General features: G+C 40.9%; 5 protein-coding genes across 6 annotated transcripts in view; 1 reads left to right on the top strand and 4 right to left on the bottom strand.

Moving 5' to 3' along the window:
- Positions 1-3,040, bottom strand: part of LOC116727415 (serine/threonine-protein kinase 33-like) — a 4,343-nt gene extending 1,303 nt beyond the window's left edge. Inside the window, exons 1-7 of the mRNA XM_032574829.1 lie at positions 2,989-3,040; positions 2,144-2,347; positions 1,742-2,026; positions 1,356-1,643; positions 753-875; positions 512-606; positions 1-8 (exon numbers count right to left, since the gene is read on the bottom strand). The exon at positions 1-8 is cut by the window's left edge and continues 40 nt beyond it. Coding sequence (XP_032430720.1) covers positions 1-8; positions 512-606; positions 753-875; positions 1,356-1,643; positions 1,742-2,026; positions 2,144-2,347; positions 2,989-3,040 — 1,055 coding nt within the window. The remainder of the gene's footprint in view (positions 9-511; positions 607-752; positions 876-1,355; positions 1,644-1,741; positions 2,027-2,143; positions 2,348-2,988) is intronic.
- Positions 3,041-22,438: 19,398 nt separating this feature from the next.
- Positions 22,439-25,060, bottom strand: LOC116726785 (uncharacterized). The gene is made up of 6 exons (XM_032573670.1): positions 24,797-25,060; positions 24,575-24,669; positions 24,120-24,246; positions 23,604-23,721; positions 22,860-22,936; positions 22,439-22,683 (listed from the first exon to the last, which is right to left on the bottom strand). The coding sequence occupies exons 1-6, from the start codon at positions 24,875-24,877 to the stop codon at positions 22,573-22,575; spliced, it is 609 nt and encodes a 202-aa protein (XP_032429561.1). The 5' UTR covers positions 24,878-25,060; the 3' UTR covers positions 22,439-22,572.
- Positions 25,061-40,842: 15,782 nt separating this feature from the next.
- LOC116727414 (serine/threonine-protein kinase pim-2-like) lies at positions 40,843-45,182 on the top strand. The gene is made up of 10 exons (XM_032574828.1): positions 40,843-40,894; positions 41,535-41,738; positions 42,239-42,526; positions 43,007-43,129; positions 43,276-43,370; positions 43,874-43,921; positions 44,012-44,230; positions 44,551-44,728; positions 44,828-44,998; positions 45,091-45,182. Exons 1-10 carry the CDS (start codon positions 40,843-40,845, stop codon positions 45,180-45,182), a joined length of 1,470 nt encoding a protein of 489 aa, XP_032430719.1.
- Positions 45,183-51,669: 6,487 nt separating this feature from the next.
- LOC116726759 (uncharacterized) lies at positions 51,670-55,388 on the bottom strand. Of its 2 annotated transcripts, XM_032573636.1 has the most exons (3): positions 52,420-55,388; positions 52,158-52,213; positions 51,670-51,767 (listed from the first exon to the last, which is right to left on the bottom strand). In XM_032573636.1, the coding sequence occupies exon 1, from the start codon at positions 54,958-54,960 to the stop codon at positions 52,822-52,824; it is 2,139 nt and encodes a 712-aa protein (XP_032429527.1). In that variant the 5' UTR covers positions 54,961-55,388; the 3' UTR covers positions 51,670-51,767; positions 52,158-52,213; positions 52,420-52,821. The 2 variants fall into 2 exon arrangements, with proteins under 2 accessions (XP_032429527.1, XP_032429526.1); XM_032573635.1 differs by lacking the exon at positions 51,670-51,767 and having other exon boundaries at positions 52,153-52,213.
- A 1,146-nt stretch (positions 55,389-56,534) lies between these two features.
- On the bottom strand, positions 56,535-59,903 carry LOC116727412 (uncharacterized). The gene is made up of 4 exons (XM_032574825.1): positions 59,768-59,903; positions 59,506-59,561; positions 57,685-59,115; positions 56,535-56,592 (listed from the first exon to the last, which is right to left on the bottom strand). Exons 3-4 carry the CDS (start codon positions 58,845-58,847, stop codon positions 56,535-56,537), a joined length of 1,221 nt encoding a protein of 406 aa, XP_032430716.1. The 5' UTR covers positions 58,848-59,115; positions 59,506-59,561; positions 59,768-59,903.
- Between the last annotated feature and the right edge of the window lie 11,037 nt (positions 59,904-70,940).

Below are 70,940 nucleotides of genomic sequence, written 5' to 3'. Positions count from 1 at the left end.
ATAGCCACCTATACAATAGAAACAAAGCATTGCTCAACAATGGGAATGTTCAGATTTCTGAAGTTGCTTGACGTTGAGTTATCAGTATTTTGAGTATTATGATTGATGTGCGGAATGCATTTGTTGTGAATGCACCATTAGAATTGAAAGAAAATGTAGCTATCTAGTTTGGTCTTTCCCAAATCTAATTTAAAACTACAAGAACTGAAAATGTTCACAATTGTGCAATTCTAGTATGTATTAGTAAATACATGTACCTTAATTCTTAAAGTCTCATTGGTTAATGAAATTATTTATCTAATATAGTCTTATTTTACAGATCTGAACTTTTTCAGTTTGAGATGTTATTAGCTAAAATCAGCTAAAACAGAGTCTGACTAGCTGTTAGACTTGCACCTCTATGAGGATATTAACTCTTTTTTACAAACTTTGACTCCTACTGGCCACTGTTAGAAGAACTATTACTGATAACTTCACAGAGTCTCATTTTAAGTATTCCAAATACACCTACAGGTAATTTATCCACCTCTCGATGTCCAGCAAACACAGATCCATAGCCTCCTTTTCCCAGTAGATGCAGCTCAGTATATTTTTCCTGGAATTCAGCTAAACACATGAACGCATCTTTAAATTTCATAAAGCATCAGAATAAACTATGTTCACTAATGTTACCTTAGATCTAATTATCACCACACCTTAAGTCTCTCTAACAAATGTTTATATTACAATTCTATTGTGACTTAAACTCTGACCTCTTTGGGAATCCATTTCTTTTGTCTTTTTCGTCTTCTTCCTGGTATTCTTCCTCCTATTCCTCAGCTGTGGTTCCTCAATGTCCTTGTCCTCCTTCTTCAGATTCCTCTTCCGTAAATCGCCTATTCCTGAGCTGCAAAGTACCAGGCTGGAGCTGTTGGACTCTAATAATGAGAAAAACCCATAGAAACAGCATGAGCATTTTAACAATATTTTCCATAAGAGAAAAACATCCCGACAGAAACATAAGACTTATAGTGACTTGTAAAAACACTTGTCCTCCTTGCTTTTTCACATTTTGTCTCATTACAACCACAAAACTTAGATTATATTACAGGAATTTCATAAGAAGGACCAATATAAGGTAAAGCATCACTTTGAAGTGCTGAGCATATATTTATAAATGTAGATCTGAAAAGTTGTAGCATGGAACTGTATTCAGCCGCCCTCTCTTTAAAGAACCACTTTTTGCTGCAACTTCAGGTGATAATCTTTTGAAGTTTGTCTCACTCAGTTTTGAATAATCAGATATATTCAATCCTTGCAATAGATTATCAATCTGGTAAGAGAAAATTAACAGAAGTTTCACCAAAGTAGCCAACCTGTGCTGACGTCCACTGAGGATGGGGGCTCTTTGGTTGCGTCCTGCTGCAGGAGTCCCTTATTCTCATTCTCTGCCGGTGTTGGAGATCCCTCTCCTTCTTCTGTTATTTTTCTCCTCAGTCTCCTCACAATCCTCGTTCCGTCCTGGTGGCTTTTGGATGGTCCAAACATCTTAGTAACCCTGGTCCATTTTCGGCGGGTCTCTTTTTTAGCCCTTCTCCTTCTCTTCGGTGTGCTGTCTCCAATGGACTCAGCACACCGTGGCATCGTGCTGCTGCTGTTGATCTCTAAAGTAAGAGATGTTGGGAATAAATAGTGATTATTTTTTACATGTTTGCTCTGTCAACAAAAGCCAATGAACATTAGTTTCATCAAAGCAGCCAACCTATGAGGATGTCCACTGAGGAGGAAGACTCTCTGGTTGGAAGCTGATCCTGGAGTTCTTCCTTCCTGCACTTGGCTGGTGTTGAACCTTCTTCTTTTCCTTCTGTCATCTTCCTCTTCAGCATCCTCCTGGTTTCGATCAGGTCCTGGCAGCTTCTTGAGGTTCCAGGGATCTCAGAGGCCCTGATCCTTTTTCCGTGGATCTCATCACCAGAATTTCTCCTGTTATTTGGTCTGCAATCCTCAGCAGACTCACCACTTGGTAGCTTCACGCTGCTGCTTCTCTCTAAAGTAAGAGAAATCCGAGGAGAATTTGTGATTTCGTTTTACAGTTTGGTCTGACATTTTGGTCTGTCAACATACAGAAGAGAAAATGAACATTAGTTTCATCAAAGCAGCCAACCTATGATGATGTCCACTGAGGAGGAAGACTCTCTGGTTGGAAGCTGATCCTGGAGTTCTTCCTTCCTGCACTTGGCCGGTGTGGAACCTTCCTCTTTTCCTTCAATCATCTTCCTCTTCAGCAGCCTCCTGGATTCGATCAGGTCCTGGCAGCTTCTTGAGGTTCCAGGGATCTCAGAGGCCCTGATCCTTTTTCCATGGCTCTCTAAAGAAAGAGAAATATTGTGGAAAATTAAGGATTGTTTAGAGTACATGTTTAGTATTTCTGAATCACCTCACATACTGATATCTGATCAGGGACTTTATTACATAAACTGTTGAACATTTAACTCATTTTCATCCAGATTCATGCTTCTCCGAGAAGCCAACAGAGATTAACACATTTCAATGTTCCTAACCAATGGAAGTTAATAAAACAGAATTTCTGAGCAATAAAAATTCAAACTCTCTTAACTAAATATTAAGAGGTTTACAAGACTCTTATTGTTAAGTGTGTAAAATGACTTGTTAGATCCTCTACACTCTAAAACATTTGAGCCACATTTAGTTTTGTCTACTATCTTCTACTCTTTAAATTGCAGCATTAAATTAAAACTCAATTCAAGATTAGTGAACTTAAAAAAGAAGTTTGAATAACTTGTCTCTTGTTAAATCAACTGCATGAACTTTAATTTCTTAATTAAAACCAATAAAATTTTCTTGTTGACTTCAGATGCATTTTCAAGGCACCAGCCGGACTTTCATTTTCAAGTTAAACCACCGTCAAATATTTTACAGTATAATTTTCCAAAAAACTGAAACATAAACCTTGTCTTGATAAGTAAGAGTGAAACTCAAACTCATTACCTTTAGTTCTTCTGGAGGCTGGCCTTTTGTGTTCCTGGTCAGATTTATCCATTTTGGTGTAAATTTATTCACAAGAGAAAGCTGGTTTAACTCACAAAGTTACGTCTTACTCTATCAGATTTCTGACGAACTGAGCTCAAACAGAATGTTGGGTTCTGACACCAACCAGTGTGACATCAGGAAGAACATTCCAAACTTTTGGTCACAAATGTTAGCATGGAATGATGATGCCTAGTTACCCTCTGACTTAAACCTAAACAAACCCACAGAACAGAAAAATCCCCCCAAACAAACAAAAATGATATATTTGCTGTTGGTTTACCAGGAAAGAGTTAGAGGAATGAATCCCAACTATTATAGCCACACAAAGCTCTTCATTAGTTTTTATTTGCTTCAAAATCTTAAGAGCTTCAGCTGCTATTTATAGCGTTTTATTGATCAAAAACGATTCAAAGCAGCAACTTAAAGCATTTCCAAATAAAATTTCATTTGACAGGCAGACTTGCACCACCGGTGTCCGAACCTTTTGCCATGTGTGCCAAATATGTTCATAATAAAAGAATGCAAATAGGCCAAAGAAATATACTTTTATATTTTATGATTTTTTTTTTCATTTTATCTGAACAAAAAAAACAAAACAACACAGAATATTTTAATGAAACAAGCATTGTAAAGTATTTTCCAGACTATAGAGTGCACCTTACTGCAAGCCGCATCTACAAAGTTTTGTTTTTTTTAAAATCTGGAAACGTACATATAAAAGCCGCACAGGGCTATAAGCCGCTGATATCTCCGTCATTCTCAGTTTTTCACAAGGACCCAGCAGAGGGCTGCACAGGGGCGGATCTAGAAAAATATCTATGGGGTGGCAGCATATGCCACCATATTCACACACACACACACACACATATAGTATATATATATATATATATATCTATATATATATATATATAATAAATAGTAAATAGTAGCTTTAGCCAAAATAAGTGGCCATTTAAAGAACAAATCAAACAACTAGATTAATAGATTAACAGTAAATACATAAATATTTCCTACGTTACATGACTTTCTGTGTGTTTTATTCAAAAATGTTGATATATGTTAAGTTGCACAAAATTTGAGACCAAACTTCAGCTTTAAAAGAGAACAAACACAGCTTTAATTAACATTTGCAAAAGGAGAAAACATACAAAGCTCACATCTCAGTGAGAATCGGATGAGTTCTGACTTGGGGCTGAACGTCCCCTCATTTACATAGGATACATCACACATTACTTAGTCACACCCCCTGGCTCAAGTGTCAGGTAAAAATCTATACGTTACTTATCTGTAAGTTTCAGTCGAGCAGAGTTGCATACACATTCACAGCTCAACTTTAGGCGTTTCTCCAAAAAACCTCTCTGCTGATGGCTAAACAGATACTAGAAACTGAATTTCTACAACCTAGGCTTATAACCTTAGCCATGTCTCACATTTCTAACTGCTGAACACCCTGTTCTTCACTTCTTTGAGGAGGGTCAGAAGAGCATATATCCTGTTGAGCTGCAACTGAATGCAAACCTTTAATAGAAACATCATAAAGTGTACATTTAAATTTATTCAAACTTTGCTACTAAATTTTTCCTTCACATATACTTTATGAATAATTGTTCTTGCCACACCAAGAGAAGCCACCAGATCCGCATAGGCCACACTAAGCAAAAATGCACCAAACCTGCAGCCCAGGAGCGCTTCTAGACTGGGGGCCAAGAGGGGTTCTGAAGAAATGATACTAAATAAATGTCTTTTAAATATTCAATGGAAGATATTTTTTAAATCTTCACAATTTTATTTTAACAATGAATTAAAATTATAGTACTGCACTTAAAGGTATTAGCTGCTATATGGAGATAGGATCACACTTTCCATCTGCTAGATCAGGGATCTGCAACCTGAACAATTTAATATAAACACGTCATGGCTTGTTTGTCATATGAAAGGAGGAGTCCAAAATGGAGGGTGGAGGGATAATTATTGATTGGGGTCAAAGAGACAAAACAGAGGTGATGTAAAAGCAACAGGGTTCCCTGCTTATTATGACAGGTAAATGGAACAGTCTGTGTGCAGGATGTGTGGAGTCCTTCATGATATGAACACTGACGTTTGTAGCTTTGGGACAAAAACGTGCAAAAGTTACAAGGAGGAATTTTCATGGCATCTGACCTCATTGTCCTTTTCTACAGGTGTTGCATGTTAAGTGGAGTTAGTGATGCTCTGAGGTTATGCAGCCAAAGTCGACCAGCAGTTGCTTGCTAGAAGCTCTTTCCCTCCAGGAAGGTGCGTTGTGCAATCGATACCTGTCATTTTATGGTCTTTCTGCATCAAAGTCTATGAATCGCTCTTGGTCTGACCCCGCCCTGAAGCCTTTATGCCATGTGAGACCCCACCAGAGATGAAACTCACAGACAGCCAAGACTTCAAGACCATAGGGGTACTCAAACCCCTCCACCACGTTAAGGTGGCGATTCTGCGAAGGGGAGGAAACCAGCAGATTGCATCAAAGCTCAGGTTGCAATCCCCCACCCTGAGCAAGCACGGGGCAACAGTGGAGAGGAAACACTCCCCTTTCAAAGGAAGAGACCTCTAGCAGAACCAGGCTCAGGATGGGCGGCCGTCTGCCTCGACCGGCTGGGGTTGGAGAGGACAGGAAAGTGGACAAGACAGACAAAACATAGACTGGAGCTCTGGCTCTGATGGAAGAACAGAACCTAAAAATGACAAAGAACATGTTAGTGGGTCGATATTGTTGTCTGAGTGGAGTTACAAAAACAGCTCATAGACGTCTTCAGGATGACGTAGGAGGAAAACATAGTCAACAGAACACCTAAACAACTAAGTGACAGTGACAGTCTTTTAGGCGTATACCTCCCACTGCAGGTGGGAGGCTAAAAGCCGGTGGGAGCTTTTAACCTCCCACCGGCATACGCTTTTACACAGAAATTTTTAGAACATTTTAAACTGAAAGAAGAGGAGAGCAGGATTTTAACTAACCATCATTTTACTATTTCTATTGTGCAGGACTGGAGACCAGTGACTCCAGTGCGCGGCCTCCAGTGCGGAAATGCCACCGCAGTTTGGCGCAACGTGAGCCATCCCGTCTTTCCAAACAGACTCCAGGACTTGTCATGGATGATGGATCATCCATGGTGATCATGGATCACTATGGATGACAGACTCCTCCATGGGATCATCCATGGAGGAGTCTTCAACTGAGGAGGAAGACTCCTCAGTGGACTGGTCGGTAGCTGCTCCTGGAGTTCTTCCTTCCTACACTTGGCTGGTGTTGAACCTTCTGGATGACAGACTCCTCCATGGGATCATCCATGGAGGAGTCTTCCACTGAGGAGGAAGACTCCTCAGTGGACTGGTCGGTAGCTGCTCCTGGAGTTCTTCCTTCCTACACTTGGCTGGTGTTGAACCTTCTGGATGACAGACTCCTCCATGGGATCATCCATGGAGGAGTCTTCCACTGAGGAGGAAGACTCCTCAGTGGACTGGTCGGTAGCTGCTCCTGGAGTTCTTCCTTCCTACACTTGGCTGGTGTTGAACCTTCCGGATGACAGACTCCTCCATGGGATCATCCATGGAGGAGTCTTCCACTGAGGAGAAAGACTCCTCAGTGGACTGGTCGGAAGCTGCTCCTGGAGTTCTTCCTTCCTACACTTGGCTGGTGTTGAACCTTCCGGATGACAGACTCCTCCATGGGATCATCCATGGAGGAGTCTTCAACTGAGGAGGAAGACTCCTCAGTGGACTGGTCGGTAGCTGCTCCTGGAGTTCTTCCTTCCTACACTTGGCTGGTGTTGAACCTTCTGGATGACAGACTCCTCCATGGGATCATCCATGGAGGAGTCTTCCACTGAGGAGGAAGACTCCTCAGTGGACTGGTCGGTAGCTGCTCCTGGAGTTCTTCCTTCCTACACTTGGCTGGTGTTGAACCTTCCGGATGACAGACTCCTCCATGGGATCATCCATGGAGGAGTCTTCCACTGAGGAGAAAGACTCCTCAGTGGACTGGTCGGAAGCTGCTCCTGGAGTTCTTCCTTCCTACACTTGGCTGGTGTTGAACCTTCCGGATGACAGACTCCTCCATGGGATCATCCATGGAGGAGTCTTCCACTGAGGAGGAAGACTCCTCAGTGGACTGGTCGGAAGCTGCTCCTGGAGTTCTTCCTTCTTACACTTGGCTGGTGTTGAACCTTTTGGATGATGGATTCCTCCATGGGATCATCCATGTGTAGTTAAGAAAACCATCACCCATGAGCAGCTCTGCAGTGTGGGACACTCCTCTTTGTGTGTCTTCAGGCACCTACTCAGAATATCCTGGCAGTCTGGAGGGTCAGGGGTCAAAGTGCAACAACAGTTAGAGCTGCGGACAGATTTATATACGCTGTGAGAAGATATAATACAATGTTTGTCTCACTTTTGGACAGACTTTTTCTGATCTTCAGCTTCTTTTTGAGACATTTGTTGGTCTCAAACTTGATATTGTCAAGAATTTCAAACAGGATCGCTCCCAGCTGCCACACTGTTGTGGGTCCAGCAAAATATTTCCATTGTGTGCGATACTCTGGTGATTGAAGAGCATGGGGTACCTAGAAAATGTGTCAGAATTAAGAGAGTCAGAAAGAAGAAAAACAGTAAAAAGAACCTTCTGTATGATGGACCACTCATTTCAGGTAATTATGTTACATTAAATGTCAGTAATTTATGTCGTCAGTTATGTTTGCCAGTCTGTCAGTTTGTTTTAAAATCGAGCACATTTCTTAAAGAACACATTACATCTAACAACTGTAAGCAGTTATAATAATATTGTAATCAAATTAAATATTGAAATAGTTTATCTTACCTTGACCGAAGCAGACTCGGAAGCAGAATGTTCCAGAAGCTTCAGCAGCTTGGGAATACGTGTCAGCCAATCAGAGATTGTAATTTTCCTGCGTGTATGACGTGCTGCTGCCTCATGCCCTGTCCTTGCTACTCAGGAGTAGGTGTCAGGTTACATTGTGGTGCATTCAATGTTGTCGGGAAAAAGAGATTCATGCGCTTAACGTCTGATTTGCCATAACTATTTATTGAATTCATAGTCGCCAGCTGGGGTGGCAAGGCTCTCATTTGACCCCAGTAGATCCGCCCCTGGGGCTGCATCCTTAATAAACCTACTGGATTTATTGGATTCTGATACTGGATAATGGATTCTCCAACGCTCAACCATGGATTCGTTCACGCAGAGCTTACATGCAGCGGCTCTATTTCCCTCCTGTACTACCAGATCGATAGCCCTCAACTTAAAAGCTGCATCAAATGAACTTCTTCGTGTGGTTTCCATGATGAGGGGGTATAAGTTTGAAGAAATTTCTCCGTGGAGAAATTTGCTGCCAGCATGTGCTTGTTCTAAATGAAAATTAGCTCTTTCTTCAATGACTCACGTTCTGCTAAGGAGCCCCGTGGCGGTTGAAGAAAAATCCACAAAAAAGCCACACCGGGTTATCCACCTTATTCCTGCGAGGCTTACTGGGGAAACGATTATGGGTCTAACTTCTGGCGCCCACCGGAAGTAGCTGTATTTCACTGTCATTTGTCGCTTCTCTGCCTTTTGGCTAAGACAGCAGTCCCCTCCATTGGGTGGTGATAGTGGTGGTCTTTGTGACTTGGCTGTTACCACTGATTTAGAGGTCCATTAAATCAATCAATCAATCAAATTTTATTTGTGTAGCACATTTCAGCAGCAAGGCATTTCAAAGTGCTTTACATCATACAAACACAGAAACACAATGCAACATAGAATCAACAATCAAAACACAGCGTTAAGTCAAATTCCATCAATAAATTTGTAATTGATTACATTTCAAATACAATTTTAAACAGATGGGTTTTTAGTTGAGATTTAAAAGAAGTCAGTGTTTCAGCTGTTTTACAGTTTTCTGGAAGTTTGTTCCAAATTTGTGGTGCATAGATGCTGAAAGCTGCTTCTCCTCGTTTGGTTCTGGTTCTGGTCCTGGGGATGCAGAGCAGACCAGAACCGGAAGACCTGAGAGGTCTGGAAGGTTGATACAACAACAGCAGATCTTTAATGTATTGTGGTGCTATGCCGTTCGGTGATTTATAAACTAACAACAGTATTTTAAAGTCTATTCTTTGAGCTACAGGGAGCCAGTGGAGGGACTTTAAAACTGGTGTTATGTGCTCTATCTTCCTGGTTTTAGTGAGAACGCCAGCAGCAGCATTCTGGATCAGCTGCAGCTGTTTGATTGATTTGTTGGACAGACCTCTGAAGACGCTGTTGCAATAATCAATACGACTGAAGATGAACGCATGGATGAGTTTCTCTAGATCTGGCTGAGACATTAGTCCTTTAATCCTGGAAATGTTCTTCAGGTGATAGAAGGCCGACTTTGTAACTGTCTTTATGTGGCTCTGGAGGTTCAGGTCAGAGTCCATCACTACTCCCAGGTTTCGGGCTGATCGCTGGTTTTTAGTTGTAATAACTGAAGCTGTGCATTGGCTCTAGATCTATAACTCTAGATCGTTCCTCTTTAGGTCCAAAAATAATAACTTCAGTTTTGTTTCTGTTCAGCTGGAGAAAGTTTTGGCACATCCACACATTTATCTGTTCTAAGCATCTGTTCAGTGATTGGATGGGCTCTGAGTCACCTGGTGACATTGTAATAAAGAGCTGTGTGTCATCTGCATAGTTATGGTAGCTAATATTATTTCCTGTTATAACCTGAGCTAGTGGGAGCATATAAATATTGAATAAGAGGGGTCCTAGGATTGACCCTTGGGGTACCCCACATGTGACCTTTGACCTCTTTGATGAGAAGTTTCCAATTGAAACAAAGAAATCCCTGTTCTTTATGTAGGATTCAAACCAGTTAAGCACTGGACCGGAGAGTTCGACCCAACTCTCCAGTCGATTCAGTAATATGTCATGGTCATCATTGTCAAAAGCTGCACTGAGGTCCAATAGAACCAACACTGTGGTTCTCCCACAGTCTGTATTTATATGGATATCATTGGACACTTTTACGATGGCGGTCTCTATGCTGTGGTGAGCACGAAAACCAGACTGGAAGGAGTCAAAGCGGTTGGTTATCCGGTTATCCATTCAGTATACTAAACATGGCTAATAAGTAAGAAAAATAGCTTATAGCTTATTTAAGCTAAAATGCTTAACCTCCTGAGACCCAGCCCATTCATTTGTGTCCTTTATAGTGGACATTTTGTTCACCTGTATTTTCTTTTACTATTTTGAGTTACCCTATCAAGCCCTGCAATACTCTTTAGAGGACATCCTGGGCTTTCCAGTGATGTGTCATGTGATAGGTTTGCATGCTGGGAACTCACTTTTTCTTTTCAATCAAAATGGCTGCCATACCAACAACCACATTTTATGGAAAGAGGAAAGGTAAGCAAATTATTCTTTATCTATTGCTATTTTTACCATGATAATTATATATAGTCTTGTTTATTAACATGTCAATAATAATATTTTTATCTCAGAAAACAGTTTAATTATTTCTGTTTTGAAATATCAGTCCTTTTATGAATGTCAATTGTAGTGGACACCAGGACCATTTTAATGTATCTAATGAGTCAACATTGTTGTAGGAGAAAGAAGTGAAGCAGAGAGGATTTTATACCGAATAGTAGAGGGAGATTCAGATTTGGAGCTGTCAGATGAGGATGAGGATGAGTATCAGCCTGGGACAGGAGAAGATGGTGAAGAAGAAGTAGGTGAAGAAGGAGAGGAAGAAGATGCAGGAGTATCTGATGAGGAGACAGACTCAGAGCCAGAAAGGGAGCAGGAAAGTCGTCGTGCTTTGTGGGCCAGGACTACCTTGTATGTTTTATTTAGTTCTAGGCTAATGTATCCAATTCTATTATCATATTAGATTATTGCTGTATTAGTATTTAGTATTTTAGTACTTATTTGTGTTTTTTTTCCATCCATCATAATAGATTCACACCTGTGCTACCTGGGCTTCCTGTCTGTCAAGATGACCCTAAAATCCGAGAACACTGGAGTCCAATCCAATACTTTTCGCAGTACATCGACGACAAAATCTTTGAAGATTTGGCAGCTTTTACAAATCAAAGACAGCTGCAAACTACAGGAGTGTCATTAAATACTACTGCTCAAGAAATCAAGATTTTCTTTGGCATATCAGTACACATGGCCTGCCTTGGCTATCCCAGAGTTAAAATGTTTTGGGCTAAAAAAACTAAAGTGCCAGTTATTAGCAGGAAAATGACAAGGGATAGGTTCTACAAGCTGAGAAGCTCACTCAAGATTGTTGATGATCTGGATGTAACAGAAGAGACAAAGGAGTCAGACATTCTTTGGAGAGTCAGACCATTGCTTGACCGTGTGAGGCAAGGTTGTCTCAGACTTCCAAGGTGTAAGAAGGTCTGCATTGATGAGCAAATCATCCCTTTCACAGGCCGCTGTCCAGTCAGGCAATATGTCCCAGGCAAGCCAAACCCTACTGGCCTAAAAGTCTTTGTCCTTGCCTCTCCAAATGGTCTGGTGCTGGATTTTGAGGTGTATCAAGGGAAGAATACGTTCAGGGGCCAAAGGTTGGGAGTTGGAGCTGCAGCAGTCTTGCGATTGGTTGAATCTCTTCCCACAGGAACCTGTGTATTCTTTGATCGATACTTCACAACAATCAATCTCATGGATGCTTTGCTTGCAAAGGGTCTTCCAGCAACTGGAACAATAATGAGGAACCGAGTACCAAAGCCATGCCAGCTACCAGGAGATAAGCAGTTGCGAAAAGAAGGGAGAGGAGCATCAGTGACGGTGGTCCGGAGGAGGCCTGAGCTGGCAATCACTAAATGGTTTGACAATAAACCAGTGTTGATGGCTTCCACTGTGTATGGGAAAGATCCAGAAGATATCTGTAGCAGATGGTCCAACAAAGAAAAGGCTCATGTCCAGGTGCGACGACCAGCAGTGATCAGAGAATACAATGACAACATGGGTGGCGTAGACCTGTGTGACCGAATGCTGAGCTTTTATCGCATGTCAACCAGGACCAAGAAATGGACATCACGTGTGATCGCTCATTTCTTTGATGTTGCCATTACAAACGCTTGGATCCAGTACAAGTCTGACAGTAAAGCGATTAATCGATCATCTAAGAACACCCAACAGTATCTAGACTTCAAATTGCACCTGGCTGAAGAGCTGTTGGATAGTCCTTCATTTGATGACAGCAGTGAAGACAGTGAAGAAGAGTATCAGCCACCAACCAAAACAAGGATTCCTCAACCAGAGCCCTCTGTACGCAGACTAGGGGCCAGGCACATGCCAGAGATGGTGGATATCAAGCATGCAGAAAGATGCAGGAATAAGGGCTGCAATGGCAAGACATACATGAGGTGTACCAAATGCAAGATGTTTCTCTGCATCACCAAAAGGAAAACGTGCTTCCAGGATTATCACCGCTAAAATATCCAAAAGAAGAACTGTAGAACTGCTTACGTTCAATGTTAAACTAAATACACAGGCAACTATTGTCCGTGCAAGCAATAAGCAACAGAAAACAACCAAGAGTGATAAAGAATTTAGTTTTTTGATCAAATTAAATTTATTCTTTTGTTAATATCACTCTAAATCCATAATCTGCTCATTTTCTAAATTCAGTTGTATTTTCACACTAAAATCATCCTGTTGTCCACTACAGTGGACATGCTGTGAAATTAAAAATAAAAATATGTTTAAAAAAATTTTAATTGTAAGGTGTTTTTTTAGGCCCAACTAGATAGGAAATCACACAAAAAAAGAAATTGGAACACACTTTTTTTCTTCGGTTCCCAGGAGGTTAAATAAGTGATGCGCCTTTGTAGTCCTAATCAGCTGCTCTGTGTTCCGTTGCTATGGTAATTAAGCATGTCTGCCAGCTGTGAGTGAGACACAGCAGCTCCCCAAGCTTTTTCTCACTCTAATGGAGCGGCAGTTGGTGTCATGCTGGTGACTCTCCCCATGCTTTTCGAAAAAGCATGGGGAGAGTCACAAGCATGTTGACTAACATGGACTTGAACCATTCAATATGATGAAATTATTGTATAAGCTAAAATTGGCTAAAATGCTAATGTAAGCCTAAATGCTATTGTTATTATAATATAATATTAGTTCAATAATGTTAAACATTATTTAATTTTTCTTTGAAATCAATAAAATATTTTAAAATTTATACGTTAGTTACTTTTGTCACTTATACAGGTAAATTAATGTACTTCATAATAGTGACAAAAGATTTTATTTAAAAAACCCACACAAACAACAGATCACGTTTAAATATATATTGAACTTATGTTAAAGATTTCTACAAACTTTTTACAGGTAAAGTTTACAATGAACAAAAATTACAACTCCTTCCCTAAATGCTGTCAATAGCATGTGGGGTATCATTAGAATGTTGTGTGTAATTGACCTACTCCATTCAGTATATTAAACATGGCTAATAAGTAAGAAAAATAGCTAGTAGTTTATTTAAGGTAAAAAGCTAATGCTAATGAACCTCAGAGAAAAATATAATGCATGCTAATGTTATTGAGGGGGATAGTGAGGCTTTTATTTTGAAAAAAAAACATAAGCTTCATACTAAATGATCACACTAATCCAATGTCTGACAATGTTTGGGATAAATTCGTTATTTACTGGCCAAAACAGCCAGTAGTTCTAAATGGCAGCTCAGCCCTCTGTTTTAATTGAATGTTGATTAGAACTACAGAGATGCGTATTTGTAGTCTTAACCAGCAGCCAATCCCCTCCTGTGTTCCGTTGCTATGGTTATCAAACCTCTGCTAACTGAGGTGTGTACGACAGAGAGGTGGAGAAAGAATTCTATCTTTGTGAGACACTCAGTGAGTTTATATGGAAAACGCAGTCTGAACAACCCTTTCCCGTTCAGGAACCGAGAGACATATTCGAAAACCGTTTGAAGCGTATGAGAGGGCTATTTGTCGTCTCCCATAGTACCGCGATTCATATTTGTAGCTCACTCACAGTAATTGCAGTGATGAGACAAAGATGGTGTGTGTTGAGCTCAGAAATTTTTCAGGAATACATGGAAGTGAATCTGGGAGATCTGTCAGTTACCCCAGGCGCATGATTTCACTCTGAAACACCTTGACAGAAAACCGTAAGCCCTAGAGAAATTTCGAAATCATTTTACGGGAGCAGGCATTCGTATCAATGTCATGACCAAGTTTGATACCAATAGCGCAATATTTGTGGGCGTGACAGCAATTTCAAAATTGTTTTGGGGTCAAAATCCACTTCAATTCTCACTCTAACAAAGCGGCAGTTGGTGTCAGTTATGCTCTGCGTTTCGGCAGTTGGAAATTTTGCTCGTTTTTCGCTTTTTACGTCGCCATCGTAACTCCGATTCCCAACAAAAGTAATGGGCTCTTTGCACCTCTGCTTCCGCGTTCGAGGAAAAGCGGCTCGATCGTTTCCGATCTATTGAAAATGGCACTTTACACTGGGTATTTGCAGGGCTTGTCCAAGGTAACAATTAATGATGTACATCGATACGAAGCCCCAACAAGTAAGCTGGAGAAAGGTTTTAAGATGTTCGCCTCGTTATACACAGATACGAAGGTGAGTTTTACTTTCTTTGAACTTTGTGGCTAACATGCTTATGCTAGTAGGCATTATTCTCAGACATTTTTCTTGTAAAAATGTGCTATTTAAGTATCTAAACATTTTTATCCATTCTAATGGACAATGTTTTTACCTTATTTTCAAGTATATTACATGTGTTTATTGTCGTTAGTGTCAGAGACCAAGTAACGGTGGATTTTACGGTTCAGGCTTTTTGCTTCTGAAGCCTGAGGAACAACAAGCCCATAGCTTAACAGTAGAGCAGCTCTGGTGTCGGAGTTCTAGTTCAGCTGACGGTTCAGGTTCAGAGTTGTTGCTTTTAGAAAAATATGGCCGTGTTCCTGAAGGTCTCCGTGTTATTTCGCTTTATTAGTTTTGCATGCTTCTTGTGAAGCAGGACAGTGTTTACAGCAGTGTGTACAGGCGGATCAGTAGCTCGGCTGTCTGGCTCTGGTCTGCTCTCTGGTTCCCATAAACTCGCTCTTTCAGGCTGAATACAGAAGTGATTCATTCATGGAAATAACACAGAACGGCTCCTCTACCTTCTTCTTTAGACTGAAGAAGTTGATCCGGAGTGAATTGAAGGCTGCAAACGTTGCTGTGCAGCTTTAACTGGCTTTAACTGGTAGCAACGAATATTTACAAGCCATCGTCTTCTTAATTTGGACCGTTTGGAAATCCATGAAAACTTAAAAGCCCATTATATTAGGAAGACAACAAAGTGCATAGTATTGTTTTATTTGCGTCTGAAATACGACTTTGTCTTTTCTAGCCGTCATGGTAACTCAAAGCGGGAAAAAGAGAGCCGCATTTGCGCATGCAGTTGTGACGTCAGCGAGGCAGGTGCAAAGAGCCCATAGCTCCCCTCCTGACATTGAGCTGCACGTTTTGATACCACTTTTGTGGGTGGGCACGCAGCGGTACGAGCCGCATTAACGGTAGTAGGAAGCGGCAGTTATTTTGAGGTGTAGAACAATAGGTGCCTGCCATGCAATGCATGCTTTGCAAGTCAGTCACTGCTCTCCTTATGCATTGTTATGGGCAGGCCCCAATAATAGGTGGGCAACTCATACAAAAAGACCGATAACTAAAGCTGTGGAGAGAGTTATCCTTAAACACTTAAGTATCATCATGGTTTTTTTGTCATATGAAAGGAGGAGTCCAAAATGGAGGGTGGAGGGATAATTGCTGATTGGGGTCAAAGAGACAAAACAGAGGTGATGTAAAAGCAACAAGATTCCCTGCTTATTATGACAGGTAAATGAATAAATAAATAAAAAAATAAACAGTCTGTGTGCAGGATGTGTGGAGTCCTTCATGATGTGAACACTGACGTTTGTAGCTTTGGGACAAAAACGTGCAAAAGTTACAAGAAGGAATTTTCATGGCATCTGACCTCATTGTCCTTTTCTACAGGTGTTGCATGTTAAGCGGAGTTAGTGATGCTCAGGTTATGCAGCCAAAGTCGACCAGCAGTTGCTTGCTAGAAGCTCTTTCCCTCCAGGAAGGTGCGTTGTACAATTGATACCTGTCATTTTTATGGTCTTTCTGCATCAAAGTCTATGAATCGCTCTTGGTCTGTCCCCGCCCTGAAGCCTTTATGCAATCTGGTGATGGACATCTGGTGCCATCACCACATGATGACTTTGATCATCTGGTGATGAGTTTCATCATCTGGTGAGTTTCATCTCCACTCACAGACAGCCAAGACTTCAAGACCATAGGGGTACTCGAACCCCTCCACCACATTAAGGTGGCGATTCTGCGAAGGGGAGGAAACCAGCAGATTGCATCAAAGCTCAGGATGCAATCTCCCATCCTGAGCAAGCACGGGGCTACAGTGGAGAGGTAACACTCTCCTTTCAAAGGAAGAGACCTCTAGCAGAACCAGGCTCAGGACGGGCGGCCGTCTGCTTCGACCGACTGGGGTTGGAGAGGACAGGAAAGTGGACAAGACAGACAAAACATAGACTGAAGCTCTGGCTCTGATGGAAGAAAAAAACCTAAAAATGACAAAGAACATGTTAGTGGGTCGATATTGTTGTCTGAGTGGAGTTACAAAAACAGCTCATAGACGTCTTCAGGATGACCTAGATGTGGAGGAAAACATAGTCAACAGAACACCAAAAAGACTAAATGACAGAACATTACAAAAGCATCTGAGGTTTGTTGAGTCTGGGGCCCGTCTAATGTCTGGATTTGATGAAAGACAAGAAATCGAAGACAAGGGGCAGGAGAGAAAGTGAGACAGGATAGGATGAACAATGGAAATGTGACTAGCAAAAACAATATGCATTGCACAAATACATATGTAAACTACAAATTCAAGGATACTTTGTTCTTCATTTTCTCGGCTGCTCTCTATCTCTGTGTGCATGTAACTGTGATAGTGCCTGTGGTTGTGTCCTAACTGATTTACCTAATGTGAAATCTGCATTTTTATTGTTAAAGAAAGTTTTCAACAACATGAATGTACTGTAGGCCATTCCTATGCAACCCATGCCCCATAGAGGCATCTCACCCTGTATGGACTCTAGAGGACAGGAACAACTTATAACATATAAATTGTTTATAACATATCAGTTATGCCAATAAACACCCATGGCCATAGATGAGGTAATGAAGTCTAAAAATCTCAGTTTAAACATAGCCCCTCCAGCGTGTCCTGAGTCTTCCCCGGGGCCTCCTCCCTGTGGGACGTGCCCGGAACACCTCACCAGGAGGCATCCGAACCAGATGCTCCAGCCACCTCATCTGTCTCCTCTCGACGTGGAGAAGCAGCGGCTCTAATCTGAGTCCCTCCCGGATGAATGAGCTTCTCACCCTATCTCTAAGGGAGAGCCCAGACACCCTACGGAGAAAACCCATTCCGGCCGCTTGTATCCGCGACCTCGTTCTTTTGGTCATGACCGAAAGCTTATGACCACAGATGAGGGTGAGAACGTAGATCAACCGGTAAATCGAGAGCTTCGCCTTTTGACTCAGCTCTCTCTTCACCATGACAGACCGGTACAGCGCCCACTTCACTGCAGACGCTGCTCCAATCCGCCTGTCAATCTCCAGCTCCCTTCTTCCCTCATTCGTGAACAAGATCCTGAGATACTTAAACTCCTCCTCTTGGGGCAGGACATCACCCCCGACCCGGAGAAGGCACTCTACCCTTTTCCGGCTCCAGTACCGTCTCGTTCCGGGGTAAACCCCAATGTACAGCCACCGAGATGGGGAGCAACAAGTATGCCCACTCCTGCCCGGTGCCTCTCACTGTGGTCAACTCCAGAGTGGAAGTACATCCAGCCCCTCTCAAGGAGACTGGTTCCAGAACCAGAGCCATGCGTCGAGGTGAGGCCGACTATTTCTAGCTGGAACCTCTCAACCTCACACACTAGCACTGGCTCCTTCCCCACCAGAGAGGTGACATTCTACATCTCAAGAACCAGCTTCTGCAACCGAGGATCAGACCGGCAGGGCCCCCTCCCTTGGCCATCACCCATTCCACACTGCACCCGACCCCTTTGGCTCCTCTCACAGGTGGTGGGCCTATGGGAGGGTCCTGAAAACATGCTAGAGGAGGAAACCAGAGAGCCCATAAAATCCCAACTTACAAACCTGTCCTTTAACCCTAAACCTTAATCCTCATCCCAAACTAGACTAAACTAACTACCAATTATTAAATTTAATCATTTAATGTTTGTGTGATCTGTAGTTTACGAAAACCATGGGTGATTGAGCAGCTCTTCCAGTGTGGGACGCTCCTCTGGGTGTGTCTTCAGGCACCTAGTCAGAATATCATGGCAGTCTGGAGGGTACAATGTTTGTCTCACTTTTGGAAAGACTTTTTGTGATCTTCAGCTTCTTTTTGAGAAATTTGTTGGTCTCAAAATTGATATTGTGAAGAATTTCAAACAGGACCACTCCCAGCTGCTGTCATGTTGGGTTTAACGTTCTTTGCCCACATGCAGAAACACTCACAGAGAGACTGGCGTAAAAGTTCAAAAGGGTTTATTTTTCTTATTCACAAAAACTCAGAACTGGTAGTTGGACTTGGTATCAATAAAGGGTTCCGGGTTCAGCCACTCATTGTGGGAGTCGGGGTCCGAACAGAGGAGGAGGAAGGCCAGGCACCAGGAGGTGGGTATGTCCAAAGGCGACAGCTGGGCAGAGAGTCGGAGGGTGGAAAGGTTGTGCTTAGACCGCATGGAGAAGTAATGGAGCTGACTGCCACCTGAGGACTGCACCGGTAAGTAACTGGGAAGGTGATGGTGAGGCTCGGGCTCCCAGTTAGAACTCTGACAGCGCCTCTGGAGGATTCCTTCCAAAGAAGGGATGGCTCGAGTTCTCCTGAAGGCTTCCTGGAAAAAGGATCACAAAGGGAGTTTTAGATCTCCAAACAACTCCAATTTCAACAAGTGTACTCAGCGAAACAACTCTAGGGGGCTCAGTGTACCAGTTCAGGCAAACACTCTGGCGAAGATGTGCTGGCAGTCAGCTGCTCATATACTCCACCAGGAGATGGCAATTCCCCACAGGTGCGTCTGGTTAGGACCTGCCGGCACGCCCTCCAAGTACCAGCTGTCATCAGGCGCCCTCTGGTGGATGATCTGAAAAGAACCCACCAGCCTGGTACCTAACAGCTGCCACACTGTTGTGGGTCCAGCAGAATATTTCTTCTGCGTACTGAAGCAGCAAGTGACAATATTTAAAAAACCCACTCGAATTTCCATCCAGCAGCTTACCTTGGCCTCCTCCTCATTTAGACAACCTCCATTCTCATCAAGGTAGTCATTGAAGTCCTGCGAAGGCGTGGGCCTCTCCATCACTATGAGCAGCTCCTCCTCCAGTTCATACCAGTCCAGCAGGGACACTGTGGCTAACTGCCCTGATGAACTGCTAGTGAGATTCTTCAGTTTCAACATGATGGCCACCTCCAACGCCATCTCCCTACCGTTCTCATCCTGGACCATCGAAGCAAACAGGAGAAACTCACAATGCATCTGGAACCCAATAGGACTTGAAGTCAGTCCTAGATGCTGCTGCTCACTTACCTTATGTTCGCGGTCCACCTTTTCATTTGGAATGTGTTTGATAGCCACCTGTACAATAGAAACAAAGCGTTGCTCAATGTCCTTAAAGGGAATGTTCAGATTTCTGAAGTTGCTTGACGTTGAGTTATCAGTACTTTGAGTATTATGGTGAGTTCACACCAAACACTTTTTGAGTGTCAGGCACTTTTGGTTTACATTCAAAGTCTATGTGTAAGCGTGTCGAGGGCTGTTATTTCGACTGTCCAGCGAAACGTGATTTGAACCGTTTGGAGCATTTGACACGTCAAGAGCAACCGATGCGCCTCCACATAGATTTATAATATAAACCAGCGACCAGATTTTGGTCTTTCCAAAATCTAATTTAAAACTACAAGAACTGAAAATGTCCACAATTGTGCAATTCTAGTATGTATTAGTAAATATTACCCATCTGCACCTTTATTCTTAAAGTCTCATTGGTTAATGACAGAGCCGGGGCGAAGCCTGGGAACAGGCTGCGGAGGAGAGCCGGGGCGAAGCCTGGGAACAGGCTGCGGAGGCGAGCCGGGGCGAAGCCTGGGAACCGGCTGCGGAGGCGAGCCGGGGCGAAGCCTTGGGGCTGGCTGCGGAGGCGAGCCGGAGCGAAGCCTCGGGACCGGCTGCGGCTCCGGAAAGCGACGAGGGGCCGGGTGCACCGGCGGCTCACGTCGCTGTCTCCGAGCGGGCAGCGGAGGTGGCGGCTCCGGAAAGCGACGAGGGAACGGCTCCACCGGCAGCTCACGTCGCTGTCTCTGGGCAGACAGCGGAGGAGGTGTTTCCGGAAAGCAACGAGGGGCCGGCTCCACCGGCGGCTCACGTCGCTGTCTCCGGGTAGGCAGCGGAGGTGGTTCTCCCACAAGACGACCAGGGGCCGGATCCACTGGCGGCTCAGGTCGCTGGCTTCCCAGACGGAGGTATCGACGGGGGCCGAATCCGGGGGGTGCTAACACCAGCCTAGTTCCCCGGAAAAGCTCCCGCTGCAGGTCGGCTAGAGCTTCAGCCAGCGCCCTGTCCTCCCTGCCGGACCTCCGCCTCGGGCCGCTCTGCCCTTTAGGAGGTAACCTCACTCCAGCTGGGTCCATAATAGCAGCCTCACCGATCGGTATGGTCGGGTCCTTCTGTCATGAAGTGGTGAGGTGAGGGATGGTGAGGCGAGGGATGGTGAGGCAGAGGCAGCGGACCCAGGTATGATGAATAATGATATTTAATGTCGAAAACACAGTCCAAAACAACAGGCAGCTCGCACAGAGACGCATCGACAAAACATTGACAAGGACCCGACGAGGAACACCGCAGTGAAGTTAGTTTCAAGTTGGATATTCGATATTCGAGCTCCGCGGAGTAAGCGGCGTTTAGCTCAAGGTTGATCCGATTTATGAACGCTACTGTCGGCCAGCGGTTCTCCACCGCTCCCGGCCGCAGCGCCCGAAGGTTCACTTAGGGACTATCAACAAATTACCGAACCAAACATTCCTGTCAAAGAAATGTTAATAAATGCCTTGAATTGTAACCAACTAACTACTTGTCAGTGCTAATTCATGCTTTTACATGAGCCAAAATAGCATCTATAAAATTTTAAAGTCATATACAATATTTTCAATAATTTTAATATTAAATAATATAATGTTTTCTTCAATAGCTTCCAGGTCATTTGACCTATTGACTCAAAATCACTTTGAAATAATTATACTAGTCTCTTTAGATGAGGCACAGTCATTTGTTTTCCATTTTAAATCATTTTCCATTTTTTAGGAATTTTTTTCTTCAAAATTGAGTGTTTTTCTTCAATAGCTTCCAGGTCATGTGACCTATTGACTCAAAATCACTTTGAAATAATTATACTAGTCTCTTTAGATGAGGCACAGTCATTTGTTTTCCATTTTAAATCATTTTCAATTTTTAAAGAATTTATTTCATCAAAATTGAGAGTTTTTCTTCAATAGCTTCCAGGTCACGTGACCTATTGACTCAAAATCACTTTGAAATAATTCTAATAGTCTCTTTAGATGAGGCACAGTCATTTGTTTTCCATTTTAAATCATTTTCAATTTTTAATTAATTTATTTCATCAAAATTAAGTGTTTTTCTTCAATAGCTTCCAGGTCATGTGACCTATTGACTCAAAATCACTTTGAAATAATTCTAATAGTCTCTTTAGATGAGGCACAGTCATTTGTTTTCCATTTTTAGCCATTTTCCATTTTTTTAGGAATTTTTTTCTTCAAAATTGAGGGTTTTTCTTCAATAGCTTCCAGGTCATGTGACCTATTGACTCAAAATCACTTTGGAATAATTCTAATAGTCTCTTTAGATGAGGCACAGTCATTTGTTTTCCATTTTAAATCATTTTCAATTTTTAATTAATTTTTTTCATCAAAATTGAGTGTTTTTCTTCAATAGCTTCCAGGTCATGTGACCTATTGACTCAAAATCACTTTGAAATAATTCTAATAGTCTCTTTAGATGAGGCACAGTCATTTGTTTTCCATTTTAAATCATTTTCAATTTTTAAAGAATTTATTTCATCAAAATTGAGAGTTTTTCTTCAATAGCTTCCAGGTCATGTGACCTATTGACTCAAAATCACTTTGGAATAATTATACTAGTCCCTATAGATGAGGCACAGACATTTATTTATGTTTTATGTTTTTATTTTATAATTTTTAGGAATCTTTTCCTTAAAGTTTAAGATTGTTGCTCAATAGCTTTCAGATAACGTCATAAAATTACTTATCAATTTGAAATGATTCCAGTACACTTTATACATCACACATAGCATCAATGCCACACAAACATATTACATTTTCATTTTCCACAGATATTTTCAAAACGTATTTCGAACAATAATGAACACAGTTTCTAGTTTTCAGATTAACTACACAATACACATTTCCAACTGCCTGTTTTTTTCTTTTGAAATTCTGTGCTCTTCATATTTATGCACAGGGCATGGTACCATCGGTCACAGTTGTCACACTGGATCTGTTCACAAATACAAGAAAATATACATGTTTAGCAGTATTGAACTTACTCATCTCCTGTCACACAGTTTGGTGTTTAATTGCTTGTCATTTATTATATAAAACATTTCATGGCTCCCAAGAGTCATTTCCTGTGTCTAATTCTGAATTTTACATTGACAACTCTTGATTTCTCACCCAGTCTGTCATTCCAGGGCCAGACCCCGGGGCTTTGTATGCAGCGCACATCGCACACCAACAGTGGTCATCAAATACTGTAATCAAGAAGAATATACAGCATATTCAAACAAGATAGATTGATAGATCGATATATATATATATAACAAAATAGCTAATTATTTCAGAAAATTAATTTAAAATTATTAATACTTGGAGATTATATAAAATACATTTGTAAACTAAAGTAAATTTTCTAAATTATCAATGTTGCATATCGTTTAGATATCTTTGTCTGTTTGGATTGGCACTGTTGGTGGTTTATATTTTGTGAAATGGAATTTGCATTTTGTAATTTTTTTTTTTTTTTATTGACCTCACGGGCTGCAGGAGCTAATGAGGGCAGACTCTATATAAGTTGAAAGAGTCATTGAAACAGTGAATTAATTGAACTGTCAAGATGTGCTTGTCACAAAGAAATCAAAACTTAGTGTTCCCCAGCGAAAGCAGCGAGGTCTGTTTAGTTTTGTTATCTTTATTGGTTAAGTTCATGTTTTGTATTACAATGTTTGTATATGTTTTAGTTTTCACATTTATTGAGGTTATTGTGGTGACTTTGATGATGGTGGTTGATCTTAATCAAATAAAATAAAAAACCTTAAATTCACCAGTCAAGACTGGTTCAGTAATGTAAGAGCTGGGGAGATTCTGCAATATATATGTGTGTATGTTTATGTATTGTAAGTCGAAATGCACATGGTATACCTGATGCATCAAGGATTTGAAGAGCGAGAGTTCTTCTTTCACTTTTCATTGCCTTTTTTGTTGTGTCAAAATCTACATCTGGCATCAGAGGGAAGGCTTCCATCAGTGCTTTTGCCATCTAAAGAAAAAAAAAGTTTTTAAAGACTTTTTTTATGGCATTATAATGCATCAGACTTAAAACATTCATGTGGACATATATAGTGTACCCACATATACTAAAACAGGTATGTTTGTTAGTACAGATACCTGTAGTGAAACATCTAAATGTTTCAACATTTAGAAGATGATGAAAGAACTGTAATTACAAATACTGTGTGGCATGTTGCACTGACCCCAGTTATGGGCTACTGTTGGGGGAGTCTGTATTCCTCCAAGTGAATACACACTCTTTCCACAATTCCGAAAGCCCATTTTAACTAACCAGAGAGACTGTATTTGATGACAGACAACTTTTCTCTATAATAATTACACAGTATCCACACTTGTATAACAAAAAACATGAACTCATTAATTTACTTTGACTACAATAACTCCACAGCTGCTTCCGTCTTGTTGAATAGGGTGGCGCATTGTCCCCCCTTTCCATTGGATCCCAACCCAGTCTGTTTTTCCATGGCATGTCCTTCTCATTTTGAAGTATTCTCTGGATAACAAACAAAATGATTTGTGTAAGAGCAATTGTATTCTGTAATTCCACTCATAAGACAACTCACGCTTTCCTCTTATCAGTTTCTGTTAACAACAACAATGTTAAGTTTATTGAAATTAATATTTACATAAACATTTAAATTAATAGAAATATTTTTTACATAATATATTTTGAAAAAATGTTATGGATAATATATTTCAATAATATATTCAGAAATCTGAATGTCACATACATTCAGATTTTTAACTCAATCTCTATGTGGTCACTTTGCAAATTTATTAATTTTTAATACATTTTAAAAATTTATTAGAGCTTTATTTACTGTATTCTTTTAGCTGCCTTTTGGGAGTCCACAAGCTCAGATGATACTTGTGCAGGATCTATTAGGAATACAGTTCTGGCTTCTGCATTGATGTACTAAAACAGATCAACAAAGTAAAGGGGCATAACAAAGAAAAATTTCATTAAAACTAATGTGAATATGTCATGCTCTATCCAAACCATAAAATGAAAAAATATTGATTATAGACAAAAAATCACAAACCAGCAACTTCCAGTGATTGTTGTTCACAAGGACAAATGACAGAACTGCTTCATAGTTGTCAAAGTTTACCTGAAATGGCATTAAAAATGTTCAAAAATTAAATGTTAACATAAAGACAAACTTTAAGCACATGTCTCGCAATTAATCTTTTCCCACATGTCAGTATTTACTTTTACTGACAATTTTGCTTTTCAATGAGAAGGTGTTTTAAAATTTATAATTAATTTAGATCGCAAACAAATGTCTGTGCCTCATCTAAAGAGACTATTAGAATTATTTCAAAGTGATTTTGACTCAATAGGTCACATGACCTGGAAGCTATTGAATAAAAACCCTCAATTTTGAAGAAAAAAATTCCTAAAAAATGGAAAATGGCTAAAAATGGAAAACAAATGACTGTGCCTCATCTATACAGACTGGTAGAACAAGTTCAAAGTGATTTTGAATCAATAGGTCACATGACCTTGAAGCTATTGAAGAAAAACCCTCAATTTTGAAGAAAAAAATTCCTAAAAAATGGAAAATGATTTAAAATGGAAAACAAATGTCTGTGCCTCAATTAAAGGGACTATTAGAATTATTTCAAAGTGATTTTGAGTCAATAGGTCACATGACCTGGAAGCTATTGAATAAAAACCCTCAATTTTGATGAAAAAAATTAATTAAAAATTGAAAATGATTTAAAATGGAAAACAAATGTCTGTGCCTCAATTAAAGGGACTATTAGAACAAGTTCAAAGTGATTTTGAGTCAATAGGTCACATGACCTGGAAGCTATTGAATAAAAACCCTCAATTTTGATGAAAAAAAATAATTAAAAATTGAAAATGATTTAAAATGGAAAACAAATGTCTGTGCCTCAATTAAAGGGACTATTAGAACAAGTTCAAAGTGATTTTGAGTCAATAGGTCACATGACCTGGAAGCTATTGAATAAAAACCCTCAATTTTGATGAAAAAAAATAATTAAAAATTGAAAATGATTTAAAATGGAAAACAAATGTCTGTGCCTCAATTAAAGGGACTATTAGAACAAGTTCAAAGTGATTTTGAGTCAATAGGTCACATGACCTGGAAGCTATTGAATAAAAACCCTCAATTTTGATGAAAAAAATTCCTAAAAAATGGAAAATGATTTAAAATGGAAAACAAATGTCTGTGCCTCAATTAAAGGGACTATTAGAATTATTTCAAAGTGATTTTGAGTCAATAGGTCACATGACCTGGAAGCTATTGAATAAAAACCCTCAATTTTGATGAAAAAAATTAATTAAAAATTGAAAATGATTTAAAATGGAAAACAAATGTCTGTGCCTCAATTAAAGGGACTATTAGAACAAGTTCAAAGTGATTTTGAGTCAATAGGTCACATGACCTGGAAGCTATTGAATAAAAACCCTCAATTTTGATGAAAAAAAATAATTAAAAATTGAAAATGATTTAAAATGGAAAACAAATGTCTGTGCCTCAATTAAAGGGACTATTAGAACAAGTTCAAAGTGATTTTGAGTCAATAGGTCACATGACCTGGAAGCTATTGAATAAAAACCCTCAATTTTGATGAAAAAAAATAATTAAAAATTGAAAATGATTTAAAATGGAAAACAAATGTCTGTGCCTCAATTAAAGGGACTATTAGAACAAGTTCAAAGTGATTTTGAGTCAATAGGTCACATGACCTGGAAGCTATTGAATAAAAACCCTCAATTTTGATGAAAAAAAATAATTAAAAATTGAAAATGATTTAAAATGGAAAACAAATGTCTGTGCCTCAATTAAAGGGACTATTAGAACAAGTTCAAAGTGATTTTGAGTCAATAGGTCACATGACCTGGAAGCTATTGAATAAAAACCCTCAATTTTGATGAAAAAAATTAATTAAAAATTGAAAATGATTTAAAATGGAAAACAAATGTCTGTGCCTCAATTAAAGGGACTATTAGAATTATTCCAAAGTGATTTTGAGTCAATAGGTCACATGACCTGGAAGCTATTGAAGAAAAACACTCAATTTTGATGAAATAAATTAATTAAAAATTGAAAATGATTTAAAATGGAAAACAAATGACTGTGCCTCATCTAAAGAGACTATTAGAATTATTCCAAAGTGATTTTGAGTCAATAGGTCACATGACCTGGAAGCTATTGAATAAAAACCCTCAATTTTGAAGAAAAAAATTCCTAAAAAATGGAAAATGGCTAAAAATGGAAAACAAATGACTGTGCCTCATCTATACAGACTGGTAGAACAATTTCAAAGTGATTTTGACTCAATAGGTCACATGACCTGGAAGCTATTGAAGAAAAACACTCAATTTTGAAGAAAAAAATTCCTAAAAAATGGAAAATGGCTAAAAATGGAAAACAAATGTCTGTGCCTCAATTAAAGGGACTATTAGAATTATTTCAAAGTGATTTTGAGTCAATAGGTCACATGACCTGGAAGCTATTGAAGAAAAACACTCAATTTTGATGAAAAAAATTAATTAAAAATTGAAAATGATTTAAAATGGAAAACAAATGACTGTGCCTCATCTAAAGAGACTAGTATAATTATTCCAAAGTGATTTTGAGTCAATAGGTCACATGACCTGGAAGCTATTGAAGAAAACATTATATTTCTTTGACAGGAATGTTAGGTTCAGTAATTTGTTGATAGTCCCTAAGTGAACCTTCGGGCGCTGCGGCCGGGAGCGGTGGAGAACCGCTGGCCGAGAGTAGCGTTCCGAAATCGGATCAACTTTCAGCTAAACGTCGGTTACTCCGCGGAGCTCGGGCCGGGAGCGGTGGAGAACCGCTGGCCGACAGTAGCGTTCATAAATCGGATCAACCTTGAGCTAAACGCCGCTTACTCCGCGGAGCTCGAATATCGAATATCCAACTTGAAACTAACTTCACTGCGGTACGAGGAACAAGGAACACAGGTGGAGTTAAATACACGGGAGGGTAATTACAGAAAGTAGACACACCTGGGAACAATCAAGGGGAGGACAGGACAACGAAGAGACTTAAGGACACAGAAAACTCTAAATAAACACAGAAAAACACAGATCCTGACACCAACCTGTTCTGATGACCACTGAGGATGGGGGCTCTTTGGTTGCGTCCTGCTGCAGGAGTCCCTTATTCTTCCTCTCTGCCGGTGTTGGAGATCTCTCTCCTTCTTCGGTTATTTTTCTCCTCAGTCTCCTCACAATCCTCGTCCGGTCCTGGTGGCTTTTGGATGGTCCGAAAATCTTAGCAACCCTGGTCCATTTTCGGCAGGTCTCTTTTTTTAATCCTTTTCCCTTTCTTTGTTGTGCTGTCTTCAATATACTCAGCACACTGTGCCATCATGCTGCTGTTGATCTCTAAAGTAAGAGATATTGGGAATAAATAGTGATTATTTTTTACATGTTTGCTCTCTCAACATAAGCCAATGAACATTAGTTCCATTAAAGCAGCCAACCTATGAGAATGTCCACTGAGGAGAAAGACTGTTTGGTTGGAACCTGCTCCTGGAGTTCTTCCTTCATGGCCGCTGTTGAAGATTCATTTTCTTCCATCGTCTTCCTCTTCTGTATCGTTTTGGCTCTGATCAGGTCCTGGCAGCTTTTTGAGGTTCCGGCCACCTCAGAGGTCCTAAACCTTTTTCCATGGCTCTCACAGTCCTCAGCAGACGCTTTATGTTGTAGCATCATGCTGCCGCTTCTCTCTATAGTGAGAAATATTGTGGAAAATTAATGATTGTTTAGAGTACATGTTTAGTATTTCTGAATCACCTCACATACTGATATCTGATCAGGGACTTTATTACATAAACTGTTGAACATTTAACTCATTTTCATCCAAATCCATGCTTCAAAGTTTGTAAAAAAAAAAAAGAAAAAAGAGTTAATATCCTCATAGATGTGCAAGTCTAACAGCTAGTCAGACTCTGTTTTAGCTGATTTTAGCTAATAACATCTCAAACCTAAAAAGTTCAGGTCTGTCAAATAACACTATATTAGATAAATTATTTCATTAACCAATGAGACTTTAAGAATAAAGGTGCAGATGGGTAATATTTACTAATACATACTAGAATTGCACAATTGTGAACATTTTCAGCTCTTGTAGTTTTAAATTAGATTTTCTAAAGACCAAACTATATAGCTAAATTTTCTTTCTATTCTAAAGGTGCATTCACAACAAATGCGTTCGGCACATCAAATATGCGTCCAACGCTTCAAGTTCAACGCGTGTTCCCTTTGAATACAGACGCTTGACATATCCTGCGTTTCGCTGGTTTATATTATAAATCTATGTGGAGGTGCATCGGTTGCTCTTGACGTGTCAAATGCTCCAAACGGTTCAAATCACGTTGCGCTGGACAGTCAAAACACAACAGTCCTCGACACGCTTACACATAGACTTCGAATGTAAACGGAAAGTGCCTGATACTCAAAAAGCGTTTGGTGTGAACTCACCATAATACTCAAAATACTGATAACTCAACGTCAAGCAACTTCAGAAAATCTGAACGTTCCCTTTGAGGACATTTTTATTGCTGAGCAATGCTTTGTTTCTATTGTATAGGTGGCTATCAAACACATTCCAAATGAAAAGGTGGACCGCAAACATAACGTAACTGAGCAGCAGCATATAGGACTGAAAATTATGAGCTTCAAATCAATTTGGTCTTTTAGATCATTTTAAAACAGCTGGTATAAGCAACAATTCAACTTCAGGATGCCACAGACATATTAAATTGGAAAATGTCCTTATTGAGAGGAGCTCACTAGGCCTATGAGCCTATCTCATAGACTTCGGTCTAAGCTGCTTTGACCACGGAAGGAAATTTACCATCTTCCAAGGAACGATGTCCCACTTCTTTCTGTCAGTTCTGAGAAAACAAAGATTCTTTTTTACTGTTCTTCTTTACTGACTCTCTTAATTCTGACACATTTTCTAGGGACCCATGCTCTTGATCCACCAGAGTATCGCACACAGAAGAAATATTCTAATGTTGTAGTGCTTTTGGAATTTGTAATTGTGCTTCGTTAAATGTTGTAGTGCTTTCGTTAATGTTGTAGTGCTTTTGTAGTTTGTAATTGTGCTTCGTTAATGTTGTAGTGCTTTTGTAGTTTGTAATTGTGCTTCGTTAATGTTGTAGTGCTTTTGTAGTTTGTAATTGTGCTTCGTTAATATAGTGCTTTCTTTAATGTTGTAGTGCTTTTGTAATTTGTAATTGTGTTTTGTTAATGTTGTAGTGTTTTTGTAGTTTGTAATTGTGCTTCGTTAATATAGTGCTTTCGTTAATGTAGTGCTTTTGTAATTTGTAATTGTGCTTTGTTAATGTTTTAGTGCTTTTGTAATTTGTAATTGTGCTTCGTTAATATAGTGCTTTCGTTAATGTCGTAGTGCTTTTGTAATTTGTAATTGTGCTTTGTTAATGTTGTAGTGCTGTTGTAATTTGTAATTGTGCTTCGTTAATGTTGTAGTGCTTTTGTAATTTGTCATTGTGCTTCGTTAATATTGTAGTGCTTTTGTAATTTGCAATTGTGCTTTCAATTTGCTAAAGTGGTTTGCACCTCAGGGCCACCCTAATTAAGTGACCACTGAACAATTATTCATAAAATATATGAACTTTTCCGAATAAAACACAGAAGGTAATGTAATGTAGGAAATATTTATGTATTTACTGTTAATCTATTCATATGATTTGTTCTTTAAATGGCCACTTATTTTGGCTAATGCTATTATTTATTAAATATCATCCAACCTCGACATCCTAAGCAAAAAATCAAACCACAATACTGTAGTCAACTAAAATCACAATAAGAAACTTAATCAATCATAACAAAATGTTCTGTACCATATCAGCATCAGGAGATGATTGACTACGAAGAAACTCTGATTCTTTAGAGTCTCTTTAGAGCCTGGTTCTTTAGGTTCTGACGGGTCTGTCTGACTGATATACAGGAGCACACTGCGCCATTACGGACACCTTTTTTTTTTTTTTGGCTTTTGATGTAGACAGTATCCATCCTCACTGAAATTGTTCAGCTTATACGCGTATTTTCACTCGCGTCTGTATTTTTAAAAGCGTTTTTGCTTCTAAGGACATGGAATCGGGTCGAGGACGTTTTAAAAAGAAGCGGGTTGATAGCAGCTCACCGCGGCTGCGTAGTGTCCGTATCTAGGCAACCGTTACGGCAGGTCGGTCCGCAGCGTTCAAGGGGTCCTTTTTCCTCCCGCCACGACAATTTAGCTGACCTTAACATTTCCTGTGTTTTATTTTGGTCAATATTGTTAAACTTAGTGTTGATATGTGTATGATAGGCGTGTCTATCGAACAGTTATCGGTTCAATACGAGACGCACATTTAATAGCCAAATATGGGACGACTCCGTATTTTACGGGATAGGTGGCAACCCTATTCAGGGGATTCGCCACTGGGAAGTCAGAATTGGAAATCAGAGAAGAAAGAGCTAATTTTCATTTAGAACAAGCACATGCTGGCAGCAGGCACGACGGAGGAATTTCTTCAAACTCATACCCCCTCATCATGGAAACCACATGAAGAAGTTCATATGATGCAGCTTTCAAGTCCAGGACTATCGATCTAGTAGTACTGGAGGGAAATAGAGTCGCTGCATGTAAGCTCGGCGTGAACGATTCGAATCCATGGTTGAGCGTTGGAGAATTTAGTATCAAATATCAGAATCCAATAAATCCAGTAGGTTTATTAAGGATGCAGCCCCAGGGGCGGATCTTCTGAGGTGGCAGTTGCCACCCCAAATGAGAGCTTTGCCACCCTTGTTGCCACCCCAGCTGGCGACTATGAATTCAATAAATAGTTATGGCAAAAAATCAGACATTAAGCGCATGAATATCTTTTTTCCGACAACATTGAATGCACCACAATGTAACCTGACACCTACTGGTGAGTAGCAAGGACAGAGCATGACGCAGCAGCATTGATATATACACTGCTCAAAAAAATAAAGGGAACACTTAAACAACACAATATAACTCCAAGTAAATCAAACTTCTGTGAAATCAAACTGTCCACTTAGGAAGCAACACTGATTGACAACCAATTTCACCTGCTGTTGTGCAAATGGAATAGACAACAGGTGGAAATTATTGGCAATTAGCAAGACACACTCAATAAAGTAGTGGTTCTGCAGTTGGGACCAGAGGCTCGAGGCGCTACCAGGAGACAGGCCAGTACACCAGGAGACGTGGAGGAGGCCGTAGGAGGGCAACAACCCAGCAGCAGGACCGCTACCTCCGCCTTTGTGCAAGAAGGAACAGGAGGAGCACTGCCAGAGCCCTGCAAAATGACCTCCAGCAGGCCACAAATGTGCATGTGTCTGCACAAACGGTTAGAAACCGACTCCATGAGGATGGTATGAGGGCCCGACGTCCACAGATGGGGGTTGTGCTCACAGCCCAACACCGTGCAGGACGCTTGGCATTTGCCAGAGAACACCAGGATTGGCAAATTCGCCACTGGCGCCTTGTGCTCTTCACAGATGAAAGCAGGTTCACGCTGAGCACATGTGACAGACGTGACAGAGTCTGGAGACGCCGTGGAGAGCGGTCTGCTGCCTGCAACATCCTTCAGCATGACCGGTTTGACAGTGGGTCAGTAATGGTGTGAGGTGGCATTTCTTTGGAGGGCCGCACAGCCCTCCATGTGCTCACCAGAGGTAGCCTGACTGCCATTAGGTACCGAGATGAGATCCTCAGACCCCTTGTGAGACCATATGCTGGTGCGGTTGGCCATGGGTTCCTCCTAATGCAGGACAATGCTAGACCTCATGTGGCTGGAGTGTGTCAGCAGTTCCTGCAAGATGAAGGCATTGAAGCTATGGACTGGCCAGCCCGTTCCCCAGACCTGAATCCGATTGAGCACATCTGGGACATCATGTCTCGCTCCATCCACCAACGTCACGTTGCACCACAGACTGTCCAGGAGTTGGCGGATGCTTTAGTCCAGGTCTGGGAGGAGGTCCCTCAGGAGACCATCCGCCACCTCATCAGGAGCATGCCCAGGCATTGTAGGGAGGTCATACAGGCATGTGGAGGCCACACACAATACTGAGCCTCATTTTGACTTGTTTTAAGGACATTACATTAAAGTTGGATCAGCGTGTAGTGTTATTTCACTTTAATTTTGTGTGTGGCTCCAAATCCAGGCCTCCATTGGTTAATAAATTTGATTTCCATTGATGATTTTTGTGTGATTTTGTTGTCAGCACATTCAACTTTGTACAGAACAAAGTATTCAATGAGAATATTTCTTTCATTCAGATCTAGGATGTGTTATTTGAGTGTTCCCTTTATTTTTTTGAGCAATGTATATTACTGGATTAGACATTACTTGACTCATTGTGCGCAACACACCCGCCATTGCTGTCCATTGAATAAGGAATATCGGTACGTAGTCCGAAAAATACCACAATCACTCAAAGAATCTGAGAAAAGGACGCAATGTTTTCCTGTCAATTCAACACTTTGACCGTAGTACATCACAAGGTTCATTGGTTTAACAGGTGAGGAAAAAGTTTTAGTTTGAAGAAAATATTGAGAAAGTGAGCAGTGGGTCACTTATGCTAGCCTAACTGTTGCTAGCCTGCTACCTACTTCGGCAACCTTAACATGTGCTGCGCAGTTCGGTGTGTTTTGGTTCCGTTAGCACTAAAGAGAACAACCCACACACCAAGTCATCAGTAGAGCAGGTGTTTAAATCAGCTAATGAACCACCGCTGTGTTCAGACGAAAATTTATTAATATCGCAATATAGACATCAAGCCTGACAACATAATGTAACAGACTGAATGTTATGTGTGGCTGTTTTTGCGTACTTTTTTTGTATGGGAAATTTTTGTTTTTTGGTAATCCTGATAGGATTGAAGGTATTTCTGCTTTATCCCCTCATTGAACTTTTGTCTGTCGGTTTAGAAGTGGTTATAAGAAGTTATATTTCATACTCAGTACTAGGTGAAGCTGATTTTGAAACAATGCAAGTTAAAAACAATATTTTGTAACAAGTAAATCAAGTGAATTAAGTCCAATGTTAGATCTGTGTAAGCTAAACGTGGTATCTATCTATCTATATAAATAGATAGGCCTATATATACATTTACAGGCCTGCCCCGATAAACAATAATTCAATTAATCGCACGATACATTAAAACTATCGACCTCATTTTAATTATCGGCTTTATCGTCTCTTCCGGCCTTTTTCTCTTACTGTTGATGACACTGAATGAAAAAACGCTCAACTCCGGTGCTCTCCACTGACTCCTCCCTTTCTCATTTCCTTGGTGTAATGCCCAGCGCATTACACAATCTTAGAGTTGTCGGTCCATTGTCAGCCCATTTTCAAAACCCGAGAGACCACACATTAGCCAACAGAAATCCTAGGTATAACGGTTCTAGCAGGTTCGTTCCTGCCGTGTGGTGTCCAACAATGGGCACGAAATAATGGCTACAAGTCCAGTTAACTAATTTTAAAACCTGGCATTAATCAATGCTTTACTACAAACTACCTGCAACGCATGTGGATCGTGTCAGCGTAAAGTCCTGACTGAATGAAAATCATTATAACCTATTTACGTCATGTTAACGAAGAACAGCTGAAAAGTTACCGACTTTCTCAACTGCGGTAGCAATTTCGCTCCAACTCCTCTCCTTGTCATTTCTATATTCTTTGCACGAAATGTTGAATAAACATTAATTTTGTTTCCACATATCATCTCCAATGTCCGCTGGACTTCGTGTCAGCTGTTTGGTATTTCCCTCCGTAATTTCCCCTCAGAAAGCACGGAGGGAGCGACAATCTTAGAACGGCCAACGTTCTAAGATTGTCATAAGGGGAAAATCTGGGCAAAAAAAACGTGTGGTATGAACTACTGCATCATGTAGTCGGATGCGTCTATTTTCTCTATTTAAATTTAATTATTGCTATACAGCAACATAGTATACAGACTTCATAATCTGCACTCTTTTGGTTGAATGCAGTATTTATTTCCACTTTGGCTTTATGTTGTTTAGTTTGTATTCAAGTATATTTTTTGTTAATGGAGACTGAGAATCCATTTTATTTTGGTTTTTGGTAGTTTTGTTTCAGTGTTTAGTGTTCTTTTGAAAATAAAGTGTATCTAACTTTGCCAGGAAATCGCATGCATTATTATGTCATTTCAATTAAATCAGTGTAAAAAGGTCTTCAAACAATATTATCGTTTATCGCAATAATTTTTGAGACAATTGCTCAACAAAATTTGTTATTGTGACAGGCTCATATATATATATATATAGTATATGGGGTGGATTTTTCCATAGATGGCAAAATCTATCATTAATTTTCCACAATGTTTCTCACTGATGATGGAAGCAAAAGAAGGTTCAACAGTGGCCAAGTGCAAAAAGGAAGAACTCCAGGAGCAGGTTCCAACCAGAGTCTTCCTCCTCAGTGGACATCCTCATAGGTTGGCTGCTTTGATGACACTAATGTTCATTAGCTTATGTTGACAGACCAAACGTGTAAAAAATGATCACTACTTATTCCCAACATCTCTTACTTTAGAGATCAACAGCAGCAGCACGATGCCACGGTGTGCTGAGTCTATTGGAGACAGCACACCAAAGAGAAGGACTGTCAGAGGTGCTGTGCAAGTGCAAGATGACAACTTTGGGACACCTGGTGGAGACAGCTGGACCGGACTTTGCCAACACCCAAGCCATTGCTTCTCCGCTTGGGGTCCGGTCTGCTAGACTGGTGCAGCGCTTCCTGGGCCTGGTGAAAGAAAGACTGACGGCCGAGGAGAGGCATCTCCTGCAGCTGCTTCAGGAAAGAGAGGTTTCACTGGACCCGACAGACCCGATCCCTGATTTGACCCTGAATGCCAGCTTCACAAAAGACAGTGGTCCTCTGCTATTCAGTAAAAACTCACAGATGAGTCTACAGAACACGAGCCCAAAGGTACTCTACAGAAACTGCGTTAAAATCCTGAATTAAAGAACTCTGCGGAATCGAGCCGTGAGCGTGTGGGCGGACCGATTGGAAGGACAAACCCCTCCATGGAGGACCCTCTACAAACCTCCTATAAAAATACGGACTGGCGATCTCCAATGGAGGATCCTACATGGCGCCATAGCGACAAACTCGTTTTTATCGGTTATTAGTCCAGGGGTTTTAAATGAGTGTCCTTTCTGTGGTTTGTCTGAGAGTGTTTTTCATGTTTTTATTGATTGTAGGACACTGATGACATTTTTTAGTTTATTGATGAGTGTTTTTAGCTGTTTTGGCATTGTTTTTACCAGTTCTATTTTTATTAATGGACTGCGTTTTAACAAAGCCAACAAATCAAAGGGTCAGATTTTACATTTTTTAATTGCAGAAGCAAAAAATGGCTATTTATTTATCTCGTAGAGACAGACTCCAGACTGGACCTCAACTCGATGCAGTGGCTCTGTGGAAGTGCAACGTCAAGGCCAGGCTGAAGCTGGAGTTTTGCTTCCACAGAGTCACTGGGAACATGCAAAATTTTCTGCAGCTATGGGGTTTTAATGGGATATTGTGCAATAAAACAATGCAAGGAAAACTGAAATTTAACAAGCACCTTATTTAATTATTTTTAAGCTTGTCATGATGTGATACCTTGTGTTTTATTTCATTGTATTTTGTACATTTCATAAATTGTAAATAAATGTTTTGTTAAAAATCAAATCAAAATCTTTCTGACTCTTAATTTTCTCTTAACACATTTTCTAGGGACCCATGCTCTTGAATCACCAGAATATCGTACACAGAATAAATATTTTGCTGGGAGCGATCCTGTCTGAAATTCTCCACAACAAGAATTTTGAGCGCCCCACACTGGAAGAGCTGCTCAATCACCCATGGTTTTCTTAAACTACACATCACACAAACATTAAATGATTAAATTTAACTTTTTTGTTGGTAGTGTAGTCTAATTTGGGATGAGGATTAAGGTTTAGGGTTCAAGGACAGGTTTGTAAGTTGGGGTTTTTATGGGGTCTCTGGTTTCCTCCTCTGGTTGAACATTTGTTTTTCTAGCATGTTTTCAGGACCCTCCCATAGGCCCACCACCTGTGAGAGGAGCCAAAGGGGTCGGGTGCAGTGTGGAATGGGTGATGGCCAAGGGAGGGGGCCCTAGCGGTCCGATCCTCGGTTGCAGAAGCTGGTTCTTGGGATGTGGAATGTCACCTCTCTGGTGGGGAAGGAGCCAGAGCTAGTGTGTGAGGTTGAGAGGTTCTGGCTAGAAATAGTCGATCTCACCTCGACGCATGGCTCTGGTTCTGGAACCAGTCTCCTTGAGAGGGACTGGATGTACTTCCACTCTGGAGTTGACCACGGTGAGAGGCACCGGGCAGGAGTGGGCATACTTGTTGCCCCCCATCTCGGTGCCTGTACATTGGGGTTTGCCCCGGAACAAGAGGGTACTGGAGCCGGAAAAGGGTAGAGTGCCTTCTACGGGTCGGGGGGGATGTCCTGCCCCAAATGGAGGAGTTTAAATATCTCGGGATCTTGTTCACGAATGAGGGAAGAAGGAAGCTGGAGATCGACAGGCGGATTGGAGCAGCATCTGCAGTGAAGCGGGTGCTGGAGATTCTGCATCATCCTTAGATGATATAGAGCTTTGTCTCTCAGCTGAAGTTTCAAGTCAGCTGACAAGTCCTCGATTCTCCTCACCACTGTATTTCTGGGTAAGCTCACTGTAATGAAGAGATCTTCATTACTGGGACTATTTTTACTGAAATCACTGTACAGCACTTTTAAAAGTACTTCTTGCACTTTATTAACAAGCACTTTATTTAGCACTGCACTTTAAGCATAGATTTGCACATCAATAACAATTTGCACACAAGAAGTTTTAATTGCATTTATTGAGTATTTTAGAGATTAGCATGTAGCCTTCTGTTCTGGGCTCTGCACAGCTGCTCCTCATTGACGAGTGAGGTGGTTGCCTGTGGAGGGAGGATAATTGTTACTCAGAGCAATGAGCTACTGGTGGGTAAAGCTGAGCAAATGTGTTGTGCATAATCTGTTGGGTGTGGAGTGCTAATGTAGAGTGACTCACCTGTCTTTTCTGTGTCCTCTCCAGGGTGTTTGGACAAATACTGCCCTGGGGTCCAGACACCATATATAGTCTCCGGGAGAGGCCATTGAAAAGTGTGGGGGAGAATTGTTTATGGGTTTTGTGGTGTTTCATATGGTGTAATGATAAAACATAAAATGTTTATAAAAAATAAATTTAAATGTTTGTATTTAGTAAAAGGTATTTTAATTAAATAAGTGGATATTGATGAATTGAGATTCCCCTGTGAATTAAAGGTGGTTTGGTCTGTCACAGCTGGGACTATTTAAGACGGCAGTTTCATTTGTGAAGTGTTGTTGATTCTGTGTGAAGAATAAACCACTGCTGTTTTCCACCTGACTCTGCCTCAAAGCTTCATCCTCACTGTAAAATCCAACCACAAAAGGCTACCTTGTTACACTCACATTGTTGAAATCAGGCACTTTTTCTGGGCACATTATTTCTGTGACTTTTTATGAGGCACTGCTTTATGAAATTTGCCATGCTGGGCAATAAGTTTAGCAACTTCATAACTTGCTGTTGTGGCTAGCTGCCATTTGGTTAACTTTCTGTGTTTATTCAGCACCAGTGTACGATATGTAGCTCTGATGTCTGGTCTCATAGTGCCGACGGACATTATACTCTTTCATCACAGAAACATTTTCATTGCAAATCAAACAGACACACTTTCCTTTGATTTCTTTGAAAAAATACTCATTTTCCCACCATCTCCTATCACTCACTTGCTATTTTGGGTTTCTTCGGTGCTGCCATTTCTGGTGACTCCCAGTAAAAGTTTTTCTTCACTTAATTTCGTTTCTGTGGCTGGCTCCATCTAGTGTTGAAACTGAGAAGTGCAACAAAGTTGAGCTCAAGCTTCGTGTGCGGGCCATATTCAATTGTATTTTCAGAATATGATGCGGGCCAATAAAAACTGGACCGCGGGCCGCATTTGGCCCGCAGACCATAGTTTGGACAACCCTGGCATAAAGGCTTCAGGGCGGGCTCAGACCAAGAGCGATTCATAAACTTTGATGCAGAAAGACCATAAAAATGACAGGTATCAATTGCACAGCGCACCTTCCTGGAGGGAAAGAGCTTCTAGCAAGCAACTGCTGGTCGACTTTGGCTGCATAACCTCAGAGCATCACTAACTCCACATAGCAGCTAAAACTTTTAAGTGCAGTACTATAACTTTTAATTCATTGTTAAAATAAAATTGTGAAGATTTAAAAAATATCTTCCATTGAATATTTAAAAGACATTTATTTAGTATCATTTCTTCAGAACCCCTCTTGGCCCCCAGTCTAGAAGCGCTCCTGGGCTGCAGGTTTGGTGCATTTTTGCTTAGTGTGGCCTATGCGGATCTGGTGGCTTGTCTTGGTGTGGCAAGAACAATTATTCATAAAGTATATGTGAAGGAAAGATTTAGTAGCAAAGTTTGAATAAATTTAAATGTACACTTTATGATGTTTCTATTAAAGGTTTGCATTCAGTTGCAGCTCAACAGTATATATGCTCTTCTGACCCTCCTCAAAGAAGTGAAGAACAGGGTGTTCAGCAGTTAGAAATGTGAGACATGGCTAAGGTTATAAGCCTAGGTTGTGGAAATTCAGTTTCTAGTATCTGTTTAGCCATCAGCAGAGAGGTTTTTTGGAGAAACGCCTAAAGTTGAGCTGTGAATGTGTATGCAACCCTGCTCGACTGAAACTTACAGATAAGTAACGTATAGATTTTTACCTGACACTTGAGCCAGGGGGTGTGACTAAGTAATGTGTGATGTATCCTATGTAAATGAGGGGACGTTCAGCCCCAAGTCAGAACTCATCCGATTCTCACTGAGATGTGAGCTTTGTATGTTTTCTCCATTTGCAAATGTTAATTAAAGCTGTGTTTGTTCTCTTTTAAAGCTGAAGTTTGGTCTCAAATTTTGTGCAACTTAACATATATCAACATTTTTGAATAAAACACACAGAAAGTCATGTAACGTAGGAAATATTTATGTATTTACTGTTAATCTATTAATCTAGTTGTTTGATTTGTTCTTTAAATGGCCACTTATTTTGGCTAAAGCTACTATTTACTATTTATTATATATATATATATATTTATATATATATATACTGTATGTATGTGTGTGTGTGAATATGGTGGCATATGCTGCCACCCCATAGATATTTTTCTAGATCCGCCCCTGTGCAGCCCTCTGCTGGGTCCTTGTGAAAAACTGAGAATGACGGAGATATCAGCGGCTTATAGCCCTGTGCGGCTTTTATATGTACGTTTCCAGATTTAAAAAAAAACAACTTTGTAGATGCGGCTTGCAGTAAGGTGCACTCTATAGTCTGGAAAATACTTTACAATGCTTGTTTCATTAAAATATTCTGTGTTGTTTTGTTTTTTTTGTTCAGATAAAATGAAAAATAAAATATAAAAGTATATTTCTTTGGCCTATTTGCATTCTTTTATTATGAACATATCTGGCACACATGGCAAAAGGTTCGGACACCGGTGGTGTAAGTCTGCCTGTCAAATGAAATTTTATTTGGAAATGCTTTAAGTTGCCGCTTTGAATCGTTTTTGATCAATAAAACGCTATAAATAGCAGCTGAAGCTCTTAAGATTTTGAAGCAAATAAAAACTAATGAAGAGCTTTGTGTGGCTATAATAGTTGGGATTCATTCCTCTAACTCTTTCCTGGTAAACCAACAGCAAATATATCATTTTTGTTTGTTTGGGGGGATTTTTCTGTTCTGTGGGTTTGTTTAGGTTTAAGTCAGAGGGTAACTAGGCATCATCATTCCATGCTAACATTTGTGACCAAAAGTTTGGAATGTTCTTCCTGATGTCACACTGGTTGGTGTCAGAACCCAACATTCTGTTTGAGCTCAGTTCGTCAGAAATCTGATAGAGTAAGACGTAACTTTGTGAGTTAAACCAGCTTTCTCTTGTGAATAAATTTACACCAAAATGGATAAATCTGACCAGGAACACAAAAGGCCATCCTCCAGGAGAACTAAAGGTAATGAGTTGGAGTTTCACTCTTACTTATCAAGACAAGGTTTATGTTTCAGTTTTTTGGAAAATTATACTGTAAAATATTTGACGGTGGTTTAACTTGAAAATGAAAGTCCGGCTGGTACCTTGAAAATGCATCTGAAGTCAACAAGAAAATTTTATTGGTTTTAATTAAGAAATTAAAGTTCATGCAGTTGATTTAACAAGAGACAAGTTATTAAAAGTTTTTTTTAAGTTCACTAATCTTGAATTGAGTTTTAACTTAATGCTGCAATTTAAAGAGTAGAAGATAGTAGACAAAACTAAATGTGGCTCAAATGTTTTAGAGTGTAGAGGATCTAACAAGTCATTTTACACACTTAACAATAACAGTCTTGTAAACCTCTTAATATATAGTTAAGAGAGTTTGAATTTTTATTGCTCAGAAATTCTGTTTTATTAACTTCCATTGGTTAGGAACATTGAAATGTGTTAATCTCTGTTGGCTTCTTGGAGAAGCATGAATCTGGATGAAAATGAGTTAAATGTTCAACAGTTTATGTAATAAAGTCCCTGATCAGATATCAGTATGTGAGGTGATTCAGAAATACTAAACATGTACTCTAAACAATCCTTAATTTTCCACAATATTTCTCTTTCTTTAGAGAGCCATGGAAAAAGGATCAGGGCCTCTGAGATCCCTGGAACTTCAAGAAGCTGCCAGGACCTGATCGAATCCAGGAGGCTGCTGAAGAGGAAGATGATTGAAGGAAAAGAGGAAGGTTCCACACCGGCCAAGTGCAGGAAGGAAGAACTCCAGGATCAGCTTCCAACCAGAGAGTCTTCCTCCTCAGTGGACATCATCATAGGTTGGCTGCTTTGATGAAACTAATGTTCATTTTCTCTTCTGTATGTTGACAGACCAAAATGTCAGACCAAACTGTAAAACGAAATCACAAATTCTCCTCGGATTTCTCTTACTTTAGAGAGAAGCAGCAGCGTGAAGCTACCAAGTGGTGAGTCTGCTGAGGATTGCAGACCAAATAACAGGAGAAATTCTGGTGATGAGATCCACGGAAAAAGGATCAGGGCCTCTGAGATCCCTGGAACCTCAAGAAGCTGCCAGGACCTGATCAGAACCAGGAGGATGCTGAAGAGGAAGATGACAGAAGGAAAAGAAGAAGGTTCAACACCAGCCAAGTGCAGGAAGGAAGAACTCCAGGATCAGCTTCCAACCAGAGAGTCTTCCTCCTCAGTGGACATCCTCATAGGTTGGCTGCTTTGATGAAACTAATGTTCATTGGCTTTTGTTGACAGACCAAACGTGTAAAAAATAATCACTATTTATTCCCAACATCTCTTACTTTAGAGATCAACAGCAGCAGCACGATGCCACGGTGTGCTGAGTCCATTGGAGACAGCACACCAAAGAGAAGGAAAAAGGCTAAAAAAGAGACCCGCCGAAAATGGACCAGGGTTACTAAGATGTTTGGACCATCCAAAAGCCACCAGGACGGGACGAGGATTGTGAGGAGACTGAGGAGAAAAATAACAGAAGAAGGAGAGGGATCTCCAACACCGGCAGAGAATGAGAATAAGGGACTCCTGCAGCAGGACGCAACCAAAGAGCCCCCATCCTCAGTGGACGTCAGCACAGGTTGGCTACTTTGGTGAAACCTCTGTTAATTTTCTCTTACCAGATTGATAATCTATTGCAAGGATTGAATATATCTGATTATTCAAAACTGAGTGAGACAAACTTCAAAAGATTATCACCTGAAGTTGCAGCAAAAAGTGGTTCTTTAAAGAGAGGGCGGCTGAATACAGTTCCATGCTACAACTTTTCAGATCTACATTTATAAATATATGCTGAGCACTTCAAAGTGACGCTTTACCTTATATTGGTCCTTCTTATGAAATTCCTGTAATATAACCTAAGTTTTGTGGTTGTCATGAGACAAAATGTGAAAAAGCAAGGAGGACAAGCGTTTTTACAAGTCACTATAAGTCTTATGTTTCTGTCGGGATGTTTTTCTCTTATGGAAAATATTGTTAAAATGCTCATGCTGTTTCTATGGGTTTTTCTCATTATTAGAGTCCAACAGCTCCAGCCTGGTACTTTGCAGCTCAGGAATAGGCGATTTACGGAAGAGGAATCTGAAGAAGGAGGACAAGGACATTGAGGAACCACAGCTGAGGAATAGGAGGAAGAATACCAGGAAGAAGACGAAGAGGACAAAAGAAATGGATTCCCAAAGAGGTCAGAGTTTAAGTCACAATAGAATTGTAATATAAACATTTGTTAGAGAGACTTAAGGTGTGGTGATAATTAGATCTAAGGTAACGTTAGTGAACATAGTTTATTCTGATGCTTTATGAAATTTAAAGATGCGTTCATGTGTTTAGCTGAATTCCAGGAAAAATATACTGAGCTGCATCTACTAGGAAAAGGAGGCTATGGATCTGTGTTTGCTGGACATCGAGAGGTGGATAAATTACCTGTAGGTGTATTTGGAATACTTAAAATGAGGCTCTGTGAAGTTATCAGTAATAGTTCTTCTAACAGTGGCCAGTAGGAGTCAAAGTTTGTAAAAAAGAGTTAATATCCTCATAGAGGTGCAAGTCTAACAGCTAGTCAGACTCTGTTTTAGCTGATTTTAGCTAATAACATCTCAAACTGAAAAAGTTCAGATCCGTAAAATAAGACTATATTAGATAAATAATTTCATTAACCAATGAGACTTTAAGAATTAAGGTACATGTATTTACTAATACATACTTGAATTGCACAATTGTGAACATTTTCAGTTCTTGTAGTTTTAAATTAGATTTGGGAAAGACCAAACTAGATAGCTACATTTTCTTTCAATTCTAATGGTGCATTCACAACAAATGCATTCCGCACATCAATCATAATACTCAAAATACTGATAACTCAACGTCAAGCAACTTCAGAAATCTGAACATTCCCATTGTTGAGCAATGCTTTGTTTCTATTGTATAGGTGGCTATCAAACACATTCCAAAGGAAAAGGTGGACCGCAAACATAACGTGAGTGAGCAACATCATCTAGGACTGACTTTAAGTCCTACTGGATTCCAGATGCATTGTGGGTTTCTCCTGTTTGCTTCGATGTTTCAGGATGAGAACGGTAGGGAGATGGCGTTGGAGGTGGCCATCATGCTGAAACTGAAGAATCTGAGTAGCAGTTCATCAGGGCAGTTAGCCACAGTGTCCCTGCTGGACTGGTATGAACTGGAGGAGGAGCTGCTCATAGTGATGGAGAGGCCCATGCCTTCGCAGGACCTCAATGACTACCTTGATGAGAATGGAGGTTGTCTACATGAGGAGGACGCCAAGGTAAGCTGCTGGATGGAAATTCGAGTGTTTTTTTAAATATTATCACTTACTGCTTCAGTTGGGGATTTTGTTTCATAGTGAATGTGATCAAATCAGAGAGATGAAATACAGTGCAATAATCCCTCCGCAAAACAATTTTGTAAAACTTTATATTAATGCATGTCATAATGTCTCTACAAACATTGAAGTGTGTGGGTGTAATGTGACAATGTGAAAAATATCCATATGAAAATAAAAATCTTTACAAGTCACTGTATTTCTCACTGAAGTCCAACATCAATGTGCAGAATTATGAGCTTCAAATCATTTTTGTCTTTTAGGTCATTTTAAAACAGTTGGTGGAAGCAACGATTCAACTTCAGGATGCAAACATCTTCCACAGAGATATTAAATTGGAAAATGTCCTTATTGAGAGGAGCTCAGAAGGCCTACAAGCCTATCTCATAGACTTCGGTCTAAGCTGCTTTGACCACGGAAGGAAATTTACCATCTTCCAAGGTACGATATCCTGCTTCTTTCTGCCAGTTCTGAGAAAACAAAGATTCTTTTTACTGTTCTTCTTCTTTCTGACTCTCTGAATTCTGACACATTTTCTAGGGACCCATGCTCTTGAATCACCAGAGTATCGCACACAAAAGAAATATTTTGCTGGACCCACAACAGTGTGGCAGCTGGGAGTGGTCCTGTTTGAAATTCTCCACGATACAAATTTTGACACCAACAAATTTCTCAAAAAGAAGCTAAAGATCAGCAAGAGGCTTCCCAAAAGTGAGACAAACATTGTATTATATCTTCTCACAGCACATATAAATCTGTCCGCAACTCTAACTGTTGTTGCACTTTGACCCCTGACCCTCCAGACTGCCATGATATTCTGACTAGGTGCCTGAAGACAAACCCAGAGGAGCGTCCCACACTGGAAGAGCTGCTCAATCACGCATGGTTTTCTTAACTACACCTCACACAAACATTAAATTATTAAATTTAATCATTGGTAGTTAGTTTAGTTTAGTTTGGGATGAGGATTAAGGTTTAGGGTTCAAGGACAGGTTTGTAAGTTGGGGTTTTTATGGGGTCTCTGGTTTCCTCCTCTGGTTGAACATTTGTTTTTCTAGCATGTTTTCAGGACCCTCCCATAGGCCCACCACCTGTGAGAGGAGCCAAAGCGGTCGGGTGCAGTGTGGAATGGGTGATGGCCAAGGGAGGGGGCCCTGGCGGTCCGATCCTCGGTTGCAGAAGCTGGTTCTTGGGATGTGGAATGTCACCTCTCTGGTGGGGAAGGAGCCAGAGCTAGTGTGTGAGGTTGAGAGGTTCTGGCTAGAAATAGTCGATCTCACCTCGACGCATGGCTCTGGTTCTGGAACCAGTCTCCTTGAGAGGGACTGGATGTACTTCCACTCTGGAGTTGACCACGGTGAGAGGCGCCTGGCAGGAGTGGGCATACTTGTTGCCCCCCATCTCGGTGCCTGTACATTGGGGTTTGCCCCGGAACAAGAGGGTACTGGAGCCGGAAAAGGGTAGAGTGCCTTCTACGGGTCGGGGGGGATGTCCTGCCCCAAGTGGAGGAGTTTAAGTATCTCAGGATCTTGTTCACGAATGAGGGAAGAAGGAAGCTGGAGATCGACAGGCGGATTGGAGCAGCGTCTGCAGTGAAGCGGGCGCTGTACCGGTCTGTTGTGGTGAAGAGAGAGCTGAGTCAAAAGGCTAAGCTCTCGATTTACCGGTTGATCTACGTTCCCACCCTCATCTATGGTCATAAGCTTTCGGTCATGACCAAAAGAACGAGGTCGCGGATACAAGCGGCCGGAATGGGTTTTCTCCGTAGGGTGTCTGGGCTCTCCCTTAGAGATAGGGTGAGAAGCTCAGTCATCCGGGAGGGACTCAGAGTAGAGCCGCTGCTCCTCCACGTCGAGAGGAGACAGATGAGGTGGCTGGAGCATCTGGTTCGGATGCCTCCTGGACGCCTCCTGGTGAGGTGTTCGGGGCACATCCCAGAGGGTGGAGGCTCCGGGGAAGACTCAGGACACGCTGGAGGGACGATGTTTAAACCGAGATTTTTAGGATTCATGACCTCATCTATGGCCATGGGTGTTTATTAGCATAATTGGAGTTTCATGGATTTTCTCTGGATGCTCCGGTTTAATCCTTGAGTCAAAACAATTTGCTGGATCAAATTGAGATTAATAGGTTTATGCTCCTTTCTTCCCATTAGACTAAAAAGGGTTCATTAGCTCAAGTAGAGATCAGTGAGATTTTTCTAGGTGATCTATTTTTGACCCTCTGGAAAAAATAAAACACGTGTTAGGTGGAGATTCTGCATCATCTTTGGATGATATAGAGTGTGCAAAATTGTCTTTGGTATGTGTTGTTGTTTAGGTTTTATTCCACTTCTTATCCATTGCACACAATAACTTAGCAGCAGTGGTTTAAAAATCCCTAAAGCATTTTAATCTGTTTTCTTTAAACTTTGAATTACAAGTTTATATGTTATAAGTTGTTCCTGTCCTCTAGAGTCCATACAGGGTGAGATGCCTCTATGGGGCATTTGTTGCATAGGAATGGCCTACAGTACATTCATGTTGTTGATAACTTTCTTTAACAATAAAAATGCAGATTTCACATTAGGTAAATCAGTTAGGACACAACCACAGGCACTATCACATAGTTTCATGCACACAAAGATAGAGAGCAGCCGAGAAAATGAAGAACAAAGTATCCTTGAATTTGTAGTTTACATATGTATTTGTGCAATGCATATTGTTTTTGCTAGTCATTAGTCACATTTCCATTGTTCATCCTATCCTGTCTCACTTTCTCTCCTGCCCCTTGTCTTTGATTTTTAGGTTCTGTTCTTCCATCAGAGCCAGAGCTCCAGTCTATGTTTTGTCTGTCTTGTCCACTTTCCTGTCCTCTCCAACCCCAGCCGGTCGAGGCAGACGGCCGCCCATCCTGAGCCTGGTTCTGCTAGAGGTCTCTCCCTTTGAAAGGGGAGTGTTTCCTCTCCACTGTCGCCCCGTGCTTGCTCAGGGTGGGGGATTGCATCCTGAGCTTTGATGCAATCTGCTGGTTTCCTCCCCTTCGCAGAATCGCCACCTTAACGTGGTGGAGGGGTTTGAGTACCCCTATGGTCTTGAAGTCTTGGCTGTCTGTGAGTTTCATCTCTGGTGGGGTCTCACATGGCATAAAGGCTTCAGGGCGGGGTCAGACCAAGAGCGATTCATAGACTTTGATGCAGAAAGACCATAAAAATGACAGGTATCAATTGCACAACGCACCTTCCTGGAGGGAAAGAGCTTCTAGCAAGCAACTGCTGGTCGACTTTGGCTGCATAACCTCAGAGCATCACTAACTCCACTTAACATGCAACACCTGTAGAAAAGGACAATGAGGTCAGATGCCATGAAAATTCCTTCTTGTAACTTTTGCACGTTTTTGTCCCAAAGCTACAAACGTCAGTGTTCACATCATGAAGGACTCCACACATCCTGCACACAGACTGTTCCATTTACCTGTCATAATAAGCAGGGAACCCTGTTGCTTTTACATCACCTCTGTTTTGTCTCTTTGACCCCAATCAGCAATTATCCCTCCACCCTCCATTTTGGACTCCTCCTTTCATATGACAAAAAAGCCATGACGTGTTTATAATAAAGAAGGGGTCTCAAACTCCAGGCCTCGAGGGCCACAGTCCTGCAGTTTTTAGATGTGCCACAGGTACAAAACACTGGAATGAAATGACTTAATGACCTCCTCTTTGTGCAGATCACTTCTCCAGAGCCTTAATGACCTAATTATTCTGTTCAGGTGTGGTGCAGCAGAGGCACATCTACAAGTTGCAGGACTGCGGCCCTCCAGGACTGGAGTTCGAGACCCCTGTATTAAAGTTTTTAAGGATAACACTCTCCACAACTTTAGTTATAGGCCTTTTTGTATGAGTTGCCCACTTATTATTTATTCTACTATTTTCAATAAAGCACTATGCATCCTCTATTTTCCCAGAGTTCAGGCAGTCTCCACTCAAGAGCCACACAGATACAACCTGGGTGCACCTGTGTGGCTTGGTCATAGAAATAAAATTTTAAATTAAACTGGAATGAAATTTTACAAAATTGATCATTTTCATTTATGAAAAGAGAGATGTAACTTCTAACATGACTATAGATGAGCAAAAACCATACAAATTACAGTGAAATGTTTTTTCTTTTCAAAATATTTTATTGTTTCTTGGGAAATTTTAAAACATGACATTGCACAGTTATACAGAAATGTTTTACTTTTCTTTTAATAAATACAATTCCTGAATTATTTGAACTTCATTTGTTTATATCTGTTTTCTTAATCTGCGACGGACTGGCGATATGTCCAGGGTCAGCAGCCCTCATGACCCAACTATAGGGATAATTCATGATAATTAATGGATGGATAAATGTGCTCTTAATGTAATGTATATTTGTCTCCAAAATATTGATTTGATTCATGTTTTATTACTTTTGTTTGAGATAGATTGGGTGTAAGGATAGATAAATACATCTCCATGTTTCCTTATTGTTGCTTATTCTAGATTGTTTGTTACTAATATAATTTTGTATAAAGATTTAATAAAGATTTGAAAATAAAAAAGTGACATATCACGTTTTGTAGCCATTTCTTTACTATTTAATTTGTACTTTTAATGTTGAAAGTCTTCTTGGGTGTTTTAAAAGGCGTTGTCAAATAAAATACGTTATTATTAGTATAATTATTATAACACGGTCGGTACAGGAAATAGTGTCACTAGCGCCCTCTTCATTTCCGGAATGAAATAGTCCCATTTCCATATAAGGTATGAGACTGACAGTGGTCCGTCCCCGCCCCTTTCTGTTTGCTGCAGCGAGGGTTTTTTTGGGTTGTTTTTTTTTTTTTTTTTTTTTTTTTTTTTATTAAACAAACAGTATACAAAGACTCGTTGAGGTATACGAACATTGCAACAAGGTAGAAAAAATAAACAAAAAACAAGGGGCTAAGACTAAAGATAAGCACATAAACAGTAAGGCAAATGAATAATAATAGAGCAAGATTTTAAAACAAAAGAAAAGTAGAGATACTGGCAGTTACTTTTTTTGCAGAAATAGATTTCAAATGTTTCAATGAGGTGTAATACAATTTAAATTGGTTAAGAAAAAAATCAAAACAAGGTGTAGAACCTCTCCATTTACAGAAGTGTATATGATATTTAACAAGCAAGAAGACATTATTTACCATGTCAGATATTTGACTATCAAGGCCATCAACATAGTATAATATGTGGGTGATGGTTATCTCTGGGATGTCTTCAATTTTAAGGGACAACCAGTTTTTAATGTCTCTCCATAGTTTAAAAGAAAAAGGACAGGAAAAAAAGAGATGATTAAGGGATTCTTCTGGACATTCACAAAAGGCACAACAGGTTCAATCAAATTTAAATCTTTTGTGCAAAAATTCAGCCACTGGGTAAAAATTGTGAGAGATTTTGAAGTGAGTTTCTTTAACCTTTGGTGAAATCGGCCATTTTACATCCTTGGAGAACGCCTTCTTTATAATAGACAGATTGGCTGTTGTCAAGATACTATTGTTGTAATCATTAAATAATTTAGATTTGAAGGCAGTCACAAGCATAACATTATTGCACTTTCTATCAGTTACACTATATTCTCCAATTTTCAATTTGGGTAAAGATGAAATAACATTTGAATATCTTAAGGTGTTTTGGATGAGATGGATCAGAGCTACAGGAATAGCTTTGCATACTTTTAGATATTCATTACAAGTACAGTTCAGATCAAATTTGTTGGTAAAATCTATGATCTAACAAAACACCATTACTATCCATTAAGTCAGTTACAAATAAAATACCTTTTTCATACCAGTCAGTTTTAAAAATAGATTTTCTATTTATTAATATTGATCTGTTATTCCACACAATGGATCCATGTGGGGTAAAATTGTGGGTAAATATCATTTTCCAAAAATGTAAAACTTGCTTGTGAAAATTAGACAGTGCAATATTAATCTTGGTTAATTCAAAATCACATTTAAGCAAGAAATCCAAGCCACCGAGCTTATTAAATATAGATTTAGGGATATGAAACCACATTGAGTTGGAATGAGACAAATAGTTTTTCAGCCAATTTATTCTAAATGAACCAATCAGAGCCTCAAAATCCAAAGCTCTAATTCCTCCTTTATCATAATCTTTAATAAGATGAGATCGTCTTAAATAGTGAGTTTTGTTCCTCCAGATAAATTGAAAGATTATTGAATTGGCTTTCTTAATATTCTTGTCAGAGATAAAAGCAGAATGGCATGGATAAATTAACTTGGACACTCCTTCAGCTTTGGACAGAAGAGTTCGTCCAAAAATAGTCAGATCTCTAGTTAACCAAAGACTCAAGGATCTCTTCATGCCATCCAAGCAACTTCCAATGTTTTCCTCCTCTCTTCTAATAGTATTTTTTGAAATCAGTATTCCCAGATATTTAACTTCAGACTTAACTGTAATGGAAGCAATAGACGTCTCAGAGCTGGAATGGATCGGCAGAAGTTCACATTTATCAATATTGAGAGACAGACCAGATGCGCCGGAAAACATTAAAATAGATTTTAGAGCAATGTCTACCATAGTTTTGTCTCTTAGAAAAATTGTTGTATCATCCGCAAATTGACTTATCTTGAATTCCTTATCAAAAATTTTGATACCGTGCAAATTAGAATTTTTCATAATTAGTAAGGTAAGCATTTGAGTTGTTAATATAAATAATTCAGGTGAAATTGGGCAGCCCTGCCTGATTCCTCTTGACATAGAGAAACTAGGGGTCAAACTCGTTCCCAGGGAAACTGAGCTATTCATATCAGTATACAATAAACTAATTATATTACAAAATTTTTCCCCAAAGCCAAAATATTTTAGTGTTTTTATTATAAAGCAGTGTTCCAGTGAGTCAGAAGCCTTAAAGAAATAAAAGAATAAAATAAAACTGTCACTATCAATAAAGCTACGATAATCAATCATATCAAAAATCAGTCTAGTGTGATGATGGATATTTCTTCCCTTTAAAAACGCTGATTGGCATTCATTAATAATCGTTCCTAATCCACTGTTTAAGCGATTGGCATAAACAAAAGCTAAAATTTTATAATCTGTACATAAAAGAGTGATGGGTCTCCAATTGTTTAGTGATAAAGGATCTTTGTGGATCTTCAGTGGTAACGGCCAAGTCACAAAGACCACCACTATCACCACCCAATGGAGGGGACTGCTGTCTTAGCCAAAAGGCAGAGAAGCGACAAATGACAGTGAAATACAGCTACTTCCGGTGGGCGCCGGAAGTTAGACCCACAATCGTTTCCCCAGTAAGCCTCGCAGGAATAAGGTGGATAGCCCGGTGTGGCTTTTTTGTGGATTTTTCTTCAACCGCCACGGGGCTCCTTAGTGTGGCCTACGTGGATCTGGTGGCTTCTTGGTGCAGAAATGAAGGACTAGGAGCTCAATCTGGCATCAGTTGTTTTCTTTATTTCATACCTGCATTTCACACATGGGCACCGAGGTAAAGTCAGTCTCTGGCATGAAAGAAACTCCTCGACAGTGATCCTCATGGCTCTGAGGATTACCCATAATACAGTAACCAAAATAAAATAATTGAAAATTACAGTGATCGTATAGTGGATTTGGTTTGCATCAACGGAACAACCAGTGAGTGTCCTTTTTAAAGAAAGTAACACAATTAATTAAAATGCTCTGAAAAATAAAATAAAATGCTGACATTTAATTTACTAGATGCCATTTTTATATTTTAGCTTATACGAACTGCATCTTGGAACAATGCAAAAACATTAACCATATCTATACAAAACTATTAATATAAAATTGCCTTATATTAGCCATCTGCTACAGAGATTTAGTAAAACATACCTGCATTTCACACATGGGCACCGAGGTAAAGTCAGTCTCTGGCATGAAAGAAACTCCTGCAAGGAGGAGCCATAATGTTAATGTGTGGGAAATTCCCGCCACACTTTCTCACGAACTAAACATTTCTATAACGCAACAAAAACAATATAATAGCAAAGCTAACATAACATGGACTAAACATATTTCAATAATATGCAAAAACGAAAACCATAAACATATTTTATAAATAATATTTCTTCATCACATCGCAGAGACACGTTACCTCGACAGTGATCCTCATGGCTCTGAGGATTACCCATAATACCCCGCTCTTTCTAGGGTGAATGCAATACCCCGTTTTACCAGCAGATGGTGCATTTTAGCAGGATTTAACCTGAACCATTTTAACTATGTTACATACACCCCCTGTAAATTCTGCTAAAATGGGGTTGTATCAAACAAGTACACACAGCACTAAAATAAAAGTGCAATAAAAAGAGCACATAGTAGTCACATCAGTTCAAAACTATCCATGAGGAATAATGTTAGCAAAAGTGCGGCCATTACTCTTACCAACACAGACCCAAAAGATGCCATTTACACCTTTTGACATACAACCATTGCTCTACAAAGCAGTCACTGAGGAAAAAAAAACAAAACAAAAAAACTTTGAAACAACACAAATCTACCCTGCAAACATGGTCCTTACAAAGGAAAACAGAGAGTCCACAGTTGACATTGAATCATCCACAACCTGTTCATTCATTTCACATATAAGTCTGGCTGGAGGCTTAACAGGCCTACCCGACCTAGTGCAAAGCCGAGACGGCTGAGTGCAAACAACATCAGTCGCAGGCAAGTCCAGTTTTGTGTCAGTACCATGTTCAGCTGAAAGATCATGCTGAATGGGCTCAGAGAGGACAGCTGCAGTTGTAAGGTTGGAAACTGGTTCAGGAGAGTCTGACAGTGCAACAGGTCCAGGGAGATCAGGTTCAGGCAAATCCTTGGTCACATCACTTGAGGTAGGACACACAATGTCCACTGAGGAACCACGTACTGGAATGTCAGAAGCACAGTCAGGGTGATTTACAACTTCATCCATACAACTATTGTCCTCCATTTGCAAAAGCCAGTTCACAGTTTTAGTTTCATTGTCCTGTACTTCATCAGGCACAATAGGGTCAGAGAGTCCACTTCCCGCTGTGGAAGGGCAAGAGGAATGGTCTGCAACAGCAGAAACGGCAGCAGCAGTGAGAAAGTTGACAGGAAGTAGAAGATTTCTGTGGAGAACCTTTGTCCTTGATGTGACAGGATCTTTGATGCAATACACATTTATATCAGGCTTCACAGACACCACTTCGTATACTGTTGATTCCCATTTGTCTGCAATTTTCCTCTTCCCTCGCTCACCACGATTAGCAACCAAAACTCTGTCACCCACATCGAGAGGAGAACCTTTAGCTTTGCGGTTGTAGTACATTGCTTGGTGGGCTTGTTCAGATGAACTGTTTTGTTGAGCAATGCGGGCAGCCACAGAGAGGTCATGTTTGAGGCGGGAGACAAACTCATGATGGTCTACAACTGGGCCATTTGACAGAGCGTGCTGGAAAACCACATCAATGGGCAGGCGCGGGATCCTGCCGAACATAAGGAAAAACGGTGCAAACCCAGTTGTTTCATGCTCAGTGCAATTGTAGCAGAATGTTAGCATTCGGAGCATCTGAGGCCATCTTGACTTGGACTGGGGAGGAAGTGCTCGTATCATGTTACCTAAGGTTCTGTTGTAACGTTCAACAATGCCATTCCCCATCGGGTGGTACGGTGTGGTGTGAGATTTCTGTATGCCAGCCATGTCCAGCAGTTCTTTGATGAGAAGACTTTCAAAATTTGCTCCTTGATCTGAATGAATGCGTTTAGGAAAGCCATATATGCAAAAGAAGTCATCCCACAGACGACGAGCAACTTGTTTGGCTGACTGATTTTTGCATGGAAACGCATGTGCCATCTTGGAAAAGTGGTCTGTTACAACTAGAACATCGACACAGCGCCTATCTGAGAGCTCAGCTGTCCAAAAGTCAATACAGACCAGTTCCATTGGCTCAGAGGTGTGAATACTTTCAAGGGGAGCTCTGTCATTAGGTTCTGGAGTTTTACCAACCACACATCGAAAACAGCACTTCACATGGTTAATGATGTCACGTTCCATCCCAATCCAAAAGAATCTCTGTCTGGCGAGAGACAGAGTGCGGGCCTGGCCCTGATGACCAGCTGAGTCATGCACCCCTTGGAGGACCTTGGCTTTTAAAGAGTCAGGGACAATAAACTGTTGAGTTGTCATGTTCATTTGTTTGTCTTTTTTAACTCTGTACATCAGGCCATCTTTAATGACAAGCTTAGGCCAATGTCTCAGCAGGTTTAGAACACCAGGTGACTCACTTGCGCGTTCACGTCTGGTGGGTCTCCTGTGACGCTGCATATAATAGAAAAGTCGGCCCAACACACCATCCTGACCTTGTAAATTAGCAAGTTCACTCTTTGGCATCAAGGCAGATTGATCAATGTCACTGAGTTGCAAGACAGCTGGATCAGTGGCTCTTGCCTGACTGAAACCTCCAGACTCATGTGCCTCAAGAACAGCTGACACATCTTGTGACGTTAATGTCTGGGGAGTCGGTGAGGGAACCTCAGCATTGTCATCCGTGCTCTCAACAACCAGCTGACAGTTGTTCGTACAACGAAACGCATCTTGGACCGTTTTGTCCATCATACCGTTCACCTGGTTAAGCAGTGCGGTATATGGTTCAGTTACGATGCGATGGCTCATGCATGACTGAACAAATGGTTCTCTACTCAAGGCATCAGCGACAACATTTTTGCTACCAGGAACATAATTCAGATCGAAACTATAGGCAGCGAGCCTGGAAACCCACCGTTGTTCACACGCATCTAACCTTGGCTTGGTTAGTATGTATGTTAATGGGTTGTTGTCTGTCCAGACTGTGAAATGACGCCCTTTTAGCCAGTGGCTAAACTTGTCGCATATTGCCCATTTAAGAGCAAGAAATTCCAAGCGATGTGCTGGATAGTTTAGCTGTGAGCGTGAGAGAGTCCTACTGGCAAAAGCCACTGGTCTAGCCACCCTTCCATCAGGGGGAAGCTGTGACAAAACAGCTCCAATGCCATCAAAAGAGGCATCAACCGCAAGGATGAATGGAGCATTAAAATCCGGATGAGCCAAGGTAACACTACTTATCAAATTGTTTTTCAAAGTTTTAAATGCTTCCTTGCACTCGTCAGTCCAGTCAGATGGGGACAGTTTAACCTGACCCTTTTTGAATTTGGGTTTGTTGCCTCGCCCTTTTTTGTTTGTCGCTCCAGGCTCAGCTACAAGGCCAAAGAGTGGTTTGGCTTTGACAGAGCACTTCCCAATAAAGTGATGATAATAAAGGACCATCCCAAGAAAGGATCTAATTTTCCTGGCACATGGTGTCTCACCATCAGGCTCCATGAGATCAGTTTCCTGTACCTCACTGATAGCCTCAACTTTACTAGGATCAGTGCTTACACCGTCCTCACTTATCACATGACCCAAAAATTTCACTGACCTACGAAGGAAGTGACACTTTTTTGGAGACAGTTTTAAGTTATTTGCAGCCAGACGAGAGAAAACCATCTGGAGCCGATCAAGCGCAACCTGTTCAGATGGGGCAAAGACCATCAGGTCATCCAAATAACATAGCAAACTAGTGAAATTTTGGTCCCCAAAAATAGACATCATCATTCGCATGAAAGTTGCAGGGCTATTGGTCAAGCCTTGAGGCATCCTATTGTACTCATGCAGGCCAAATGGAGATGAAAAGGCAGTAAACCTTTTGTCATCCTCGTGTAGCCTCACATTATAGAACCCTGAAGTCAGGTCCATGGTGGAAAAGAATACATTCCCACCAAGTGCAGCGAGGGCATCTGTTTGATGAGGCAATGGATGCGCATCTTTAACGGTTCGCGCATTCAGCCATCTGAAATCATTGCAGATGCGGAGGTCTCCATTAGGCTTAACAACCAGAACCAAAGGAGAGGCGTATTCGCTTTGTGATTTACGAATAATTCCTAACTCCTCCATTTCACTCAGAGCAGTGCGCAGTTTTTCATAATGGCAGGGCGGAACACGCCTGTATGGTAGTCTAAAGGGTTTGTCATCCACAAGTCGTATTCTGTGCACAAAATCTGTAGCATCCCCACAGTCCATTTTATGCCGAGAAAAGATGTATTCATACTGCTGAATGACTTGCAATAACTTATTTTTCCACTCAAGGGAGACTTCACAGGATGAGAGGTCCAAGTCCTGGAGTCCAATGTCACTCAGAATATGAGACATCTCCTTGTCAGATACTGGTGTCCTTACAGGGTCTTTGGTGTACTGTGTGTTGGATTGGATGAGCTCAGGCTTGGCGAAGTCCTGTACAGAAACACAAGTGGACACATCGGCAACTTTTGCATTTCTTCTCAGAGTGAGAGGTTTTTCAGTTGGATTTACAATCTTGACAGGAACACACCCGTCACCATACAATGACGCCACAACTCTCCCCACTAGGATTTGTCTGGGTCGGCACTTGGACTGAGTTGGTTCAATGATGACTGAACATCCAACTAAAGAAACATCAGATGTAGGCAGTTTGGCCCAAACTAAATGTTCAGTTAGGGGCTGGAGAGTTACAGACCTTTTGAGTTTGGCTGTGCCCACTTTGATGGGTTTCATGTCTGGGTCACAGGATATTGAGTCTGACAGCAGAGACATTAAACAGGGCAAATTGTCTTTGTGAATGCCTCTCTGAGAGGAACAATCAGTTGTCCCATCAAAAGAGGTTTTCATTCGTGAAATCAGCCATCTGATAGCATTACTGCCCAATATCATTTCATCAGTTTGGCCTGGAACTACTAAAACAGGGATTATGACATTAAGGTCAAAAACTGTCAGAGTGAGTTCATACAATGCAGAAGGTGTGACGACATGACCTCCACATCCAACAATAACAAAATCAGCAGCTGGTTTCTTATCCAGGTTTGTGAGACAGTTTGAAAGTTTTGCTTCAGCCTCCTCACTTATGGTGCATGCCATTGATCCACTATCAACCAAGGCTTTGAGAGAATGCTTCCCTCCAACAGTCACATCTGTGTAGAACAAGCTGTCAGTCTTTGAAAGTCTCTGAGGGGCTTGCACAATTAGTGTCTTTTGTGGTGGGACTTTGCTGCTGTAATTAATGTACAGTGTCTCACAGTCATCATCAGAAGAATCCAAGGTGGGAGTGTCATTAAGATGATCTGCGCTGTCCTCCCCTCCACGCAGATCTTTCAGTTTTCCTGCTGGTTGTGGGAAGGCAGCTGCTCTCTCCGACGGCAGTTTCGACTTGAATGGCCAGGAAGATGGCAGAAGAAGCACAGATTATTCTGGCGGCAGTGTGTACGAGCAGTGTGAGAATTATCATTACACACAGAACATGGTATGTCGTTCAGTCCTTTAATACTCGGCAAACGGTTGTTAACAGGTTGCCTTCTGCTGGACTGGGAGTTGCCTTGGGCTTGAAGTAGGACTTTCTCCAACATGCTAATCAGCCTGTCCATAGTGGAATTGTCTGGGGCTACACATTGTTGCAGTTCCTGCTTCTGAACAGATGTGGAAGTTGTGCAGTCCACCTCCGCACGGTTCACACTGATTCTGCTTTCTTTCCGAGCAGACCGCAGTCCCTTTTCCATATGATACTCATCCAACACCTCCTGAACATCTTGTGCTGACCATTTTTCTATGGTCTTAGATCTGAAGGTGATAGCTAAATCTTTACATGGACAGTTTCTGATGAACATGCGAGTAACTTCAACACTTGGATTGTCAAAGGTCTTACCCTGTTCTTGAAGACGGCTATCAGCAACATCAGCTGCTCCATTCAATCTTAGCCAATATTCGAATGGATCCTCGTTCTCTTTTGGCCGGGTGGAGTAAAAATCAGCAAGTGGTACGGGGGAGCACTGATCAGACCCAAAGTGCTTGCGAAGAAGAGAATAGATGGCTTGTGGATTGTGCTGAACATCAATTCCACAGTTGCGTATTCCACACCTCACAACATCCCTTGCTCTGCCTCTAAGATGGATCAGGATTTCTTCAGCTTGGTGTTCTTGCTGTACACCACTCTTTTTGATGTAACTTTTCATTGAGTCCTCCCATTCATCAACTGTAACTGTATCAGAACTCTCCCCTTTAAAAATAGGTGGTTCTCTCACCTGGCTTCTGGAGACGAGCTGGACCTGAGAAAGATCCAATGAGCTGCATGGAACTTGATGGCTCTCATTTTGAGTATTCTTTATTGCAGTACCACTTGGGGTGCTTGAGTTCAGGTGTGCCATAACACTATCAGCCAGCTGTTGCCCTATTTGTTGGACAATAGTGCTCATCTGATCAACTAGCCCAGCATTATTAACATGAGAATCTGGGGTAGATGTGCTAGAACACTGACGAGGTTGAATATTAGGACAGGTCTGACTACTGGGTGTAACAGCTTCCCCAGTCACAAATGAGTCATTTTCAGTATTTACATCAAGTAATGCCCCACCCGACACTTTGTCACCCATTGAAAATGGAACAGGGGTGTTAAAGAACCCTCTACCTCTACCCCTACAGAGTGGAGTCATGTTTGATTGTCCAAAATTACTGAAATTCATTTTGACAAAAGTCCAAAAGCATTCAAAAGAAAATATCCTTTGCCAAGGATTTATAAACACTCAGATGTGTTACTTAGACTATTGTTGAAAACCCAGATGGTACAGTGGAGCTCCAGCGACGTGAAGATCAGAAGTCACCAGCCCGGTCCGATGTAGTTCTGGACGAGTCACGGCACCAATGTGGCCTACGTGGATCTGGTGGCTTCTTGGTGCAGAAATGAAGGACTAGGAGCTCAATCTGGCATCAGTTGTTTTCTTTATTTCATACCTGCATTTCACACATGGGCACCGAGGTAAAGTCAGTCTCTGGCATGAAAGAAACTCCTCGACAGTGATCCTCATGGCTCTGAGGATTACCCATAATACAGTAACCAAAATAAAATAATTGAAAATTACAGTGATCGTATAGTGGATTTGGTTTGCATCAACGGAACAACCAGTGAGTGTCCTTTTTAAAGAAAGTAACACAATTAATTAAAATGCTCTGAAAAATAAAATAAAATGCTGACATTTAATTTACTAGATGCCATTTTTATATTTTAGCTTATACGAACTGCATCTTGGAACAATGCAAAAACATTAACCATATCTATACAAAACTATTAATATAAAATTGCCTTATATTAGCCATCTGCTACAGAGATTTAGTAAAACATACCTGCATTTCACACATGGGCACCGAGGTAAAGTCAGTCTCTGGCATGAAAGAAACTCCTGCAAGGAGGAGCCATAATGTTAATGTGTGGGAAATTCCCGCCACACTTTCTCACGAACTAAACATTTCTATAACGCAACAAAAACAATATAATAGCAAAGCTAACATAACATGGACTAAACATATTTCAATAATATGCAAAAACGAAAACCATAAACATATTTTATAAATAATATTTCTTCATCACATCGCAGAGACACGTTACCTCGACAGTGATCCTCATGGCTCTGAGGATTACCCATAATACCCCGCTCTTTCTAGGGTGAATGCAATACCCCGTTTTACCAGCAGATGGTGCATTTTAGCAGGATTTAACCTGAACCATTTTAACTATGTTACATTAGCAGAACGTGAGTCATTGAAGAAAGAGCTAATTTTCATTTAGAACAAGCACATGCTGGCAGCAAATTTCTCCACGGAGAAATTTCTTCAAACTTATACCCCCTCATCATGGAAACCACACGAAGAAGTTCATTTGATGCAGCTTTTAAGTTGAGGGCTATCGATCTGGTAGTACAGGAGGGAAATAGAGCCGCTGCATGTAAGCTCTGCGTGAACGAATCCATGGTTGAGCGTTGGAGAATCCATTATCCAGTATCAGAATCCAATAAATCCAGTAGATTTATTAAGGATGCAGCCCCAGGGGCGGATCTACTGGGGTCAAATGAGAGCCTTGCCACCCCAGCTGGCGACTATGAATTCAATAAATAGTTATGGCAAATCAGACGTTAAGCGCATGAATCTCTTTTTCCCGACAACATTGAATGCACCACAATGTAACCTGACACCTACTCCTGAGTAGCAAGGACAGGGCGTGAGGCAGCAGCACGTCATACACGCGGGAAAATTACAATCTCTGATTGGCTGACACGTATTCCCAAGCTGCTGAAGCTTCTGGAACATTCTGCTTCCGAGTCTGCTTCGGTCAAGGTAAGATAAACTATTTCAATATTTAATTTGATTACAATATTATTATAACTGCTTACAGTTGTTAGATGTAATGTGTTCTTTAAGAAATGTGCTCGATTTTAAAAGTTTGACTGCTGTGGAATATTTCGTCTTGGCTCTGATAGCGGACCTGCTAGCTTGATGGAACAGGATTTTTCTGGATTTAGCCACTTTATTTCTAGCCCTCATGATATATGATATAGCTCCACAAGTGCGTCTTTCGTGACTTTCCAGTGGCAAGATGCTCTCTATAACAGGTTAATGTGTGATTCGGTTCGGTTGGAGTCCAGTGGGGGATGATTATCCGTATTACGGTCTGAAGCGCAACACCTGCGGTCATTTCTCTGTTGATTTGCAGCGTCACTCAGCAACGGAGAACCTCGAGGTTCTGGTTCTGATGGACTAAATAAACCCAGCTATTATATTTTGTCTTATAGAAATTTATTACTGGCCCAAACATAATGATAAAAAACACTGTCTGCGCCCACTTCATGAACTTTATTATTTTTTAAATTGAAATGAAAAATCAAAGTCACATCACACCAAGTTAATATAATGTAGTTCTGCTGTTTTATTTAGTAAAACTTGTGTACCGACACGCCGCCTGCTAAGATGCTCAGTACAAAGGATAGAAATTATGAGATTATTCACGCACCCGCCATTGCTGTCCATTGAGTCAAGAATATAAACATCGGTAAAATACCACAATCACTCAAAGAATCTGAAAAAAGGACGCAATGTTTTGCTGTAACTTCAACACTTTGACCGTGATATGTAACAAGGTTCGTGGGTTTAACAGGGGAGGACCTAAAAGTTTTAGTTTAAAGAAAATATTGAGAAAGTGAGCAGTGGTCAGTTATGTTAGCCTAACTGTTGCTAGCCTGCTACTGACTTCGGCAACCTTAACATGTGCTGCGCAGTTTGGTTAAAAGTTAAAAATATTTTGTAACAAGTAAATCAAGTAAATTATTAAATAATTATTAAATTACTTAACATCACCCTCTGGTGGTTCACAGAAAATAAAGCTGGCCATGTCATGTCGTCATATATAACAGAGAGAAAATTGTGTATGTATGTATATGTGAATTTTACCCAAAATAATATTAATAGCATGTGTTTATAATAAGATTTTTAATCAGTGTATTTGTTTTGAGCCACCTAGTGGTGTGATGAGTGACTGCATGCAACGGGTCCTTCAGGCGCTCTCCTGGCTTCCCCCACCAGAATTCTGAGGAATGCTGGTGAAGGTAGGTGCGAGAGAGGCAGCTCTTCACTACTTTTTTTAACTTATGGTCATATTTTTCTAGTTCAACAATTAACGAAATACTGTAAGCTCATTTAACATTTAGAAATATAATTTGTAAAGTTTTCTCGTGGCTCCGCTGGAAAAATGTGACCCTATGAGTGAGAGCTACTCCAGTTGGTGTTTGTGGCTGACCACTCGGTCAGGACGCTAACTGTGTCTTGTTTTTCAGCTGTAAGTGCCACTTGCGTGCAGTCAAAGTCACATTGTGAGAGATTAGGCACTAGGTGACAAACAACCAAGCAAGGAAGGCTACACTGGTGCCGTGACAAACGAGAAGGGTTACACATACAAACAGCTAACAAACAAACAGACAGACTGGCAAACATGACTGACAACATAAATTACTGACATTTAATGTAACATAATTACCTGAAATGAGTGGTCAACAACACACACACAATATATATATATATATATATATATATATATATATATATATATATATATATATATATATATATATGTGGTGGCATATGCTGCCACCCCTGAAAAATCTTGCCACCTCATAGATATTTTTCTAGATCCGCCCCTGTGCAGCCTTCTGCTGCGTCCTTGTGAGAAACCAAGAGCGGTGGAGATATCAGCGGCTTATATATGTACGTTTCCAGTTTTAAAAAAAAACTTTGTAGATGCGGCTTATAGGAAGGTGCACTCTATAGTCTGGGGAAAAAAACTGTGCTTGTTTCATTAAAATATTGTGGGTTTTTTTTTTTTGTTGGAAGTAAAATGAAAAAAAATCATAAAATATATTGTATTTTTATTATAATATTAAATATAGAATGTAAATGTAAATATATTACATTCTTTTATTTTGAACATATTTGGCACACATGGCAAAAGGTTCGGACACCGGTGGTGTAAGTCTGCCTGTCAAATGAAATTTTATTTGGAAATGCTTTAAGTTGCTGCTTAGTATCGTTTTTGATAAATAAAACGCTATAAATAGCAGCTGAAGCTCTTAAGATTTTGAAGCAAATAAAAACTAATGAAGAGCTTTGTGTGGCTATAATAGTTGGGATTCATTCCTCTAACTCTTTCCTGGTAAACCAACAGCAAATATATCATTTTTGTTTGTTTGGGGGGATTTTTCTGTTCTGTGGGTTTGTTTAGGTTTAAGTCAGAGGGTAACTAGGCATCATCATTCCATGCTAACATTTGTTGGTGTCAGAACCCAACATTCTGTTTGAGCTTAGTTCATCAGAAATCTCTGATAAAGTGAGATGTAACTTTCAGAGTTAAACCTGCTTTCTCTTGTAGTGAATACATTTACACTGAAATCTCCAAAAACGAAGATGGATAAAGAATCTGAAAAGAAACGCAAAAGGCAAGCCTTCAGCAGAACAAAAGGTAATGAGTTTGAGTTTCACTCTTACTTATCAAGGCCCTCCAGCCGAGCCCCCTCCGCCCACCCTAGACGAACAGGGAGAACCTATCTACCGGGTCCGCAGGATCCTGGACTCCCGCCGCAGGGGCCACGGTTAGCAGTACCTCGTGGACTGGGAGGGCTACGGTCCTGAGGACCGCCAGTGGGTGCCTCGCTTGTTTATTTGGGACCCCCACACTCGTCACTACCCTCTACGTCTTCCGGGCAGCCAGGTGGCGGCTGTTAAGAGTGGGGGTGATGTTGGGTACCTCTGCTATCACCTGCTACTTCCTCCTGTTCCTCAGTAGATGTCATCAGAGAGCTGGATATACCAGAACCTCCCCAAGCCTCCTCCGCACACCTGCAAGTATTCTCTGCTCATCAGGCAGAGCATAAGAAGAGCCGGCGGCCAATCCTTCGATGCCAGAGTGTCCGCATATGTGGTAAGTCCAGCCCCTCAGAGTTTCAGGTAGTTATCTGCTCATCCACGCTTGTATCCTGTCTTCCTAGGTGTGGTCCTACACTGGATTCCAGTCCGATCATGCAGTCCCACCTCTGGTTCGGAGTGATTCCCCGCGGCTTCCACCCTGGTCCTAGCTCCACTGTTAACCCTCCGTTTCCCACGCTGCAACTCCCTAGTACTCGACTCCCTGGCGCTTGGTCCCCTGCCAGCCTCCTAGTGTACTTTTTCTCCTGTCCTGAGGATGTGAACTTTCACAGAGTAACGGCTATAGTTAATGAAGTGAATGTACTCCTTCGACCTCCTGATGGTGTTTTCTGCATGTGGGTTAAACAGATTCGCAAAAACCATGACAAGAAGAAGGTTCAACACCGGCCAGGTGCAGGGAGGAAGAACTCCAGGAGCAGCTTCCAACCAGAGAGTCTTGATTTGATTTGAACCGTTTGGAGCATTTGACACGTCAAGAGCAACCGATGCGCCTCCACATAGATTTATAATATAAACCAGCGAAACGCAGGATATGTCAAGCGTCTGTATTCAAAAGGAACACGCGTTGAACTTGAAGCGTTGGACGCATATTTGATGTGCCGAACGCATTTGTTGTGAATGCACCTTTAGAATAGAAAGAAAATTTAGCTATATAGTTTGGTCTTTAGAAAATCTAATTTAAAACTACAAGAGCTGAACATGTTCACAATTGTGCAATTCTAGTATGTATTAGTAAATATTACCCATCTGCACCTTTATTCTTAAAGTCTCATTGGTTAATGAAATAATTTCTCTAATATAGTGTTATTTGACAGACCTGAACTTTTTAAGTTTGAGATGTTATTAGCTAAAATCAGCTAAAACAGAGTCTGACTAGCTGTTAGACTTGCACATCTATGAGGATATTAACTCTTTTTTCTTTTTTTTTTTACAAACTTTGAAGCATGGATTTGGATGAAAATGAGTTAAATGTTCAACAGTTTATGTAATAAAGTCCCTGATCAGATATCAGTATGTGAGGTGATTCAGAAATACTAAACATGTACTCTAAACAATCATTAATTTTCCACAATATTTCTCACTATAGAGAGAAGCGGCAGCATGATGCTACAACATAAAGCGTCTGCTGAGGACTGTGAGAGCCATGGAAAAAGGTTTAGGACCTCTGAGGTGGCCGGAACCTCAAAAAGCTGCCAGGACCTGATCAGAGCCAAAACGATACAGAAGAGGAAGACGATGGAAGAAAATGAATCTTCAACAGCGGCCATGAAGGAAGAACTCCAGGAGCAGGTTCCAACCAAACAGTCTTTCTCCTCAGTGGACATTCTCATAGGTTGGCTGCTTTAATGGAACTAATGTTCATTGGCTTATGTTGACAGAGCAAACATGTAAAAAATAATCACTATTTATTCCCAATATCTCTTACTTTAGAGATCAACAGCAGCATGATGGCACAGTGTGCTGAGTATATTGAAGACAGCACAACAAAGAAAGGGAAAAGGATTAAAAAAGAGACCCGCCGAAAATGGACCAGGGTTGCTAAGATTTTCGGACCATCCAAAAGCCACCAGGACCGGACGAGGATTGTGAGGAGACTGAGGAGAAAAATAACCGAAGAAGGAGAGAGATCTCCAACACCGGCAGAGAATGAGAAAAAGGGACTCCTGCAGCAGGACGCAACCAAAGAGCCCCCATCAGAGACTCTATAGGCACCCTTCTGTCAAAATTTAATCGGGGTTTGATGGATGAGTGATTTATGACCCTAATCATTAATTGCTATTAATATCCACCCCCCCCCCCCCCCCCCCTAAAAAAAAACAACTGTTACGACAACTGTTATTCCCACTATGTGTTTTAAAAATAGTACAATTAAAGAACTGAGTTTGATGGATGAGTGATTTATGACCCTAATCATTAATTGCTATTAATATCCGCCCCTCCCCCACTCCATCTGTTACGACACCTGTTATTCCTTCACCTTCTGACCTCTAGGGTTTGAATTAGCCAATAGAAACAGAGACAAGGGGTTCGGCCTTTAGTGTTTCTGCTATAAGTAATGTCGGAAAAAATCAAGCACTCTACTTGTAAGAGTTGTTCAAGAACTTTACAATGAATGGAACTAAACGAGTTCGTCCTGCTGCTGAGAAAAATGGACCTACCTCCTCTGCATCAGCTGATACGGATTCGAAGCTACCTAGCCCTAAGACATTCGCTAAGATGATGAAGTCAACACCGTTAACGAACAAATACTTGCTTGCTGAACAAGAAGAAGAAGAACGTGCTGTTGTATATGAGATCCCAATAGCAGTGAAACCGGATTTGGGCCCAGTGTTGGATAATCCTGTAAGCTCACCTTCATCGCCTGATGCATCTGCCTCAAAAACTGTGGATAAAAGAGAAATAGTGACAGGCGGAACGTCTCTTCTATGCGAGACCCCGATATCCATCTATGACAACTCCAGGCCTAGAGCGGATGCCCCAAAGAAATCGAAATTTTATCTGTGCCGCGTGCAGAGCCCGGTACTTGGATCCCTCAAGGCAGACTGGTCTTTAAAACCTCATGGTCTATGGGGGTCATGGGGTTATGTTTTCCGTTATGAGACCGGAGAGCTTTACCTGTACCAGCTGGACAAGGATGAGGAGCTTTCACCGATATCGGATACATGCAGCCTCACCTATAATGACTGGGCAGTGCTAAGGCTCGCAATTCCTCGCGCCAATGAAGATATGGAATTGGCCTTAGAGCAAAATACAAGAGAAGATGAACCTGACCCTCGATCTGCAAAGAAAACCAGAAGACAGTGTTTCCCAACCGATACTGAAATTGGAAAGGGACACATTCTTTTCAGCGCAGTGTGGGAATCGAAAACTACTGAATCTGGGCGCTGGTCCTTAAGGGCGAGCAGACGGAGGGGCGAGAGCCTGAATTCCCCAGACCTGTTTGTGTTGGAGGCTTTCAATGTGGACTGTGGTGTATTCAGAACCATGCTGGCTCTCCCATTTGAGGCCTGGTCTGAGAAAATGACGGAAGTCGGGGATCGGATTTCAGAACTGTTCCGAAAATCTCGCTGCTGGCTCGATATTTTGGCAGTGAAGAAAACTCTGACATTTCCTGTCCTGCCATCCTCTTCTGGCCCGACCCTCTTCTGAGGACCCGCCCCTCTACCCTATATAATGAGAGCGCTGCGGGGACTTCTGACACCAAACCTTTAGAATGGAAGAAGTAAGGAGCTATGGACTATGGGGATCAAACTGGGGCGAGCCCAGTTATTCTACAGAGAGCCTCTTCACTCCTCCGTCTCCTGGAAGCTACAACATGGGTCCATATTACCCGCCTTCTCCTGTTTTATACTCTTCCTCATCGGCATCATCTCCAGCACTCTCTCCTACAAAATTTCTGATACCGAGTACTCTAGCTGAAGAGGGTATCCCTCCGACAGCAGCAGCAGCAGAGGACTCTGAGGAACCTTCTACCACCTACACCCAACCTCCAGCACTGGCAGCAGAGGATTCTGGAGAGCCTGCAACCGATTACTCCGAACCTACACCTTCTCCAATTCAACAAGAAGATGAAATTGATGGATGGATACCGAGCACGCTGATTGGTGGTGTAAAAACAGCCTTACTGCATCTATTCAGTTTAATTTGTGCCAAGTATGTCAAGGAAACCTGCTACGGCTGCAAAACAGATCACCCAAGCCAGCGACAGCATCAGTGCCTGGAAATACCGGAGGAGGAATATTACCAACTCCACTTTCATCGCATCACACAGCGACTCCTGACTCCACGATTCATTCCGGCTGTCCAGAAATTGCTGAAGCAGCGTTACATACAGGTTGAGGATGCAAAAGTGAAGATGATTGCAGAAACGGTTTTACACGAACTGAAATCGGCATTCGGAATCCAGACTGCAATTAACGACATGTATCTGAGCATGTCCACTGATGAAAAACTCAACCAGCTTCGTTCTGTTTCAGAGTGTTACACTCAGAATGAAAAGTAATCTCTCTTCTGTTCTGACTTGTATTTTTCTAGTTCTATAGATTTAGTTTAAGTATTATCCTTTTCTTCATCTTATTTAGCATGTTTAAGTATTTTAGTCATTATCCTTTACTTGTGTTTTATGACTGATTGACTAGCATTAAATATATCTTTATACACATATTATCAGTAAAACATTTAATTGTAATTTCTAGTAAATAATTGTACTGTTTGTGATTTCTTACTATTAAAGGAAGAATAAATCCTTTGTACTATGATCTGGTTTTGTCATTATTTATCATCCGTCCATCAAAGCAGGTGACACTAGGATGGCTGGGAAAAGGTTAATGAAAACGGTATATTACACTCCGTCACATCCCGGTAGTTTAGGAGGAATAGAGAGATTGAGAAGAGGTTTGGAGGATGAAACGGGAAAGAAGGTTAAGGTGGAAAAAGTACAAGGTTTTTTATCGGAACAAGACACTTATACTTTGCATAAACCTGCACGCATAAATTTCCCAAGAAACAGAGTTTTTGTCACGAGGCCTTTAAAACAGTTTCAAGCAGACCTTTGTGACATGCAAGCTTTGGCTGAGGAAAATGATGGTTATAATTACTTATTAACAGTCATTGACATATTTTCTAAAAGAGCATACGTACGGATTTTAAAGAGGAAGACTGCAGATGAAGTGGTAAAAGCCTTTGCATCCATTTTCAAAGATAGTCAGACTCCTAAAAAATTGCAAACAGATGCGGGTAAAGAATTTTTTAACAAAAAATTTAAAGCTTTAATGAAAAAGCACGGCATTGAGCATTTTGCCACTGCAAGCGAAACAAAAGCCTCAGTGATTGAAAGGTTTAATCGTACGTTAAAAACAAGAATGTGGAGATATTTCACCGCTAATAATACCCGTCGTTACGTCGATGTTGTGCAAGACTTGGTGAAAAGCTACAACCACAGCTACCATGCAAGTATTAAAACTACCCCTATGGAAGTGAATTCAAAAAATGCCTTTCAAATCTTTCAGAACCTGTATGGTACGTCCTCGAGCACACGTCGCAAGAATGCCAAACCTAAGCTTAAACCCGGGGATCTGGTTCGATTATCTAAATTACGCGGCGTTTTTGATAAAAAATATGAGCAGAGTTTTACGGATGAAGTGTTTACAGTGACCGATACCATACTTCGATCTCCTCCTGTGTATAAACTCAAAGATCTTGATAACGAACCTATTCAAGGTTCTTTTTACGAGGAGGAGCTTCAGAAAGTGAAACTGTGTAAAGATAAAATGTACCAAGTGGAAAAGATATTAAACCGACGCACCCTAAGGGGGGTTAAACAGGTTTTTGTGCAGTGGAAAAATTGGCCTCAGAAATTTAACAGTTGGATCAGACTGGCTGACCTTCAAGATGTATAAAAGACACCTGCAGTAAATCTTACACCTGACACAACATCATGGAGCGTTCGGTAGAGGATGAAGGGTTCTACGTTACTTTACCCTCAAACGCGGGTTTAAATGTTTTTAAGGATAATACCATTTCAAGTTTTCGTGTGAATTTAGCACAGCATATTAATTTAGAAGGTTCCTGGCAAGTTGCCTTGACAGAGATTTCTTATCCTCACACCTGGTATAATGTCCCGGAAGAATTAGCTTACTTTGAATGGAGGGATAGAAAAGTGAAAAAGGTGTTTCGGGAAAGTATTACTCACGGATACTACAAAAACGCGACACATCTGGTTGGAGAAATCGAAACTGTCCTTAGAGCAATAAAATCTGACATTTACTTTGAACCGATTTACGCGTTTGTAAATAAAGTATTCTTTCAAGTAGGAGGACAATATCAAATACGTTTTCATGCTCCGATTGCTTACATGCTCGGCATGGAACCTGGAAAATGGTTAACTTTTGATAGAAAAGCTTCTCAACCAATGGACATGCAAGCAGGATTTTACATGATTTATTGTTACAGCGACGTGGTCGAACAGCAAATAGTGGGGGATAGTTATGCTCCTTTGCTGCGTACGGTTAAAGTGGACGGTAAATTCGGTGAAATGATCACTCAAACCTTTAATCCCCCCGATTATCTTCCTGTGGCGCGGAAACATATCGAATCTATTCAAATAGAACTGAAATCAGACCAGAACGTTCCGATAGATTTTACCTATGGAAAGGCAATCGTGAAATTGCATTTTCGACCTGTGAGGTCACGAGGAAGCCTGAGATAATAACTGTATGAACTTCGATGAGAAACATTCGTATAAAATACGGCTGATGATAAGGTGATCATTCATACGGGCTCACCCTCGCAGCGTGAAAGAGAGTATTTACCTTAAGAGAAGAACTGTATAAATCAGGGGTAACATGAGTCAAATAAATCTGAGAGATGATCCTCACCGGTTTGTACATTATTACCATAACCAGGTAGGGGGCGCGTTACCTGGTTTCTATGGGGCGCCGGTGATGTACGGCAGAGGTATAGGGGCGGTATTCTCAAGATTATTCAGATTTGTGTCTCCCCTAGTCAAATCAGGTTTCGCCCTGGCTAAACCTCACTTAAAAAGAGCAGCCGCCAATATTGCCACGGATGTTCTAGGCAAAGCTATGAATAAAATATCTGGTTCTAAAGAGGGTCAAGAAGGGTCAGGAATTATGGTTCTGTCAAGAAGAGCAAGGACGCGCCCACCGGGAGAGCGTGCGTATAACTTACAAATACGTAGAGCACTGAAGCGAAAGAAATCAAACGGGAGAAGGAAGGCTAAAGCGAGGAACTCTGTTCCTAGCAAAGATATATTTCAATAAAACATGGCTCTTTTGCATCACAAATCACCGGAATGCACTTTAGCCGAGTTAGACTTATTTTCAGCCCCTATGACTCAGCTATCTATAGAAGATAAGACCTACACTGAAATTTTGCCGCTGTCGGCTCTTACGGACAACGGTCCTATCGAATTTATGATCCCGGGAGGAGAGAAATATCTGGACTTAAACGACACCCTGCTTCATCTACGCATCAAGATCACCAACGCCGATGGTAGCAACCTGGCTAATGATGCTGCTGTGGGATTAATTAATTATCCTCTTAACACAATATTTTCCCAATGCGACATCACGTTGGGAGACCGTCTGATATCTCAGTCGAGTTCCACCCACCCTTACAGGGCAGTGATTGAAACTTTACTTAATTTCTCTCAAGATACGCTGAGAAGCCAATTTAGCGCAGGTCTTTTTTACAAAGATACAGCGGGAGCCATAGACTCTATAGTTGTAAATAATGGTCCAAACCAGGGTTTAAATAAAAGGGCCTCATTCACCGCTGAATCCAGAGAAGTG

The sequence above is a fragment of the Xiphophorus hellerii genome, chromosome 10 (assembly GCF_003331165.1).
Source record: "Xiphophorus hellerii strain 12219 chromosome 10, Xiphophorus_hellerii-4.1, whole genome shotgun sequence".
NCBI lineage: Eukaryota > Metazoa > Chordata > Actinopteri > Cyprinodontiformes > Poeciliidae > Xiphophorus > Xiphophorus hellerii.
Note: the sequence above shows the minus strand (reverse complement) of the source record. Positions and strands in the feature narration are given on the sequence as shown.

Excerpts from the sequence above, each read along its gene's own strand:
- LOC116727412 (XM_032574825.1), bottom strand. The coding sequence starts at position 58,847 with ATGAATTTCAGTAATTTTGGACAATCAAACATGACTCCACTCTGTAGG. Across the intron at positions 56,593-57,684 it reads AACTCCCAGTCCAGCAGAAG|GACTTCGCCAAGCCTGAGCT; the intron begins GCAACCTGTTAA and ends GTTTCTGTACAG.
- LOC116726785 (XM_032573670.1), bottom strand. The coding sequence starts at position 24,877 with ATGCCATTTCAGGTAAACTTTGACAACTATGAAGCAGTTCTGTCATTT. Across the intron at positions 24,670-24,796 it reads ACAATCACTGGAAGTTGCTG|TACATCAATGCAGAAGCCAG; the intron begins GTTTGTGATTTT and ends GATCTGTTTTAG. Across the intron at positions 22,684-22,859 it reads GCCCTGGAATGACAGACTGG|ATCCAGTGTGACAACTGTGA; the intron begins GTGAGAAATCAA and ends ATTTGTGAACAG.
- LOC116727414 (XM_032574828.1), top strand. The coding sequence starts at position 40,843 with ATGGATAAATCTGACCAGGAACACAAAAGGCCATCCTCCAGGAGAACT. Across the intron at positions 40,895-41,534 it reads ATCCTCCAGGAGAACTAAAG|AGAGCCATGGAAAAAGGATC; the intron begins GTAATGAGTTGG and ends CTCTTTCTTTAG. Across the intron at positions 44,999-45,090 it reads CAGCAAGAGGCTTCCCAAAA|ACTGCCATGATATTCTGACT; the intron begins GTGAGACAAACA and ends CTGACCCTCCAG.
- LOC116726759 (XM_032573636.1), bottom strand. The coding sequence starts at position 54,960 with ATGAGCCATCGCATCGTAACTGAACCATATACCGCACTGCTTAACCAG.